Source organism: Saimiri boliviensis, chromosome 4 (genome assembly GCF_048565385.1).
Source record: "Saimiri boliviensis isolate mSaiBol1 chromosome 4, mSaiBol1.pri, whole genome shotgun sequence".
Classification (NCBI taxonomy): Eukaryota; Metazoa; Chordata; class Mammalia; order Primates; family Cebidae; genus Saimiri; species Saimiri boliviensis.
Genome location: NC_133452.1, coordinates 165899083 through 165968787, shown reverse-complemented (window position 1 = coordinate 165968787; position 69705 = coordinate 165899083). Strand labels below are relative to the sequence as shown.

General features: G+C 40.6%; 1 protein-coding gene and 3 non-coding genes across 11 annotated transcripts; all 4 read left to right on the top strand.

Annotated features, from left to right (window-relative positions):
* Window positions 1–11807: 11807 nt before the first annotated feature.
* On the top strand, window positions 11808–11881 carry TRNAT-CGU (transfer RNA threonine (anticodon CGU)). The gene has a single exon. It is a non-coding gene; the product is annotated as a tRNA-Thr (tRNA).
* A 10891-nt stretch (window positions 11882–22772) lies between these two features.
* TRNAL-AAG (transfer RNA leucine (anticodon AAG)) lies at window positions 22773–22854 on the top strand. The gene has a single exon. It is a non-coding gene; the product is annotated as a tRNA-Leu (tRNA).
* Window positions 22855–27287: 4433 nt separating this feature from the next.
* TRNAT-UGU (transfer RNA threonine (anticodon UGU)) lies at window positions 27288–27361 on the top strand. Its single transcript has one exon. It is a non-coding gene; the product is annotated as a tRNA-Thr (tRNA).
* A 12836-nt stretch (window positions 27362–40197) lies between these two features.
* ZSCAN23 (zinc finger and SCAN domain containing 23) lies at window positions 40198–67996 on the top strand. 8 transcript variants are annotated; one of them, XR_012517481.1, is made up of 7 exons: window positions 40198–40347; window positions 47851–48335; window positions 48573–48720; window positions 49103–49729; window positions 59990–62128; window positions 64976–65015; window positions 67233–67996. XR_012517481.1 is itself a non-coding variant. In XM_074398604.1 (5 exons), exons 2-4 carry the CDS (start codon window positions 47928–47930, stop codon window positions 49714–49716), a joined length of 1170 nt encoding a protein of 389 aa, XP_074254705.1. In that variant the 5' UTR covers window positions 40198–40347; window positions 47851–47927; the 3' UTR covers window positions 49717–49729; window positions 67233–67996. The 8 variants fall into 8 exon arrangements, 5 of the variants coding, with proteins under 5 accessions (XP_074254705.1, XP_010330993.1, XP_074254702.1 ...); XR_012517480.1 differs by lacking the exon at window positions 64976–65015; XR_012517479.1 differs by having other exon boundaries at window positions 64976–67996.
* Window positions 67997–69705: the final 1709 nt, after the last annotated feature.

Below are 69705 nucleotides of genomic sequence, written 5' to 3'. Positions count from 1 at the left end.
CACCCTCCTGCTCAGGTCTCTTGACCGGGCTCCCACAGGAAAGGAGGCTTTGATTCTCAAAGAACCTCTCTCTCCACAACAAATATGCATACATTTCTGCTTATAAAATTAATTCATGCTTCCTGTTAAAATCTGAAGGCACATAAAAGTAAAAAACATAACAAAACAAAATAGAACAAAACCCACTCCTAATCAGAGGCACAAAGGACCGGCTAGGAAGCCCTATCTGCCCCGTGCCGTTTTATAAGTAAAATATGTTTTTTATAATGGAAGCAGACTTCAGAAAACCAGATATTAAGGAAATAAATTAGATGAAGAAGTAAAATGAAATCGCTGTTTTTCCTTTTCACAAATTACTTGGAATATAGATACTAGCACTTAAAAATATCTTTTGCACTTGAAATGCAGGAAATTTAAATATCAGTGAGTAATTTCAAATATTATGGGGATCATAATCCTGCTGTGTACCTAAGTAAAAATATGGGCTGGGTGCAGTGGCAGACGCCTGTAATCCCAGCACTTTGGGAGGCCGAGGCGGGTGGATCACCTGAGGTCAGGAATTGCAACCAGCCTAATATGGTGAAACCCCATCTCTACTAAATACGAAAAAAATTAGCCAGGCATGGAGGTGCATGCCTGTTATCCAAGCTACTTGGGAGGCTGAGACAGGAGAATTGCTTGTACCTGGGAAGCGGAGGTTGCAGTGAGCTGAGATCACACCATTGCTCTTCAGCCTGGGCAACGAGAGCGAAACTCTATCTCAAAAAAAAAAAAAAAAAGAAAGAAAGAAAAAAGAAAAAGAAAAACAAATGTAATCCATGACTTTATGTTTATTCAGAAACATGAAAAACTGACTGAACCAAAAACAATTAGGAAAATGATTCTTAAGACCTTAAAATTCCTAAGTGGTGTATATTTAATACATGAAAAAATGGGAAACATTTTCAAAATATTTGGATGTGCTGCTTTCTTAAACTTAACATCTAATAAGAAAAAATGAATTTTAAAAAAAATCTGGCTTTCCTTGGCTGTAAACCATTAAATCTTGTACTAACCACTAGGTGGTTGTGAGGGCAGTGAGGAGATTACAGAACCAGCTACCAGTGGTGTTAAGAAATGTTTCCTTTTTCAGCTTCTTTTAAATCTCTGAAGTGGTTAAGGACCTCGGGCACGTTCACAGTCTTCAGACGGGTTCCAGACCTGGTCAGATCTGGATAACCAAGTTCCAGGAAGTGGGTAGAGGAGGATGAGCTGACACAATGTATAAAATTCTCTCCAGTTACTGACTGGTTCAGCCTAACCCAGGAACCTGCAGTTGCCCCAGTGACCAACATTCCTAAAGTAATGAAGAAAGAGGACTGCAGCCTTCAGCCTGAATGCACTGTGCCTGAGTATCTGGGAAAGGCCCTCATCCTGCCCCTGCTCCGAAAATCCAGGTTCTATACTCCTAACGCCTTCCAGTGGGTGTCCCTGAAGAGAAAATAAACATTGTTCTGGAGAGAGCCAAGAAAACAGAAATGAGAAAGAGAAATTTCTTTGCAGTGGAGGGTGGGCATAGGTGAGTGGCAGGTTTGAGGGTAGGAGTCAAGATCAGAATGTCACAAATGATGATGATGGTGATGACGGCAGCAATAATAATAATGTAAAAGACTTGATAAAGAAAAGATCAAGACATTAAATTTTCCACTTCTCTCCTCAACCAATCCCTATAGCAGAGCTTAGTCCCCAAGAAAAGTTATACTTAGAACCTTCTGAAAGGGGTTGGACTTTCCAGGAGTGTCACAGAAGCTCCAGTCTGTTATAGTAGTTAAAAGTTTACCATCGGGTGATTATCAGCATTACCGTCACAGACACTATTATTGCTGTGGAATTTTTTCTTCCAACCAGAAGTTCCCACAACTTATTATGCAAATCAGGTACACTAGAGCTAACTGAGTCCATAAATCTACTACCCCACAAACAACCTACGAGGCATCTAGAATCATTAAGGCTCCACTGATCACAACACTTTTGGAAAGAGTTCTCAGGCAAGACAGGAAGGTTCTAAGGTCCCAGAGAGCCAGGACTCAGACCCTCTCTAATTGCCCTATTCCCAGATTTGCAAAGCAGCCCGTAGCAGGAGGTAAGAAACCACTATGGTCTCACCCATGGCAGTTAGTCTGTGGATGTAATATCTTTTCTGCGGACTGTGTGGACACAGGTGGCGCTTAGCCTTGGAGAGTGCCTGTGTCAATTCTGGGAGGTGCATTCCCAAAATAGGAGAAGTAGAACACAGCGTATCCTAGGGCACATCCAGTCTTGCTCTGGTGGTCTTATGAACACCTCTTGACTTGGCTTCAGTTCTCTGCAAACAGAATCTGAGACAAGAATTGAGGCACACATAACTTATTCAAAGAATGGTCTCAGAAGAAAGGGAATCTATGAAGCAGAAAGGGCCAGGAAAAAGGAGAATTAAGATGCAATTTTTGCTGGAGTTTAGCTTCAGGAAAAAATCACACTATAATCAGTCCCATCTTGAAGGATAAGACATAGCCTCTTGTAGCCCATGTGAGTCAGTCTTTGGCTTATGGGCCCACCCTTGAGCTCTAGAGGAATTAACTCCCAAATGAGGTAGCTCCCTTTGGCTGAAGAAAACTCTCTGGAGAAGGTGGCCACTGAGAGTAATCCTCTGGAGAAGGGAGAGCTGTGAGCAATTAGCAGCGAAAACTCAGAGCAACTGGAGATGGAGACGGCAGCCCAGTAAAGCCCATCTGGGTAAGGCTGTGGAAATCATCTATTACCCTCTACAAACAACTCACTGAGGGAAATCTCAGGTAGAGGCCCCGAGAAAAGGACACGGACAATCCTTCAGTCAGTCATCATTCTCCCTTTCCTGACGTCTATCTCTAGGAAATTGGTTCTCAAAGCATGGTCTTCTGATCAGCAGCAGAAGCATCACTTGAGAATTCAGAAATGCAGTTTTCAGATCTCTCCCAGATTCACTGACCCAGAAACCCCGGGGTGGGTCCAGCAGTCTGTTTTCAGAAGGCTTCCAGTTAATCCTAATACATGCTAAAGTTTGAGGACCATTGCTCTAAGGAATGGAGAATCTGCAGAAGACATTGTCATTTTGACATAGGACGAGTAAGGAGAACTTCTCTTGCCCTTCATGTGGCCACTGCGGCCTCTGCACAGTCACAGCCGCTCTGCCCCCCACTCAGCCCTTAAGTGTCCCCAGGGCCAACATAGACAATCCTGCCATGCCCTTGGTTCATTAGTTTCCTCCATCTCTGACCCACATCATCTTCATTTAGGTCCAAATTCAAGACCTGTGTTATCTGACAGGCTCCCTCCTTTACTCAACTTTCGTCAGGGTTCTCTGAGCCTTTGTGATAGAATAAGAAAGAAATATTTGGGTTTTGCTCCCAACTCCTGGCACAGAGCTTCTAAAATCCTTGTAACTTCCTGAGTGACAGGGATGATAAGAGGATCTTTTGTTACATTTGGTCTTACTCCCTGGTTCCCAACACAAGAGCTTTTAAGACCCTTGGAATCTCCTGAATAATAGCTGTCTTTGTGAATGTTAATGAGATGACTGGTGGCTGAAAGTCCCTAGATAGCTTCGGAATGAGGTCTGGTTGCCAGAGAAGCCATTTATGGTGATTAGAGGTTTGGAACTTTCAGCACCCCAGCCCACTTCTGAGGAAGACAGAGGAGCTGATAATTGACCCAGTCACCAAAGGACAATCATGCTCGTGTAATGAAATCTCCATAAAACCCCTAAACAACAGAACTCATAGAGCTTCTGAGTTGGTGAACACATGGAGGTACTGGGAGTGTGGTGCCCCCAGAGAAGACATGAAACCTCTATATTCCTCCCCATACCTTGCCGAGTGTATTTCTTCATCTATATCTTTTGTTATAACCTTTCTAATACACTGATAAATGTAAGTAAACGTTTCCCTGAGTCTTGTGAGTTATCAAACCTCAGGAGGAGGTTGAAGGAACCCTCGATTTATAGCAGTTGGTTAGAAATATGAGTGACAACCTGGGACTTATGATTGGCATCAGCAGTGGAGGGCAGTCTTGCGGGATCTGCGCTAATTACAGGTAGGTAGTGTCAGGATTGAGTTATAGTGTCAACACTCAGTTTGTGTCTGCAGAGTTGAAGAACTGCTTGGAGGGGAAAACTCACACATATGGTGTCAGAAGTATTGTGAGAGTATAGAAAAACAGTTGTTTTCTTTTAGCCTTCTCAAGTAGGCCTTGGCTTTGGACTGCCTTTAACAAGAATCCTTCTATCAGGTTATTGAGAAACTTCCCAAGCCTGATATCTGCCCAGGTTTTCATCCTCAATGCTTAATTTGTCCATCCTTAGCCTACCATTAGCAAGAATCCTGGTAGGCCAGTTTAGCAAGAATCTTCCTCCCTTTGATATCTGTGCTTAGTAATTTTCCGTCATCTAAGACCCCTCCACTCTGCCTGTTGGCCGTAAATCCCCATTTGTCTCTGTTCAGAGTATTGAGAGTTGAGATCAGTCTCTCTCCCTAATTGCAATAGTCTTAAATAAAGTCTTTCTCAGCACTTTATCAAATGCCAAAATAATTTTTTTTAAATATGTATTTTCAAATACATTGTGATTTGAAGTTTAAAAAAAAAGTTCTTTTCTTTTCTTTACCCCTCCCCCTCCTGACCGCCACCTGGCATTGCTCTGACTGCAAGTTTTCTCTTGCTCTTTCAAGTTTTAGATTACAAACTTTCTTTTCTTTGAATCTCTGTGAAGTTCCTGGATAGGGATTCCATGCCCCTCTAAAATTTCCCCTATGAAACCATATTGACTGTCTACCTTTTCTTGATTTCTTGTAAAAGAAGAGCAAACTAGTTTAATTCCTTCATGCTCCCTTTGGCCTTTAAAATACAGTGGAGTCAGGAGTGGTGGCTCATGCCTGTAATCCCAACACTTTGGGAGGCCAGTCCAGAGTTCCAGACTATGCAACATAGTGAGACCCATCCCTACAAAAAATAAAATCAGCCAGGCATGGTGGCACACACCTACAGTCCCAGCTACTAAGGAGGCTGAGGTGGGAGGAGTACTTGACCTCAGGAGGGCAAGGCTTCTGTGAACAGAGATTGTATCATGTACTCCAGGCTGAGGACAGAATGAGACCCTGTCTCAAAAAAATAAAGTAAAATAAAACACAGTGGCCTCAACGCACCATAGGAACCATTTTATAACCTCAGAGTGCCACCTAGAGTGTATATAGAGCTTATACCAATTTTTAGATTATAATGTCAGAGGAACTAAGGCAAAGATAATGCAAGGATCTTCCCTTTTTCCAGGTGTTTGTTCTTTTCTCTCTTTCCAGTTTCCTCTGTCTGTGTTTGCCTCCAACCAGACAAGTTAGTAGAAATGGAATTATCACCTAATTACATTACATTTGAAGACACTCTACACCTGGAGAAGAGAGCTTTATCTTTATCTGCAGAGCCTCAGAGCCATTTCTACTTAGAATACTGACTTTCTGGGGCTCCCATTCCAAAAACAATTCTAAGCTCAATGGCTCCTGAAATATAAGTTTGCTGTATAATTTTATCATATTTAGACATAGGAAATAGGAAAACAAATTGGATAGATAAAATCAATAAATAGTACGTAAGCTAATAGCTTCCAAGATAAGGTAAAATTCATAAGAGGTGTTAAGTGTAGAAAAATTATTAAGTAGGTTGTGAGACAAAGGCAGAAGTCATATGTTAAATACACATACATTAGTAACATGGAAGACATGTTACAGATAGCATAAATAAAATATTCAATGAAACAAACAAGAGTGTTATTTGGAAAGGAGCAAAAAGATGAATGACAAAGCTAAATAACATTCAATTTTTCCATTCTCTTCTTAGAGAAAAATTGAGTCCTCAAATTGTAACTTCCCAGCAAAGGAGGAGAGCAATTATTGAGGGCTTCAATAATCTATTTTAAAAGTCTAATATAATGTTCAAAAAACTGGCCAGGAGTTGTGGCTCATGCCTATAATCCCACTGCTTTCGGAGGCCAAGGCAGGCAGATAACTTAAGGTCAGGAGTTTGAGACCGGCCTGGCCAAAATAGCGAAACCCTATCTCCACTAAAAAATACAAAAATTAGCCAGATGTGTTGACGGATGGGCTCCTGTAATCCCAGCTACTTGGGAGGCTGGGGCAGAAAACTGTCCTGAATCCGGGAGGCGGAGGTTGCAGTTAGCCAAGATTGTGCCACTGCACTCCAGCCTGGCTGACATAGTGAGACTCACTTTAAAAAAAAAAAGGTTAAAAAAGTTAATTTCCAACAACCAATGAATTTTAAGGGTTCTAAGGTTACGTGGGTACCTTCTGGCTTTAATCTGTATTCATAATTTGCCACATTATGTAAAAACAAAGCTCTCAATATCTGCTATCAAGGACTTCTTTAGTCACCCACTTTCTGCTTTCTTAAACCAGCATTTTCACAGACCCTATCTAAACCCCAAATATAAACAGATTTTAAACCCTTTATTCCAACTTGTCTCCTCACAACTTAAGTGCATGGACAATTGATGTGGCCTTGCATTATATGCATGGGGTATAAGGCCCAGGGGAAAAAAGACTTTTCCAAATCCTCCATAACTGGGTCCTTTGTTAAGAACCCAAGTTCAAACCCACCCTACATTTTAAGGAGCTCCATTAGTTGGGGGACAGGGGGAACAGAAAGCATGAATGTGGGGATGAAAAGCTTGTCTCAGGATTTGGAGGTGCTGTGGGGATTACGGTTCAACTCTGCTCTTGATAGTCCAAACTAATCAGGTCAATGTCCACAATTCCCTTCATGTAAAAAAGAATAAATCTGGCATAATATATGCCATCATTTATAATTATTTCTCATAAGTTTTTTTTGGCAAATTTAACTATCTCTTTATGCCAAACTTGATTCATATTTTTTTTTATGTGGTCATCAAAACATCAGGTTTATATCTCTCTATTTAGAATAAAAGCTTCTCTAGAGACAAAACAATTAACAAAAGTAAAACTTTACGTTTGGCATAATGGTTTAACTGAATCGCAAAAACTCTCAATTTTGTTTTCACAATAGCAGGTTCTGCTGAGAATGTCATACTGATTCCCATGACTAGTTAGGGAAGGATCACTATTTGAGTCTAAACAGCAGTGACATCATATTCACTTGACGAAAAAAAATGCATGAGGGGACAAAGAGTCATCTACAGGAATTACACAGTTTTCAGTTTAACAGAATACATTGTGGTGCTATTCAAAAAGAAAAGCAGTAACAGGAGGAACTTAATACGTCAGGGTGTGTATGAGATACTAAAGTGGAAAAGTCTTGTAGGCAGTTGGCTATAATCATATGGTATTCTAAAAAGGTCTCTGCAAGATATTTGGAAGTTATAAGTGTATTTTGGAAGAGTGAAAGATGTAAGGGTATGGAATACTCCTTTGAATACCATCTCAGAAAAAAGGGCAACCAAAGACGGAACATGGAAAGCATCAACATTAAAAGATTGGGTCTTCCACTTGCACTAGATTTTCACGTCGGGAACATATTTTACTCAAGCGTCTGGGAAGTTCTTGGCTAGAATCAGAGACTCCATTCCCACAACTTCTCTACAGAGCGGTACGTTTGATATATTCAATACCTCGATTACAATTTTTGCTATGACCACATACACCAGTGAAGATTAAGTATCTCTTAATTAGAGTCATTGCCTTTTTCAACGCTGTGAAAATAAAAAGTAGTCTTTTTGAGCTCTTTGTTCCCTGCATATACCTTGTCACACAGTCTCCTTACAGCTTGCCACTTTCCCACAGGCTTGGAAAGAATCAGGAAGTTTAAAAACAAAGAACAGACAAAAATGTCAGGCAAACTCACAAACAGAAAGGACTCAAGGACTTAAAATCATGTGAGGTAGAATTTTGAATAACACTCATTAAATAAAGAAGGGTACTGCAAAATGTTAAAAATTACAGTTTAAGTGGAGATAAAAATTTTTGCTTTTTGATATTCATGCTCAGAATAAAGCAGCAACTTTCATTGGAGACACAAGTAGAAAGAGAGACACAATTTAGTAATTGACTTCAATCTATTGCTCTCAGTTCAAGAACTATCAGTGGACAAGGAAATAAATAATATTATAAAAGATAAATAAGAATAAAAAATTGACCTGATAGGTATAATAAAATTCTGTATAGAGAATACAGAATTTTTAAACTGCCCAAGAAATTCATGAATTACACAATCGTCCTATAAGAAAATATCAAAATACTTTTTAATTTAGAAAATTAATGCTGTACTAGAAAATAGAGACAGAAATTAGCATCAAAAATAAACAGAAAAGTATAAAATGTCATACTTTAATAATGTCAAGTGTTTCTAAAAATATCTTGCCTCAAAAAATCAAAACTAAAATTACAGACTAGCTGGAATATAATGTCAATAAGACAACATGTATCATCATCATTACATCTTAGGAAAAGACAACATGTATCATCATCATCACCTCTCAGGAAAAGACAACATGGATCATCATCATCACATCTCAGGAAAAGACAACATGGATCATCATCATCACATCTCAGGAAAAGACAATGTGTGTCATCACCATCACCTCTCAGGAAAAGACTACATGGATCATCATCGTCACATCTCAGGAAAAGACAATGTGGATCATCATCATTACCTCTCAGGAAAAGACAACATGGATCATCATCATCACCTCTCAGGAAAAGACAACGTGGATCATCATCATCACATTTGAGGAAAAGACAACGTGGATCATCATCATCACATCTCAGGAAAAGACAACATGTATCATCGTCACCACCTCTCAGGAAAAGACAACATGGATCATCATCATCACATCTCAGGAAAAGACAATGTGTATCATCACCATCACCTCTCAGGAAAAGACAATGTGGATCATCATCATCACCTCTCAGGAAAAAACAACATGGATTATCATCATTACGTCTCAGGAAAAAACAACATGGATCATCATCATTCCATCTCAGGAAAAGACAAAGTGTATCATCATCATTATGCCTCAGGAAAAGACAAAATGTATCATCATCATTACTTCTCAGCAAATGCTACAAAAGCAGGTCAGAAGAAAATTTGTAACTCAAGTGCATTTTTAAGTAAATAAGAAAGATTTTAAACAACTGAAATACTGGTAAGTATTTCACTTCAGAAGCAAATGAAAGACCAACAAAATACACCAAATGAGAGAAGAAAGGAATTAACAGAAAATCTGTTTACACACTAGGAGAGCTGAGAAAGTATTTTTGTAAATAAAACTGAAATACAAATCCGTGGAGTGTCTAATCAATGGAAAATATAAAATTAGAATTCAAAATTAATGATGAGAGAGGAGACATTTACAAAGAGAGAAGATATGCATCATAAGTAAAAAGCAAATACGATTTACAACTTTTGTACCTCTGCATCTGATAATTACTGGTAATCTAAGCATAGTGAATGAGATAGTATTTAGGACAATATAAATTGCCAATATTGATGTGACAATAATGAATAAAATTGACTGAAGGCTTGCATGTCCCAGGCATCATATTAGAATGTTATAAGCAGTAAGTCATTTAATTTTCTGCATCGTTATCTCTCAACAAATAAGAAAGGGAGGATCTGAGACAGTATATGACACACTCAAGTGATACATCCTCACAGACTAATAACCACTGAGACAGATGAAGAGACTGTCCGTAATCTTTTTGCTTCTAAGCCCCATGAAAACTCCTCTTTCTCTTAGCCCAGTGCTGTCAGCTTGTCAAGGATCTGGAAATTCTTGTGGGTTGAATAGTTTCAGGGCATAAGAAGTGGAAAACTGCCGAATCCTTTCATTAAGTTTACCAACACCTGACATAAATAGGACCCAAAATACAAACAAAATCAAATGAGAACAATTCAATTCATACATCTAAAGATCAACATATCAAATAAAATATTAATAAGTAGAATCCAGCTAATGTGTGGAAGAATAATGAATTCAACAGAACCAAACAAAATTCACTCCAGGAATTCTATTTTAAGTATCAAAACTCACTATTTAACAAATAACCACATAGTGGTTTCATGACTTCTGAGGCTAAACAACAGTTGGCTAGAACCTCCACACCCCAAGAGCTGACAGCCCTGATCCAGCGCTCTGGACTGCTTAGCCACTTTGCCTCCATGAAAAGCAATTCTTTTAGAACGTGTGTATATGACCTTCCCTATCCCCTTTTAAACTCACTTATCGGGAATGTCATGTCCTCCAAACTGGCAAAAGGAGAATTAAAACTGTGTGCACAGGCCGTCTCAAAGATTCCCACCTGCCAGACACCAGTCCTGATCACATACCCGGTAAGGAGTCCTCCAGATACTGACGACAGACACAATTCTTTCCTGGTTGTTAGTTTTCCCTCTTCCAGCCAACCAGGACCCAGGAGACCCGAGTTCGGTCCCAGCGCTGTCTTTTACGTTACTTGGGTGTGAAACAGGGAAAATAAAATCCAAGAAAAGTCAGTCACTGAGAAAACGCTCGAAAATCCCCGTGGCTGACCTGGCTCTGGGACTGAGCCGGCGCCGAGTTGACGTCTCATTCTCGCCAGCTGCGTTCAGGAGTGGGCGGCGGAGAGTATTTTTAACAAGCACAAACGTCCGTTCCCAGCTGTACCCACCTAGGATCCGAGTCCCTGCTTTTTTTAAAAAAAAGTCCTTACTATGAAATACGCGGGAAGAGACGTCTGTACAGACAGATGTGCTCTTTGCTGATGAGTTCAGGGACGCTGATGAGTGTCCGCGTCCCACCTGGCAGCAGAGGCTGCGCCCCGCCCTCTCCAACTCCACGGAAGCGTTCTGGGCGGTCCTGGGTCTCCCCTCCCAAGTCCCAGCCTCCCTGGCCCTCACTCCTCAGTCATCCCAGTCCCCACCTGTCCTGGGGGCCCCGGGCCCCGCAGATGCACCCCAATTCCCACGGCCCTGCCCGGCCCAACACTGGGCCCGCTCGTGGACGCGGCGCCGCAGTCGGTTCGAAGCCCGCGGCCGGGGCTCTGCGCAAGTCCCCGGAGGGATGAGAATCGGGACCCCCGGGTGGGGCGTGGGGCAAGGACGGGTTACAGGGGAGAACGCGTTATCTCCTCTAGAACTGACTTTCAGAACTGACTGTGGGAAAAAGAAAAAAAGTGCAGGAGGAGCAGGAGGAAAGAAAGGCTGGGAAGAAACTGCGCCAAATGTTGTTTTCTTGGTCAGTCTTAAAGTGTCGACCAAATTCCTTGAGCCCAAAGCTGCGGAGTCCGGTGCCCAGCCCCTCCCCACCCCCGCACCCTCCTGAGCGGCCCCACTGGACACAGAACTTGACAGCCCTCCTGAGAATGACGTCACAGGACCTGAGGCGGAGCCACCGGGCTGACACCTGCAGCTGAAGACCGCCTTAGCACCCGGTCCCACGGCTCCACGCGCGAGAGGCCTGCTCTTCCTCCGGCAAATCTCACAGCTTCGCTTACCTTAAGCGAGTGACTTTAAGATTCAAAGGTTTTTTAAAATTATGTATAAATATATTCCTCTTAATGGTCCTCACGTATTGTATAGCTTTCTGTAATGCTCTTTCTTGGAGTAATAGAAAAACCCTTTGACACTGTAAACTGCTGGATACCTTTCCCCGAGTATTCGTGTGTCTTTAAAAGCGACTGAAGAAATGAATTCTCTCTCAAGTTGGCATATTTTTTTGACACCAGGTAACACTCAATAAACTCATTTTGTCAAAGTAAAATGAGTAGATTCACTTCTAAACAGCGTTTCCACGTGGCTCTATGGCTTAGTTGGTTAAAGCGCCTGTCTCGTAAACAGGAGATCCTGGGTTCGACTCCCAGTGGGGCCTGACGTTTTCCTGAGAAAATCAGCTGTTTATATAAATTGTTTTCTTGACGAGGAACTGCGTCTTCCCACTAATTGCCAAAAATTCTCACCAAACATAACAGCAGTTGGACACAATTGCATACATTCCAAATTGTTTAACTGCATCCTGCTCAGATTCCTTACTTTTAAAAAGTAAATTCTTAGGAGGACAATGCAAATATTTGCAAAACACTGCCAAAGAATAATGCGAGTGACCCATTTCAATCAGTTTCGAATGTCTTGCTTTAAACTGTGGTAAAATGTTTTCTAAGCACTTACAATGTGTTATAGTTTCAAGCATGTAGATAAATGAAGTAGGCACGTAGATAAACAAAACTTCTCTAGATTACAAAAATCTCCAGCTCTATAATTGACTTCACAAGATAAGGAATTAATGAACAACAAAGCCATTAGTAGCTACAAACAAAAAATTGGGATATTTGCAAAAAGCGTGCTTGCCACCTTTTTTTTTTTTTTTTTTTTTTTTTTTTAAGACAGAGTCTTGCTATGTTACCCAGACTCCAGCACAGTGGCATGATCTTGGCTCACTGCAATCTCTGCCTCCTGGGCTCAAGCTATTCTCATGTCTCAGCCTCCAGAGTTGCTAAGATTGCAGGCATGGGCCATGACGCCTGGCTAATTTTTGTATTTTTAGTAGAGATGGGGTTTTCACCATAGTGGCCAGGCTGGTCTGAAACTCCTGCCTCAAGTGATCTGCCTGCCTCGGCCTCCCAAAGTGCTGGGATTACAGGCATGAGCCACCTTGCCTGGCCTATTTTTTACTTTTTAATGAGAAATATTTACAATGTGGCTACTATGTTACTCTAAGTACCATAAGTAGCAAGATAAAATAATTGGAAAATTGTCCCTTATGTCTGGACCTCACTGCTGTTCATTTTGATTGGGGCCTTGTTGAAGTAGGTTACATTGCCTGTATTCAAATCTTAGCTACTTCACTTGATAGCTAAGGGAGCTGGAGCAAATTGCTCTAGCTCCACTGGCATTACTTTCTTCATATGTGAAATAAAACAGTAATAAGCCAACCTAATACAGTTGATGAGTAAGTACACACAAAATATTTTAGAAGGATATTTGGCACACAAACAAGCAATAAAGTTCACTACATCATTGCTTTTTATCATTTGTCTTATTTATTTAACAATTAGGGCCAAGTGTTTAATTCTTTTACTCTGAAAATGCCTTTGCAAAATTATGACAGTAAGATAAATCTGACACGGCTGTGGCTAACTCCATCTTGCTTCTAGCCTCACTGGCTGACTGTCTTTGCTCATTCCTGGGCATGGCCCAAGTTAACCTGGAGTCCTAATTAGGGAAAAGGAGTCAGGCTGGCAGGACCAAGGGAAATCAAGAACAGAAAGCAGATAAGCCATATATCTGCCTTTCTTCATGGTCCAGGACACATAGCCCTCCTGCACAAATAACTCACAATCTTCCTGTGCTCAACTATCACCACGCACCTGCAAGACAGCTCACTTCAACCTTGGCACAAGGTTATCAGCACTGCACAAAGCCCTCTTCAGTTTACGCCATAAACACTATTCTATACAATCTCCAGCAAGCCTTTGTTTCTTTGCAGTCAACTTCTCTCATGCTCATTTGGCCATTGCTTTCTTGGAACCTATTTTCATACTTTCTCTAATAAATCTGCCTTTCTAGGGTCTTTGCAGAAGTAATCAAGTTATGAGGTCATTCTGGCTTACGGCGGGCTGTAATTCAGTGACTGGTATGTTTATAAGGAGAAAGAGAGAGAAGTTTGGACACAGAGACACAGACATACTGGGAAGATGCCTTTGTGAAGAAGGTGGCAGAAATTGCAGTTACTGGCCACAAGCCAGGGAATGAGACTGCCACTGCAAAACTACAACTGAGAAAACTATTACAATGAAGGAGACCTGACCTAACTGACTCCATCTGGCTTCTAACCTCCAAGCTGTCCTTGCTCATTCCTGGGTACAGGCTGAAGTAACTTTGGGAGGAACTTAGTTTATAGTTTCACTTTGAAACAAAAATGATAACAGCCCTTTCTCAAAACAAGCCCCCTTCCTCCCTAGGGACTAGACTGCTTTTGTAGCACTAACGGATTAGCCACAAGATTAGAAATTATGGTTTACAAGTCATGCAGCTGGAGGCTGCAAGATTCCTGACACTCCCCAAGTTGCTACTGGGGATAACATCACTATTCCATTGTAAAACCTAACAGACCCTACGCTTGATGGATCAGCTGCACCACCCAGACTGATAAACTGGCTCATCTGATCTTGCGGCCCCCACCAAGGAACTGATTCAGTGCAAGAGGACAACTTCAACTCCCTATAATTTCATCTTCATTGACCCAACCAATCAGCATTCCAATTCACTAGACCCTACCCACCAAATTATCCTTAACTCCAATTCCCATGTTTTGGGGGAGACTGATTTAAGAAACAATAAAACTCCAGTCTGCTATACAGCCACCTCTGCATGAATTAAACTTTCTCTATTGCAACTCCCCTCTTGATAAGTTGGCTTTGGCTAGGCAGCATGAAAGGAGAACCTGCTGAGTGGTTACAGTAACACCAAGGATCTCTGGCAAGCACCATGGTCGAGAGAGGGAAGGAAGGATTCTTCCTGTGAGCTTTAAAAGGAGCATGACCCTCTTCACAGCTTGATTTTAGACTTCTGGCTTCCAGAACTGTGAGAAAGTAAATTTCTATCACTTTAAGCCACCTAGTTTGTGGTTATTTGTTAGGACAACCAGAGGAAACTAACACAAAGCATTAAAACAAAATTAGTGATTTATACTAGCAAGTAAATGAAATCTTTTTCCTAAATAACAGATGACATCTGGGACATTCACATTTCAGCTTAAAATTACAAACCTAGAGTACCTTCCACTCACCTAATTGTTTTACAGTAGCACAGAATCTTAGAAACACTCCCAATTTCTTTTTCTTCCCAGTTTGTTTTTTTACAGGCTACGACACCTGAATCAGCCATTGCTAAATTATGACAGTAAGAGAAATGGCATGCTGACTTCATCTTGTTTCCAGCCTCACAGGTTGGTTGCCTTTGCTCATTCCTGGGCATGGGCCAAACTAATTTGGGGAGAAATTTAGTTTAAAATTTAAATGATAATACCCCTTACCAAAGACTAAACTGTTCTTATAAAACTAATGTAAGCCCACCAAATTCGAAGAATGATAAGGGTCTGAATTCTAGATAATTACCGGTCATTGTTCTGGAGGTAACAGGATTTGCAGCTTCCCCAATTACTCTTGCAGATAACATCACTACTGTACAGCCTACAATACAGCGAAGTCTTTTCAGGTTTTTGCATTTCTGACAGCCACACGTCCTCTCCTGTACCCGCCAATCCATCCTGTGGCCTCCACCCAGTAACTGACTCAGCAAGAGAGGACAGCTTCAATTCCCTATGACTTCATCTCAAACCAATCAATCAGCTTGCCCCTACCCTGGTCCCCTGCCCACAAAACTGTCCTTGAAACACCCATAACTTCTGTGCCTTCAGGGAGATGATTTCAGTACTAACTCCATCCCCTTTGTGGTGTGGCTGACCTCATGTCTATTAAACTCTTTCTTTACTGCTATGCTGTGGTCTTTCTGGGTGCAGTGAGCAAAAAGGACCCCTTGGGCAGTTACACAGCCATCCCCACAAAGGTGTAACTCTGTGAAGTTCTCCCATGAATTGCCCTTGGCTATTTGGAGACATCTAGTAGATTACACCACCATTCCATTCCCAGCAGCTGGCTACTGATGAATGGGGGAAGCAGTATAAAATCAAGTCCCTGGACTGAGTGACGATTCTGCTATGCAATTTTTATTCTGGAGCCCCTGTCTCATGGGTCAGGCCAAGGCTAGACTTTATGTGGGACCACATCTTTGTTTTGTTACTTTTCTTTCCCTATCCAGAGGATCATTTTCTCAATAAGTCACATACTCAATAAGGCACATCCCTTGTCTTGGGGTACACTTTAGAGAGTCTGGCTTTGTCACTCAGGCTGGATTGCAGTGGTGTGATCTCAGCTCACTGTGACCTCCACTCCTCTGCCTCAAGTGATTCTCCCACCTCAGCCTCCCAAGTAGCTGGGACTACAGGTGCAGGACACCATGCCCAGCTAACGAGTCTGCCCTAAAAAGACTTTCAAGGTAAATTTTTGGCCAGGCATAGTGGCTCATGCCTGTAATCTCAGCACTTTGGGAGACTAAGGCAGGCGGATCACTTGAACCCAGGAGTTCAAGACCAGTTTGGGCAACATGGCAAAAACTCCTCTCTACCAAAAATAAAAAAATTAACCGGGCATGGTGATGCATGCCTATGGTCCCAGCTACTGGGGAGGCTGAGGCGAGAACTTGAGCCTGGGTGGGTGGAGGTTGCAGTGAGCCAAGATCATGCCACTGCACTCCAGCCTGGGTGACAGAGTGAGACTCTGTCTCAAATAATAATAATTTTAAAAATTCCTTTTACTAATTCTCCATACTCTATCAATTGAACAAAGTTTTCAGATGGAAAAATTCAACCCAAGGGCTTTACACATGAGGATGGCATTCACACTGTGTATCAGATCCTGAAAGCAAAAAATTTGGAAGTCCAACGTGGAGAGCGTGAGGAGTGCCAGACAAATTGGTGGCTGATTGACCTTCACTGTTATGCTGTCATAACTTTGTTTTCTTTCAGGGTCTTTTTTGCTTTGAATCAGAAAAACGAATTTCATCTGAAAGTCATTACTTAGGATTTCTCTTCATTATTGAAATTTACAAGGTGCAAGACCCTGTAAGGTATTCAGTAAAGTATACTCGATGACTGAGCTCAAGTGACGACAATCTAGCAGGTGAGAAAACAGCTTTAAAAAAAATAAGACCGGCCGGGCGCGGTGGCTCAAGCCTGTAATCCCAGCACTTTGGGAGGCCGAGGCGGGTGGATCACAAGGTCAAGAGATCGAGACCATCCTGGTCAACATGGTAAAACCCCGTCTCTACTAAAAATACAAAAAATTAGCTGGGCATGGTGGCACGTGCCTGTAATCCCAGCTACTCAGGAGGCTGAGGCAGGAGAATTGCTTGAATCCAGGAGGCGGAGGTTGCGGTGAGCCAAGATCGTTCCGTTGCACTCCAGCCTGGGTAACAAGAGCGAAACTCCGTCTCAAAAAAAATATATATATATATAAATTTTACACAAATTTTTTTCACAAAGCAAAAGAGGAGGCCACACATCTGAACTCACTTAATAAGGACAGCATTACCCTAATACCAAAACCCGAAAAAGCCATACAAGGAATGAAACTGCAAACCAGCATTCCTCATAAGAAGGAAAAAATCCTTTAAAATTCAGCAAATCAAATTCCACCATTTATAAAAGGATAACACATCATGACCGAGCAGGACATTTCTGGGATTAAATTGAATTTTTAAAACAAAAAGATACCATTTAAAAAGTGCTTCAAAACTATGCAAAACTTAAAGATAAGTTTAAAAATATGTGCAAGACCTGCACATTGAAAAATTACAAAATGTCTCTAACATACATATCTATATACATACACACATATGATAACACAGAGGACACATAGATATATTCTTTCAATGTGTGTGTGTATGTACAGATATATAATCATTGAACGGATTAAAATCACAGAGTTTTTTCTTGTACACAGCAAAAATAACCTGAACATCAGCTGGAGATATCTGTGAAAGCCACACATATCTGGAAATTAAACCACAGGGTTCTAATAACCCACAAGTCAAAGAAAAAATCACAGAGAAATTGGAAAATATTTTAAACAAATTCAACCATTTATGAAATGATAACACATCATGACCAAGTAGGACACTTCTGGGATTAAACTGAATTTTTAAAACAAAAAGATACTATTTACAAGAGCTTCAAAACTATGAAATACTTAAAGGTGAGTTTAAAAATAAGTGCAAGACCCACGCACTGAAAAATTACAAAAGATAACTCAGAGGAATGAAAGAAGACTTAAACAAGTGAGAGAAACACCGTTGCCACTGGGTGGAGGATGACAAAGAGCGTAACAGCCTACCACCAGGAGCAGTGGTCCAGAATGTCAACCCACTGCACAGATTTTTTTGGTTTTTCATTTGTTTGTTGTTGTTGCTGTTTGTTTTTTTAAGATAGGGTCTCACTCTGTCACCCAGGCTGGAATGCAGTGGCTCAATCATGGCTCCCCGCAGCCTCGACCTTCAAACACTGTGGTTGGATATACTGAGATTGGGATTCCTCAGGCGTAGCCACATCAGGCAACCACACTTCCAAAGCCAACAGTGCCCCGCACGCGTTGCAATGCCGTGTTTCCCTTTCACCGGAGGACACTATTTAAGGTCCTGATACTTGCATTAAGCAAGAGCACTACCTTCCGTTGAGTTTGTCCTTCCTGTTGGTCTTTTTATAGTTGTTGGTTGAGTTATTCATTCCAGTGCCCTAATGCCACCCCTCCTACTCTGGGTCCCTGAGGCGATGGGGCCAATCAAGTTCATTGTACACCACAGGAACATGCACATTGCTGCATCATCACTGTACGCCACAGGAACACGCCCATTGCTGCATATCTGGGCAGTGAAGAAGGTGCTTTGGTCAGATTAGAGTCTGAATGGGTATCTGAACACGAGGCAGAGGTGCTTCTCCAAGGCTGCAATGGTGGTACCTGCATCTATGTGAATTGCTGTGTCATAGGCTGAATATATGCTAATAGCGGCGAGGCACCAATGGAATCTATGGCCAGGACTAGTGGTCCAATGTGATCGATTTGCTACATTCACGTGAGGCCTATGCCCTGGTTAACTTAACTGAGCTCCCCACATAGCATGGCTGTGCTGACAGGAGTCACAGGACCCTGCTGCATCCTTGGCTTCCATTTCTTCGAGTGCAAGTCCTTGTAGGTTGGCCCATTCTTGCATCTGAGGTGGGCTTTCACGTTCCGTTCTCTGGTGGACTCAAAGCACAATGATGGCGGTTTGTTGAGTGCATGCTAGTTCAGCTCATGAGTTCCATTCATGTTTCCCTGCAAAGGGTCTTGGCCATGGGTGTCAACATGAATGACAGAAGGCCTCCTTCCCAGTTTGAGAGATGCTGCCACAGTCCTAGTCCCCACACAGGGTGCCCTGAATGGTCCAATTATCCATCCACCAGTCACTGGATCGCATGGTCAGCCTCTTTATAACAGCCCATGAGTCTATAAATAAGCAGCAGGGAGTTGCCATTGGAGTGGGCTGCTGAGCCATCAGTTCCTCACAGAGGACAGCCCACGGGACAAGTGGGTCCTCATCCACTCTCAGTCAAAATGTGGCCACCCTTGGGATGGAGGACCACGCTTCTCACTTGTGTCCTGACTTTACTCCCTCCAGAAAGAACAACTAGGGGTGGGGCCATGGTCTGGCTTTTATTATCATCGAGTGACCCTATGTACTTGCAAGGGTAGAAGGGAAGAAAGGGCTTGGGGTTCAGATGTTTATGGAGTTTTTGGACACGGGTTGACAAGGCAAGAATCCTGAGTCTTCACAAGGGTAGAGGTAAGCCGGTAGCATTGGAGGGCTTCAGGAATGACATCATGATCCATGGCAGGCAGGTGCTCACGCCCTTTGGTCCATTTCTGACAAGGTAGGAGGACCTGCCTTTGAGCAGGGTCTTGTCTCATAAAAGCCTCCAGGGTCATTGAGACAAGACCTCGTTGTCCACATCTTGTTGGGGAGTGAGATCCTATTTCCACCTGTCTATTGCCTTTACACACAAGACAGTTATGACTTCATGGACGGTTGTCTGGGGTGGGGGGTGGGGGTCTTCTCTTGTTCCTATCAACGCAAACCAAGAATGGCATGGGTTTACCTCGATCCCTGTCCTGTCGGTTCTGTCACTGGATGAAGGCAAAAATAAAGCTGTAACACCGGGATTACAGTTTCCTCAAACTGGGCCACTCGGGAGACATTGAGTTTGCAGTCCCCGTAACCCAACAGATGCATCAACTAGGCTGCATGGGATTTCCCAGAGTTAGAGAAGATGTAACAACAGAAGCAGAGATCAGCGATGCAGCCACCAGCCAAGCAATGTGGCGAGGAATGGGTTCTTCCCTAGAACCTCCAGAAGGAAGGCAGCTCTGCCACACTTTAATTATAGCTCCCTAAGACCCATCTTAAACTTCGGACCCCCAGAAATTTAAGATAATGCATTTATGTTATTTTAAGCCACCAAATTCATGTTAATTTTCAAAAGCAGCAAAAGGCAACTCATACAGATTTATGGTATTTGGTACAGATTGTGGTATTGTATGATATACTGCAGTCAGTGCATTAAAATAGCATCTAGCTCAAAGGAAGTTGGTAGGGTTCCTGAAGGACTACAGCCTCATTTTTCAGTCACGTTGTCTGTCAGTCACCCAGGAATCCAGATTTCACACTAGAAAGCTTAATGGTTGGGATTTTTCTTTCTCAAGCGGAAGTACATGGAAATTACAAAATCACTGTGCCTTCTCAGAGGTTCCAGCTCAGGACCTTCAGATTCTGAGACTGACGTGTGACCTACGGCACTAGGAAGGCAACCCTAACTGTCCTAGCAAATCCATTAATTATACTCTTTCAAGTGTTATGTGAACTTTCTGAAAAGTTAGATTTTCAAAATAGAGGGCAAAATAAGAAAGTATGTTATGTCAAGTGTTTACTGTCCTTCCAAGTATGTCATGTGATGGATAAATAAAAATCATCTCTCGAATTTGGCCTTGATTACATAAAGGTATGGCACAATGGATTTTCCCACTGTGTCTTAAACACCACTTTCTGCTGGGAGATGTTAGACTTGGTTAGATTGCACTGCACCTCCCACCACTACATGTGTAAAGATGTCACTGGAAGTTCACATACATGCAAGAGACTGAGCTGGGTCCACAACCTGAACATTCCCAGCCGGAAGCAATGACAGACACAGAGAGCAGGTAAGCTCTAATGAGACCACAGCTGCAGGCTTACCTGGGTCAGAAGCGACACCTCCTTGCCTGCCAAAGGTTTTCTTAAAATCAGTGTCCCTAACCATGTCACCTGAAGGATCACCACAGGTCTAGAGCTCCAGAACACTGTAAAAAGAGTTGCGACAAGGGGGAAGAGATGAGATGAAATGATTGAGAAGGGAGAAGCAATATACAAGGCAAGACAAACTGACAAAGTGCAAATTGTCTGACGTTTGGAATTGTAGGGGTGAGGTGTAAACTTTCCATTCATGTGCCATCTATTAATTTAGGAAAAATAATTCACTCAGCTCTCTTGTAAATATGTTACTTTAAAAAACTTCATTACCAGGCCGGGCGCGGTGGCTCAAGCCTGTAATCCCAGCACTTTGGGAGGCCGAGGCGGGTGGATCACGAGGTCAAGAGATCGAGACCATCCCGGTCAACATGGTGAAACCCCGTCTCTACTAAAAATACTAAAGATTAGCTGGGCATGGTGGCGCGTGCCTGTAATCCCAGCTACTCAGGAGGCTGAGGCAGGAGAATTGCCTGAACCCAGGAGGCGGAGGTTGCGGTGAGCCGAGATCGCGCCATTGCACTCCAGCCTGGGTAACAAGAGCGAAACTGTCTCAAAAAAAAAAAAAAAAAAAAAAAAAAAAAACTTCATTACCTGTAAAATGAGATATCTTACTGTATCATTCAGAGGCTGAGCACTTGATATAAAAAGTTTTTCAGTGTATGTGAATAAGGGATACAAATACTGATAGAAATTTACATGCATTTGCTAAAAATAAAAATTCTGCTATAATTTTTAACTCTTTTATTTCAATAGGTTTTTGGGGGAACAGAAGGTGTTTGATTAAACGAATAGATTATTGAGTGGTGATTTCTGAGACTTTGGTGCAGCCGTTGCACCTGTCACCAGGGCAGTGCACACCGTACCCAAGGTCTAGTCTTTTATCCCTCACCCCCACCCCCGCTTTCCCCGAGTCCCCAAAGTACCTTGTATCAAAACATTCTGCTACACTTTTTAAAGGCAGGTTTTATTGTCTCGTTTTTACATATGAGGACAGTGAGATCCAGCGAACCTAAGTGACTTGCCAATGAGCCTGTAGCTACTGAGCGGAGCTGCTGGCATTTGAATTCGTCCACCTGGGGCTCGTCTAAAAAGGGGCACATCTAAAGGGGCGGGCGGGACTAAATCAGAAGTTGAACGGCATGGGGGCTGCGATGGGGAGAAGAGTGCCAGCCCAGACGGCGTTCTCGGGGTTGGGGCAAGCAGGAGACACATCCTCTTGGGACCTGGAGGGAATGTGATGCCCCGCACCCAATAGAAAGTGGCTGTCGCTCTGAATTAAAGTTCGTGAACACATTCAGGAAAAAAAAAAAAAAAAAAAAAAAAAAAAAGCAAGCAGGTATTTGCATAGTTCTTTCCACGCCTTTCACAGGAAGAAGAAATCACGCACAGACAGACAAATCAGGACGGGAGCTCCGGTGGATGGGATGGGAGCTCCTCTGTTTTCTGATAGCAGACATCAAATTGACATCGTGCTCCAGACCCCCAAACGCAGCTGAGAAACCGGAGCCTCGTCCTCGGAGTCCTCAGGGTCCCCGCGCTCGTCGGCCGGTGAGTGGCGATTTCTACCGAATTCTCAAGAACCGATTCTCTTCGGGTTTGTTGGACGTTCGGAGCTGGCTTCCTGTCCCTTCACTCTCAGGTATCCAAAACAGCACGGAGGCAAACGCAGATCTCTCCGCTGCAGGACAAGGGACCGGGACTAGGAACCTATCTGCAGCTTTGACGGGATCGTTCGTGTAGAAACGCTCTAAGAAAAAAATAATGACGCGCAGAATAATCTTGTGTCTCTTAAATCATTACGATGAGATCCAACGGCACATAAGTGCGGTAGCGTGGCCGAGCGGTCTAAGGCGCTGGATTAAGGCTCCAGTCTCTTCGGGGGCGTGGGTTCGAATCCCACCGCTGCCAGATTTATTGCAAAATGACTAGGGATATGTAAAGGTTATTGAGGTTTGCAAGAAAAACATTTTCCACTACGAGCGCAAGGTAAGGGTTTAATCCTGTTAATAGTAGCTTGAAAACAAAATAGTAGTCGTAAAATAAGACTGCCATCAGTTATATCTAAGGCCTCATGTACAAGTGACTATATGCCTTCTTATGTTTTAAAAATGTTCATACAAAAAGTGCAACTCACATGATTCAAAATTACAAAAATTTAAGACTACATACATAATGACAGTCTATTTGAACCCCCACTTCATCCTGCTGGACACCCAATTCTGGATCCTCAGGCAACAAACCACATTAAAATCTGGAGTTCCATTCAAGGCATAGATTTTGCATATACAAGCCAATGGAACACTATTGTTTTACTCACTATAAATACGCTTTCTAAACCCGTTCTATTACACCTTTCCTTTTTCACTTCATGTATGTTGCAGAAGTTTCCACATCAATAAAGAAAAAGCCTCTTCCCTCTTGCATAGCATTCAGTTTTATGAATAATCTTAATTTATTTCAACAGCCATTTTTAACAATATAAATAATATTGTAATAAATTAACTTGTCTATCCACAATTCATAAGTGTGTGGGATTAGAAAACTTCCTAAAAGTGCAGTCGCTAAATCAAATCATGTGTGTGTGGTGATGATTTTGCTGGCTCTCACCTTATTCTCCTTCCCTAAATCTTACTAATTTATTCTCCTACAGGGCCCAGGAAGAACCCTGTTTCCTCAACATCCTGACCAGCACAGAATATTGTAATAATGACTATCAGTCATTTAGCTCCAGCTAAGCCCCAGATATTGTTATAAATTCTTTATATATATTGAGTCATATAATATTATGACATTGCATATATTACATATTACATATGTAATATGTCAGGTTGCATATATTACATATTACATGTGTGATATGGCATATTACATATTATATATGTAACACATAGGAGTCATATAATAATATACAAGGAAGTTCCTATAATCCACCTTTTACAGACAATTGGAGTTGTGACCAATTGATCACATAATCACAGCGCCTAAATCACAGAGATTGTAGATGGAGGAATAAGGATGTCAATGCCTGTGATTGAATGAAAAATGCTCCAAAAGATATCCACTTTCCAATTCCTGGAATCTCTGTATATTATCTTATTTTACGCAGACACCTAAAAGGGTGTCTTTGGAGAAGAAGTTAAAGATGAGGAAATTATCCTGGATTATCCAAGTGGAGCTCAAATACCATCACAAATGCCATTATTGAGAGGCACAAGTGACAGAAGAGGAGAAGGCAATGTGACAATAGGGAAACAGATAGGAGTGATGCCACCACAAGCCAAAGAATGCAGGCAGCCACCAGAGGCTGGGAAGAGGCAAGGACATATTTCTCCCCTAGAGCCTCTCAGGGAGCACAGCGCTGCCAACACGTTTATTTCAGACCAGTGATAATGATTTTGGACTTTTAGCCTCCAGAACTGTAAGAAAAGAAGTCACTTGTTTAAGCCTACCAAGTTTGTGGTACTGTAATTTGTTACAGAAGCTACAGAAAACTAATTCTACATCTTTTAAGTGCTATTCGGCAACACTACCATAAACAAATTGTTTTTGTTTTGCTGTTGTTTGCCAATCTGATAGGTTAAAGACATTATTTCACTGTATTTCTATGGTTCATTTTAAAAAATTTTCTCGCTTCTTACTTCTACGTTGCTTGTATTATTATATAAGTTGCACCAACTGGCAACAACAGATTTTGTTGTGTCTGCTGTCAATCTCATCTCAGGCCACTGATAGAAATGAAGAAAATTCACTCTTTGAAACGTAAGTTACAAATATTTTCCCCCAGTTTTATTTGATGTTTTGTCACTTTGTTTATGGCATTTTTAAGAGGATGAGGGTACATCCTGGTGGCATTTTAAAAATGTTGTTTAATGTAGTAAACTATGTTAAACTCTCATTGTCTCTGAATTTTGTGCAAAAGAAAATAGTTTTTTGCAGCAAAGTTATATAAATTTTTTGTCAGGCAGGCAGCCACCAGAAGCTGGGAAGAGGCAAGGACATATTTCTCCCCTAGAGCCTCTGGAGGGAGCACAGCACATTTCTAGTAATCACAATTGTGGGTTTTTTTTATTCTTTACTTTTACAGTTTGCATCTGTTGGGAATTTATTTTAGTCTCACAACTTTAAGCTTTTATTTTCCCAGGTGGCTATCCAATTAGCCCAACACATGTTTTGACTAATCCACCTATTTCTACTGATTTCAATTACCAACGATTAAAGTCTCAACCATTTTTCCCTCAACTTTTGGGTGTCACAGTTGGGGGGAAAAGAAAAAAAAACTATTTGAGTGGCCTAACAATGGTTTGTCACTCTCTGATAATACCTGAGCATGACATTTACCCAAGGAGTATATGACAGAAGGTTCAAGTGTGGGAATCCACTGTGTCTGTTGTGCACTATTCGATTTATGAAGCAGCAGAGTCAGCCTCAAACATATTACCAATCCCTGTTAATGTTTTTGTAAATATAAATATTGGCTATTTTTAATTTTCTAAAATACAGAGTTGTAACTAATTTAAGCCTTTATTACTGAATGAGTTGCACTGACTGGTGAGAACAGATTTTGTTGTGTCTGCTGTCAACCTTATGTCAGGCAACAGATAGAAATGAAAGTAACTTCCTTTATTTTTAAAATCTGTCCCAAAGCCAGGCGTGGTGGTTCATGCCTGTAATCCAAGCACTTTGGAGGCCAAGGTGGGTGGATCACCTGAGGTCGGGAGTTCAAGAGCAGCCTGACCAACATGATGAAACCCCGTCTTAAAAAAAAAAAAATTATATATATGTTTATATATATGTGTGTGTGTGTGTGTGTGTGTGTGGAGAGAGAGAGAGAGAGGAGGGAATAAATAAATAAATAAAATCTGTCCCATAAATTTAATCCTTTTTAAAATTGTGTCTATGGAAGATTCGAAATAATCTACACACTATTATTAGAATAATTACATTTAATAAGGTCTGTTTATACAGGGAAAATACAAAAATGAACTTTTAAACACCAGTTGAAAACAAGGGCCAGGTGCGGTGACTCACGCCTGTAATCCTAGCATTGTGGGAGACCCAAGGCTGGCGGACTCCTTGAGGTCAGGAGTTTGAGACTGGCCTGGCCAACATGGTGAAATTCCGTCTCTACCAAAAACACACAAAAAAAAATTAGCTAGGCGTGGTGGCGTGTGCCTGTAATCTCAGCCACTCGGGAGGCTGAGGCACGAGAATCATTTGAACCCAGGAGGTGGAGGTTGCAGCGAACCAAGATCGCGCCACTGCACTCCAGCCTGGCGACAGAACGAGAATTCGTCTCAAAAAAAAAAAAAAAAAAAAAGGAAAAATAAAACAATTAAGTATTATTTATCATTACATGAAAATCAAATTCATTGGAATATATTTAATAAGAGAACAAATGGAGTGTTATGTCATGCGTATGGATTAAAAGTTTCAATGTTGTCAAGATATCACTTCTCCCTAAAATTTGTCTAGTCATCCAAAGGAATCCCAATCTAAACCCAAGATAATTTTCCTTATTGCTTTTGTGGCAAAGAAATGAAGGTGATTTCTGATTTTCATCCTCAGCTCCGTAATTATAAATCTTGCTAGCAACTTCAGAATTAATTGCTCAAATAATCCATTTTGGAAACAAGACTGAGATTCCAGAGTACGTTCGGAAGTTTCCTTTAATTAGCCCTAAATGTAATCCCTAACCTTTCCAAACCCAGAGACACATTCAAACCGATTCCCCTGTCTTGACAGGTGCAGTCCAGAGAAGTAAAATGTTATAAAATAGAAGCTGCCTGGTTCTGAGAAAGGGCTGAGACTAAGTCTAAAGAAAGAAAAGCCCAGAAGGCAATCTCTAGAGCGATGCTCATACTGGGACGGGGTTGACGCTCCGGTCCTCTGCCCTCCAAATCGCTGCCTCCTGAGTGCAAATGACTGTCAGAACACCACGTGCCCCAACTCGGTCATCTACAAGTCTCCTGTGGAGTTCCTTTGTTAGACACCCACCGCCCCCACCCCCAGGACATGCGAACGACGAATCATTAAAATGATAAGGAGTAGTACCTGAAAATGTTGCTTTTAGGAGACTTTATCACATTTGGAAAAAGCGAGTAGCCTTGACTTGTGGTTATCCTTGGACTAACTGAAGGATTAATGGTACTAATATTTAAACTGCCCGAAACTTTCTCCGCTTGTGTTAGTTCCGCAGTGCATCTTACTAAGTAAGCCAAACGTATTTTTGGAGTTTTTGTCTTTTCTCACAATAAACTGTACTAGAATGTAGAGATGCTATGCCAAGAACATTTTATTTAAAAGTAGGAATAGGTGCAGTAGCCAGTTTTCCTACACCTATGGGCTCTATGGCTTAGTTGGTTAAAGCGCCTGTCTTGTAAACAGGAGATCCTGGGTTCGAATCCCAGTAGGGCCTTGGGGCTTTTCTTTTCACTAGAAAGCCAATTCTTCATTAACCCCTACTGCACCTAGATTCTCCGCTGTATTCTATATACTGCAAATTCTAATGCAATAAACTGTAGGTTATGTAAAGGCAAGATTCCCAGCCTCAAAGAATAAAATGAGGACCATCTGGTAAAGTTTTGAATTGAATTCTGGCACAGATCCTTTTTTTCCAACAAATATTTATTAAGATTCTCTGTGTTATGCACAGACTCAAAACCTATATAGATGTAGATTATGTCATCTCTAGAATGCAAAAATGTTCATCTCTATAGCTGATTTCAGAAGAGTACATATAAATTAATATACCACCATAAATTAATAAATCCACCATAAAATAGAGGGGAAATGAGCATATTTGCAGGGTCCTCCTTGCCTTTAGGAGATAACAGGAGGAAAATAACTTTTAAAACCTTGTTAACCTTCTTACAAAATGAACTAGGAACACTTTATAGTGATGGTCGGTTAGAAGCTGTATTTGCCGGAGGCTGGTGCATCTTTGGGGCTGAAACAAAAGTGCTGAAGAAATGAAGCATATTAAGGAAAAATTTCAAACATCCAAAGCTAATAAGGCCAACCTTAGTTCATTAGTTTCATTTGCGTGTGTTTGCATCTTTCATTATTTTGACCATTAAGCCAATACAGATTTGACTGCCTTCTATGTGCAAGGTACTGCTCCAAGTGCCAGGGGTAGTCTGGGTTCATAGACCTAGGAGTCTCTAACTGTAACAGCCTTGGAGATCTGCCACAGCATTCTGTATGAAGTCAACCTCATGCCAGGGAGTTCCAAACCAAAGACTGAAGATGGCAGAGATACCAGGGCCTGCCAATTTCTCCCATACCTGGGACCTCTCTAGTGAGGAAGCTTTGTTCTAGAGCTTCCCATTGGCTGGCAATGGAAATGTGAAGTAAGGTGGTAGAGCTTAAGCACCAGAAACCAAGGGGCTGCAATTATCCTAATGGCCAGCAAGGATGGAGGGGCAGACAGGGGGCCTGACCAGCACAGCACTGTAGATATCACTATGGGAGCACATAGCCGGGCTATGAGTCTGCTGCTTAATGCATATAATCAGAAGAAAAGAATGAACAATCAAGAGGCTGAGGGTGATCACTTCAAATAAGCAAAAGAAAGATAAAGAAAGAGAGAGAGAGAGAGAAGGGGAAAGAGAAAGAGAGAGAAAAGAGAGAGAGAAAGAAAGAAAAAGAAAAGGGAAGAAGCAAGCAAGCAAGCAAGCAAGCTACAATGGACTTTCATTTTAACTTCTTAGTCTGACATCTGGCTATAGTCACAAGAGTTTTGTTCCTGTTCTTTGGGATTTTTATCATTACTATGAATTAATTTTGTCAAATGTAAAAACTGTAAAAAAGTGATGAGGTAGCTTAGACCCAAAGTGAAGGGTGCTAAAACACCACGGCATCTACCAGAAAGCATATGTTAGGAGAAAAGTGGCCAGTTGACATTCATCAGTTTTTATCACTAACTATCCTAAAACTGGCACAGTGGAAATGTGAATAGAGTGGCTGAGGTGGCAGAGAGTGAGACTACACAAGGGTGGAACAGAATAAACTCCCATTTACTAAAGCAGAAATAACAGGTGCTGCCTGTAAATGTCCAAAATGCCAGCAACAGTTACCAATGCTAAGACTTTCAATAGCTCAATTCCTCAAGGAGACCAGTCAGCCACTTGGCAGGTTGATAACAGACCCATTCTACCATAGGCAGGCCAATGTTTGTTCTCACAGGAATAGACACCTATCCCTGGTATGGTTTTAACATTCCTGTTTATATAGCCTCAGTCAAGACCACTTTCTAGGGATATTTGGGTTCACGTGCATGGAATCTCAAAAAAGCTAGTGTGTGACCATACAAACTGGCTAGGAGACCCACTTCCAGCAAGTCCATAATGATGAGACTCACTGGTCCTATTCCAGACCATGTCATGTAGGAGCACCTGGTCTGACAGAGTTGAACTGGCTTGCTGACGGCACAGCTTCAGCACCAGCTCAGAGGTAATACGGCATTCTCCAGGACGCAATGTGTGTACCACTGAATTAGAGCTCCTAAACGGTGCTGTGTCTCCAAAAGGAAGAAAATGTGAGTCCAGGAATCAAAACATGGGAGCACGATGGCCCCATTAATCATCACTTCCAGTGAAGCACTAGGAAACTTGTGTTTCCCATCCCACAATTCTGAGCTTGGCAAAGTTAGGCTCCTGGTCTCAAAGGCAGAGTTCCACATGGCATTTCCCAAAATCAGAGTCCTCTCATAAAGGTTTTCATTACAAGCATTAAAAACCTAAGAATCTACCTTGAAAATGGACTCACTTCAGCAAATATTACTGGGTGATACAGAATGAATTCTACACATATTTTTTTTTCATCTGTGTTTGCATTCCTGCGATTTATCCTCAAGCATATATTTCTGACCATAAATAATTTTAATTCATTTCAAATGTTTTGGTTATCCGTGATCACTTGGGCAGTATGAGAAAATGTAGCTTCTGAATATTAGCCACCTCTATGTTGCATATACTTCCTGGGATATAGTATCTAAGATCTCTGTAAGCTGCCATTTTGTTAGGTATAGAAGTTTGGTATCTAGGGAGTAGGCCTTATTTAGCAATTCAAATTTTATGGAGATGAATGATCAAATGTCTTTGAAATTTTAACATGGTAAATTGTACTCAAAACAAGGGTTTGTTCTTAGTATCACAATAATTTCCATATCAAACAATACCAAGCCCCATTTTTTTAGATTGTCATAGCAAGCACTACTTGATATTTAAGATGTAGACAAGTTGATTCATCTTCTAAAACTACTACATCATTAAAAACTACCACTTCCAGGCCGGGCGCGGTGGCTCAAGCCTGTAATCCCAGCACTTTGGGAGACCGAGGCGGGTGGATCAGGAGGTCGAGAGATCGAGACAATCCTGGTCAACATGGTGAAACCCCGTCTCTACTAAAAATACAAAAAAAAAAAACTAGCTGGGCGTGGTGGCGCGTGCCTGTAATCCCAGCTACTCAGGAGGCTGAGGCAGGAGAATTGCCTGAACCCAGGAGGCGGAGGTTGCAGTGAGCCGAGATGCGCCATTGCACTCCAGCCTGGGTAACAAGAGCGAAACTCCGTCTCAAAAAACTACCACTTCCAAAAAAATAACACAATCATGGTTGAACAACATCACGCAAAACATCAGGAAATTTCATCTTTACTGATATAGCAAGAAGCCCATTAGCGCACTGGGGTATGTTGTGGGGTTGGGGGCTAGGGGAGGGACAGCGGTGGCAGGGAGGTTGGGGAGGGGTAACAATGGGAGAAATGCCTGATGTAGGTGACGGGGGGATGGAGACAACAAACCACCATGGCATGTGTGTACCTATGCAACAATCCTGCAAGATCTGCACATGTACCCCAGAACTTAAAGTACAATTTATAAAAGGCATTTTGGAATCCTTGTGTTCAGGGATCAGAAGAGAAGAGAAACTACAGCTGCTTTTACATAGTGAGGTGAGGGTTGAACATATATGAAGCTCAGATGGTTCACTTAGTTGCCTCTTGATATACCCTTGTTCAACTGTAGTCATAGACGGACAACCAGAGAAAGAGAACAGAACAAACAACCAAAAGAAAAAATACTTTTATTTATAAATAAATAGGCCTGAGGATTAGTGCAGAAAAATGAATTATTCAATAACAAGTGTGAGAAAATTGAGTGTTCAGGCAGAAAAATGCAAATAAAACTGAATCACTGTCTGTTATCATACCTCTCCAAAAATCTATCCTAAATGTAAAATATTAGTATATAAAAACACAATTTTAAATCATTTGAAAGAAAGTATAATATTTTAATCTTCCAGGGTTAGAAAAATTTTTCTTAATATCCAAATAATACAATCCATATAAAAATAAAAATAAATTTAAATAAATTAATCATAAAATCTTTTGTGCCTCAGAAGACATCACAAGCAAAACAGAGAGATGGGCCTCAAACCGGGATGTCAGAGATGGATACAAGTTTTATAGAAACTGAATCCTATATAATCTGGGGGACCCTCTTGAAAAATAGAATACAAAATTATGAATGTATAAGTACTACAGATACTCCTGCAGCCTTCAAAGCAACCCAGGCAAGTGAAGAATCCTAAATATCAAGGATATATAAGGACCTTTTTTTAAGTCAATAATAGACCAACAGCCTAAGAGGAAAGTGTACAATGATATGAAACCAGTAATTAACAAATGAGGAAATACAAATTAGAAGATTCTCACTAGTAATAGAAAATGCAAATTTTAAAAATCGTATATAAAATTATACCAATAAGACTGGAATAAGTTTTAAAGCCCAGTGCTATCAAAAGTTGAAGAGGCTACCACACTCCAGCCTGAGCGACAGAGCCAGACTCTGTCTCAAAAAAAAAAAACGTCGACGAGACTGTTGACCAGCAAGAACTCACACACACTACTAGAAGAAGTATAAGTTGATAGTAATTTAGCAATATCTAGTGCACATTTCCAACTAGCACATCGTGGCACATAGTTGAGCTATGAATGCGTGACAGGTGTGTTGCTGAGATACTGATCTCCTTAGAGTGGCCACGCAAGACCAAGGGAAGTGAATAGCTATAGTTCTGGCTGCTTCCAGCCACAAGCAGCTTTATACATCAATCCCAGTTTGTTATACAATTATCACTTACATACCATGAGATGAGAAGGAGTGAGAATAACTAAATGTGTCCATTAGAATTTAGTTGCAAACATCAGCATCCATTCTAGGGATGATATAGTGTAGGAATTTATTGAAGAATATCAGTTGATTTAGAGTCTCCTGAAAGGCCAGAGAAACACTAGAATTATGCAGTCAGGAAAAATGCCCAAATTTCACTGCCAGACTGATCATACAAGCAATCCCATGACAGTGAAAAATTATCACCATTTTCAATATGAGCACGAAACACAGGGCACTACAGCATCAATCTTGGTCAATTTTGCTTCTAAAAGTTCTTAACATACCCACACTGCTACACTCATTTACAGAATTCTGCACAGCATCCCCTTCCTCACAGTGCTCTCTTCTAAACTGACCTTTTTCATGAATATGTCTTATTAGCAAAATCTATGTTACATGCCTGCTCACCATCTTCAGGGGAAGTTAAAAAATGAGTTTTTCTAGCACCTACTTTAAAGAGGAAGGAGTTATAGTGGGGAAACGTCACAGCTATAGAAAGGGTGCCCCAAATATTTTGGGTAGCCACAAATATGTCAAATATTTACAACATCCAATATAGTAAAGAGAAATATATCCTATTAGCAATTTCACTACTGGATAAATGTCATTTAAGAAAAGCTAAATGCACTAGTGAGGTTCTCACACATGCACAATTGTCCAGGCCTCAAGGAATAGACGTGGACATTGTCTCCAGCGATGTGCAGCTGGATGCATACTCAGAAGTGACATAGCCCTGCCAGGAGTCCTGGGGCTGGCGGTTGCTCTGGATGCTCAGTGTCCAGAGAAGAGGATGGGGAGGAGGCTTTGTGCAGAACAGGAACCATGCCCCATAACTTCTTTTATTCTGCATTAGCCTTTGTGTCATAAAATAAAACACAGGTAACACAAAAGAAAAAAGATCTTAAAATGGTGAACTTTAATCAAAGGTGAACACCCTTTAACCATCAGTTAGAGAGAAAAGTTTGTCAGCTGACCTAGAAGCCCATCAATTGCCCCAGCTCAATAATAAATTCTTCCCTTTTTAAAATCAACCACATTCTGACTTTTATGGTCATCACTTCTTTGTTCTATTTTATATTTTCATTATCCAAAATTTAGTTTTACTTTTAAAAATACGTTTTTGCTCTCATTTGTTCTATAGATTCTCCTTTTAAATTGTGTGGTAGAGTTTCCTGTTATTTGCATTTTGTGGATTGTACCCAAAGGTATGGTTTAACATGCATCTTTATTACCTGTATTTTCTAGATATTTGTAGTTTGGTATAGAGATTTGCAGCTATTCAGTTTTTTTCCCATGAGTTTTGATGGTACTATATCATGTTTTTCACCAAGAGGTTTGCAGGTATTCAGTTTTTTTCCCAGGACGCGGAGGTTGCAGTGAGCCAAGATCATGCCACTGCACTCCAGCTTGGCAATAGAGCAAGACTCTGTCTCAAAAAAAAGAAAGAAAAGAAAAGAAAAGAAAAGAAAAGAAAGAAAGGAAGGAAGGAAGGAAGGAAGGAAGGAAGGAAGGAAGGAAGGAAGGAAGGAAGGAAGAAAGAAAGAAAGAAAGAAAGAAAGAAAGAAAGAAAGAAAGAAAGAAAGAAAGAAAGAAAGAGAAAGAAAGAAAGAGAGAGAGAAGAAGGAAGGAAGGAAGGAAAGAAAGAAAGAGAAAAAGAAAGGAAGGAAGGAAGGAAGGAAGGAACCGTGTTGTGATTAACACCTTAATAATTTATCTAAGATGTTGCTTCAGAGGGAGATGATACGAGTGAAGCGGAGGAAAGAGTACCAGGTTCTGTTATCCACTAAGCCGCTGTGTGGTCTTGGGCAAGTTGCCTATACTTTCTTGGGCCTTAGATTCCTCATCTGTAAATTATGGAATTAGATGTATAATCTCTCTAAGACCCCCTCCACCTTCTACAATTAAGTGACTTTTCTGAAAGCCATCGTGTTTCTATATTTCATTCCTCAGCCTGACATTCAATAGTCTCCTTCACAAATTGGTCCCAGCATTTCAGATATTTTTTCTCTGTTATCCTACATGAGCTGTGTACTCGTTATATTGACCTCACTTTCCCCAGCCACCCTGTGTACACTGAAGCTTCCGTTCCTTTTTCTTCCATTTCTCCCCCTTTACACCCAGAATGCCCTTCGTTGTTTCCCCAACCAGATTTTATTTTTTTTATGTCTTCTTAGGTTTTTTATTGTTTAGTTTTTAAACATTTTTACTTTGGATTCAGAAGGTACATGTGCAGTTTTATTACATGAATATATTGCAAAATGGTGTTTGTCTTCTAGTGTACTCATTATCCAAATAGTGACCATTGTACCAAAGGAGTAATCTGTCAGCCCTCACTCCTGTCCCAAGCCCCGCCCCCAGTTTGTAGTCCCCAGTATCTATCGTTTCCATCTTTATGTCCATATGTCCTGACTGTTTAGCTCCTGCTTACAAATGAGAACATGTGGTATTTGATTTTGTTTCTGATTTATTTTGCTCAGGATAATGGCCTCCAGCTTCATCCATGTTGCTGCACAGGGTATTTCATGTTTGTTGCTTGCTTGGATGTCGTCTTTTGAGAAATGTTGGTTCCTGTCCTTTGCCCACTTTTTAATGGGGTCTTTTTTTGGTTTTGTTTGTTTGTTTTTTTTCTTGTTGAGTTGTTTGAGTTCCCTGCAGATTCTGGATATTAGTCCTTTGTCAGAGGCATAATGCAAATTTTTCTCCGATTCTGTAGATTGCCTGTTTACCTCATCATCTGTCCACCTTGGTCTCCCAAAGTGCTGGGATTACAGGTGTGAGCCACCATGCTGGCCTTATACGAACCAGATTTTACATATGTCTTACCATAAACCCATTTAGAATAAACAAGCTTTCTGAATGCTGAAGCTCCTAGAGGTTGTGTAGCAGTATCACTAAATGTGTCACTAAAATGGGCTTGGGTGAAATGTTAGTGACCCTGTTGGACACTTATCCTATGTGTTTTCAGTTAACTTGATGACAATTGGGTTTGCCTTCTGAAAATAATATATTGCTTCCCGAGAAAGAGAAAAGCAATCCCTTTCTAGAGATAATGGAAAATGCTAGTACTCAAGGAGGCATTGGTCTCCTTAAGCAAGGAGGGAGCCTGCGATGCTGACCCAGACATACACCAGGCTGCAATGAGAGTCAGAGGAAGATCCTTTCTAAATTGTGTTCTATAAATAGCTTACGCCACTGTACACTACACATCCAGGTAGGATACACCCAAGAGGAAGTGAACCTTTTTCAGGCATCTTTATTTTAGCGAGTGCAGAATAAGATGGGCTGAACCTCGAGAGGAATTCTGAGATACCGAAACAAAGTGGAGTGTGATGCAAATAAAAAGATAACTAGAAACTTGACCGGATTAGAAGACAGGTAGCAAGGCTCAAAGCAGGGAAGGCCATAAATGACGAGATGACAGTATACCCTAGGATAGATGAACTAGATGAACTTCTTTAGCATGGTTTCATGTGGATATTAATTTATTTTAGGGACTGAGTGACTCTGAGGACATTAGCTATCATTTTTATTGAGTCTAATCCTACTATCAGTTAATAATGGAGCTATCATTTTCATATAATTAGTCAAATACCTACAAGTGAACAGACCTTGAACTTCCTCTATGTTTCTGAGAGAGGGCTTAAACCTCCAAATGTGACACCCTTGAAGGGTAAATCAAGTCATGGACACTTAAGACGCTGGGATGATGACATAGTATTTGAACATTATAATTTGCCAAATGTCTGTTGAACCACCTGATGCAATGCAACTTGTGCCTCCTCCCTTACTCCTTTTTTGCACTTTTTCTTCCTTATATTCACCTCTTTTTTATCTGTTGTCCCTTTTTTTCTGACCACCTACATTTTATCTACCATATAAGCATCATTTCTTTATAAGTCCTCAACCTGTCCCCGCTAAAGGTATCTCCCAGATATTTGTTCTTGTAGGGAGGAAGGAGAGACAGTGGGTTTAATTAGAGGTGATGGGGTCACATTTTTTAAAAAGGGCAAGAAAACCCTAGTAGGGAGTCAAAGCATAAACACTCTATATCAGATTTTATGAGTGGCTATTACTAACAGCTTATGTAAATAAGCTCCAAAGGTAGACAGTTTGAGGTTGTTATTTTGCTCTATAGAATCATCAGGGATCTAGGTCCCTTTCACCTTGTGACTGTCCCCCATATACAGCTTCTCTTGGCCGCTGAAGCACTGGCCATCAGTTCTGCATTCTAGTCAGCGGAAAGGGCAAAAATACAGACTCTTCTGGCTAAGTCAGCATTTTTCAAGGAGCCTTCTGAGAATGCACAAATTCTTACATCTAGTTAGCCAGAATTTAGTCGCACAACCACACTTTGCTACAAAGGTAACTGGGAAATGTAATATTCATTTCAGGTGCCAGTGTACAAGATAAAAATTGTAATGGTTATTTGATTAAAAAGGAGAGAATACTTACGTGGTAGGCAGTCTCTGCCCTAGTCCCAAATAAAGGTATAACATTCAAGTTGTGAAGTGCAGAAACCAACCCTTAATAAATATGTGATGAAGATCTGTAAATAAATGAATGAATGAGAGAAGGAGTACAAGGAACAGAATCAGAACTAAGAGATTCAATGGTGTTTTAATGAATAGTAGGAAGGTGGGGGTGGGGAGTGGGGATAAAGCAAGAGGGAAAAGAGGAAGTGAGGAACAAGAACAGATAAATCTCTGAGTTAGAAGTCCCTAACACATCACGCTTTTTTAAATAACAGTATTAAAAAGCTTTATTTAAAAATGCAGTTTAACTCTATTTTGAAGTGATATCAAGACATATTTTTATTTTATATATTTATTTTTTGAGACAAAGTCTCACTGTTACCCTGGCTGGAGTGCAATGGGGCGATGTGGGCTCACTGCAACCTCTGCCTCCCAGTTTCAAGTGATTCTAGTGCCTCAGCCCCTCAAGTAGCTGGAACTACAGACGTGAACCACCATGCCTGGCTAATTTTTTGAAGTTTTAATAGAGATGGGGTTTCACCACGTTGGCCAGCCTGGTCTCAAACTCCTAACCTCAAGTGATCCGCCCACTGCTACTAGAAAAAAACTTATCCCTACTTCCCTAATTTAAGAATTATTTTTATTTCTTCAAATCATCTATTTAGTATGATAGATATTTTTGTCAGTGTACTTAGAATTTTATGACTTGGTACATTTTTATTAATCACTCATTTAAAAAATTACTCCATGTTTCCGCATAATTATACTTATTACCTTATGGTCTATATAATAGTTTTAGGTCACTTTAGGCTTCATATATACATGTGTGTGTCTGTTTGTATGTATATACATACACACAGTCATGTGTTACTTAACAACAGGGATACATTCTGAGAAATGCATCATTAAGCAATTTCATCATTGTCTGAACATCACAGAATGTACTTACACAAACCTAGATATAATCTACTACACACCTAGGCTATATAGTATGGCCTGTTTTCCTAGGCTACAAACCTGTATAGCCTATTACTGTAGTGAATACTGTAGGCAGTTTAACAATGGTAATTATCTGTATATCTAAACATATCTAAAAATAGCAAAGGTACAGTAAAAATATGGTATGAAAGATTTTAAAATAGTATACCTGGATAGGGCAACTCTTATAATCTTACTGTCTTATATGCAGCCCGTTGTTGTCCAAAACATTGTTAATCACAGCACAACAGGGCCACTTCTATCTCCATTTGGGATACATTTCACAAAAGGTGAAATAGCTGAGTAAAAAGATTGTCATATATGTTTAAGCATTGCTAATAACCACATTTTTGTCTAACGGACACTGTTCATCAGGCTGTGTGAAAACAGGCATTCTCACACTTTACTGTTGAGAGTACAAAATAACACCCTACAAAGGTCTCTCTCTTATTGTTCATTGCAGCATTATTTGTTAAAGCTAAACATTGGAAGCAACCCAAATACCCACCCCGCTAAGAGACTGGTTAAAAAAATTATGATACATCTACACAATGAATTATTATGCAGGTGTGAAAAAAGAGGACTACTTCAGGAAATAGATTTAGGACATTTCTAGGCTCTTCTGTTAGGCGATAAAGAAAGGCATGAAAGAATGTATATAATCTAACTTACGGGGTAAAAAAGGCAAATACTTTTGTAAGAAAAAAGGAAGGGAGGAGGGAAAGAAGGAGAGGATAAATAAATAATGAAAATGGGATATGAGTATATGGGGTAAAGGGACTAGGGATGGAAGCAGAACTCCTCTATACCTTTTTATATAATGTGGATTTTGAATTAAGTAAATGTTTTGAATTTTCAAAAAAGAATTAAAAAGGGATGAAAGCAAAGCCTGAAATGGAATATAAACAGAAACCAGTGATCTTAACTGTATATCATTTGTAATATAACCATATAGAGAAAAGAAATAATTCAAGTAAGGTATTTATCCAGTTCTTTGACTATACTCCCTTAACAGGATATAATTAAAAAACAAAACAAGCAAAGAAATTTGAACTCTATGCAGTAGATATATTATTGCTAGTTATCGATATATTGGTATTATAATCTTGAAACTTTTTTTTTTTTTTTTTTTTTTTGTGATGGAGTTTTGCTCTTGTTGCCCAGGCTGGAGTGCAATAGCTCCATCTCAGCTCACTGCAACCTCCACCTCCTGGGTTCAAGCGATTCTCCTGCCTCAGCCTCCCAAGTAGCTCGGATTACAGGCATGTGCCACCATGCCCAGCTAATTTTGTGGGGTTTTTTTTAGTAGAGATGGGGTTTTTCCATGTTGGTCAGGTTGGTCTTGAACTCCTGATCTCAGGTGATCTGCCCGCCTCAGCCTCCCAAAGTGCGGGGATTACAGGCTTGAGCCACAGCGCCCAGCTGAAACTATTTTGTTTATAAGATAGAGTAAAATGAGTGAATTTCTTTATGCTATCGGGAGCCAGAGTTTTCACAGTGGGGGAAAAGAAAAAAAAATGTGCAACGGTGAAAAATGAAAAGGAATTCTGTGAAGTTGTTTTTGAACAGAAAGCATCTTATAAAATCTTCCATATATATATATGGATATGTGTGTGTATATATGTGTGTATGTATGTATGTGTGTGTATGTATATATACGTATATATGCATATATATACATATACATATGTATGTATATGTACATATACATACATACGTATATATATGTATATATACATACGTGTGTGTGTATATATATATATATATATATAATTTTCTAGCTCTTGTCCACTGACGGGGCCTAGAGTCAATAATATATCCTAGTAGCAATGAGGTTATTCATTGCCCAAAATCCAGTTCTTGGTTTCTGTATCCCATTTTTCATTAGTAAGTACTGTGGCTTCATAGAGCAATGGCGATTCCAGGTTTAGGGTAGGAATAGTATAAAATGAGACTGAAATATCTTATGTGAGAAAGTGAAGTGCAAAAAAACTGTTGGGAACTTATCAAAGGACATAGAAACCTGTTTGAGGCAAAGAAAGAAAGAGAAGGAAGGATGGAAGGAAGGGAGCGAGGGAGGGAAAGAGAAAGAGCAGGAGAGGAGAGGAGGAGAGAAGGAGAGAAGAAGGGAGGGAGGGAGGGAAAGAGGAAGGAAGAAAGGAAGGAGGGAAGGAAGGAAGGAAGGAAGGAAGGAAGGAAGGAAAACTGTTTCAAAGGGCTCCAACAGACCAAATTTTAAATAATTTAAGCATCAACATAACGACAGTAATTGTTTATAACAGTGAATTTTAAAAGAATCCAATAGTTCATCGTGATAAAATGAGACAGCAGGGAAAAGGTATTTTTTGCAGGAAATGGCAACTAATAAACGTAGAAATGTGCCTCCGTCTCCTCACCTGTTAAATGGAGAGAACTGTACCTAACTCGCAGGGTTGTCAGGCAGAGTATGGATTAACACGTGTTACAACACTACGTTAGCCGCTCTGACACCGCCGCCCGGAACACGGTCACCTAGCACCGCACCACGCCTGCAGGCGGGGACGCGCGACCGCGGGCCGAGGACACCTCCGGCCTTCCGAGCCCGCGTTCCGCGGACAGCGCGCCGCGGTGACGCACTTCCGGCCTTCGTCGCGTCTCCTCCCGGCGGCTGCCGTCAGCGCTGCCGCGGCGCCGTGACCTGCGCTAGTGGCGTCTCCTCTCGCAGATGCCTCGCGGGGCCTCGGAGTCGGGCTGCAGCTGAGGGGCTTCGGAACGGCAGGCCTGTGCGCCGCGACCCGGACCGGGTATGGGGATTTGGCGGCCGGAGATGGGCCGGGCAGGGGAGGGCCGAGGGGGTTTCTCCGAGCCCGGACGGGCCCGTTCACCGAGTCAGCGTCGTTGCTCCTCCCTTTCCTCCACCCCGTTTCTGATCCTGCGTTCTTCAGCCTTTCAGCCCTGGTACCGGTGGCACTCTGAACTCTCCCTGTCTGCATCTTAGGATCCCACAGATTCGGATATGAAGAAATGTGTGCTGTGCACTTATTTTAAAGAGTGAACAGAGATGGTTTTAAAAGATGCCGCAGCCTTTCTTAGTCTTGCTGCTATCGATTTTTTCTAAAAGAATACATAGCATTTACTATGTGCCAGCCCAGCACTGTTCTAAGCACTTCCCAAATATTACCTGTTTCTCGTAACTCTGTAAGATAGGTACTGCTATTATGTAGACTATGCCCCCACCTCCCTGTCCTGCCTCTTTTTTTAAATTAACTTACAAGAATAAAATGAAGTTAAGTAACTTGCCCAAGGTCATAAAGCTAGTAAGGGCTGTAGGAAGGATTCAAATCCAGGCACTGTGGCTCCAGAGTCATTTTCTTAAAACCTTTGTTATGCTCACTCCACTCTTTTTCCGTATTAGCTTTAAAGCCATAACCTGGGAGATTAACTTGGCTCATTTGAATTCCATCTTTCTTTTGGACTTCAGTAGTCCTGGGTTTCTACTTAGGATTTACTTGGAGAGGAGAATATATCTGAAGACACATATCTTTCGGTGTGTCTGCAAACCTGATAAAACGGCCATTTTATTGATTTGTGTGCTTGTTTTTGCCCACTCATCTTGTTCTTTGGGCAATAGAAAAGATTCCAGTCCTGGCCCTAAGGGAAGGTAGCAACTATTAATTAAGCCACCATTGTGCCAAAATTGTATATTATCGCATTAAAAGATTAATTTGCTGGTTTATATGCGAGGCCAGGCTTTGTGCAAAAAAACACTTTCTGTGCATTATCTTATTTAATATTCTCAACAAGTTGGCAAGGTAGTTGTTGCCCTCATTTCATATATGAGCTTGAGGCTTAGAAAAATCAAGTAACTTGCCCAAGATCACTGTGTTAGAATTTACAACTGGCGGGCCCTGGTGGCTCATGCCTGTAATCCCAGCACTTTGGTAGGCTGAGGTGGGCGGATCACCTGAGGTCAGAAGTTCGAGACCAGCCTGACCTATATGGTGAAACTCCATCTCTACTAAAAATACAAAAAGTAGCCAGCAGTGGTGGTGGCACCTGTAATTCCAACTACTCAGGAGGCTGAGGCAGGAGGATTGCTTGAACCTGGGAGGCAGAGGTTACAGTGAGCCAAGATCCTGCCACTGCACTCCAGCCTGGGCAGCAGAGCAAGACTCCATCTCAAAAGAAAAAATTCATAACCATATCTGCCCATGTTCTTTGCTACCTAATACTACCTTCTGCTTATCTAAGGTAAATAAAATATATGGGCTTATATCAACTCTATGTATGTGTGCACATATGTATACATGTGTATGTATGATTGCAAATTTATAGAAAATGAAAAGGACACATTCCAGTCTTTAAGACTGTTTATTTTGGGGTAGTAGAACTTGGTGAAGGAATTATATATTCCGCTCTACTTTTTGGATTAAAAAAATGGTTCTGAAGAGAAGTAACGGTACAAGATGAATTGTGACTGACGGTGAAAGGTATGACTCACACAGTACAGGACAAAGGAGAGTGAGCTGAAATGGGATAAAGAAGACTTCAGAGAGGATGTGCAATTTGAATCAAGCTGCAGAGATTGGATAGGGTTTGAATGAGGGCATAAGGCAAGAGCAAGGTCATGGCACAGGGATAAGAAAAGCCTGATTAGAATAGTGAGAAAGAAAGCCTGACTGGAACTGAGAGTTCTGCTTGTGGAATAGAGGAAAGCAACAGTAGAGCCAGACAACAGAAGCTCAAGGTCTGACTGGTTTTAAGCTGTGCCTCAGAGTTTGGGAATTCATCCACTTAGTGAGAAGCCAGAGATGGTGTCAACAGAGGTAAGGGTTGTGGGGTGTGTGGTGATAAAGGCACATTTTTATTGTGTGCTGCTTAGTCTTCACCTACATGTATATCCTTGGTAAAGAGCATCCTTCCATGAGGATGATGGTAGATTTGGAGATGTTGAGCTTGCTGAAGCTCTAGGGGGAACCAACTTTAAAATGCAGATCATTGTGCTAATTACATACTTGGCATATACACTGAGATTGTGATCCCGAACGGGAAATTAGGAACTCGATGTGACTAGGAGGGCAGGATTATAAAAAACTGGGGAAGCCTTTTGGAGACACTGGATTCAAAGAAGAAATCAGATATGCTGGTACAAGGATCTGGGTACTAAGGCCACAAGATAAAAGCATAATCAGATGAAGGAAAGCAAAAACAAACCCAGGGTATACAGAGAAAATAGGGAAATTTATATTTGGGAAACTGAGTATTTGAAACACCACATCCCAGAAATGAATTTTTCTGGGCAGAACTCTAAGCTTCAGCTGCATTGTTTTTGAACAGAAAAGCTTCAACTTGGAAACCAAGAGGCACAAGTGATAAATAAGAAAAGACATTTCTCAGAATCTAGGAAGTTGAAAAAAAGAAAGCATGAGTGACTGTTTCATCCTTTGAATCTATGGTACGTTTACTGACTAATGTGAGAGTACATATTCTGAATTTAGCTATTCGATATTTGTACCACAAAACTTTCTTACCCTATAACAAATTCAGCAGACCAGGTTTCATCAAGCCGTGATCATCTGTTCCCTGGATGATTGTCACAGCATTCCTCTCTGCTTCCACTTACCCCAGGGTCACTGACACAGCAGCTAGAGTTATGCTTTTATATAAAATGTCAGTAAAATTTTGTTACCCCTTGGCTCAAAATCCTCAGTGGTTTCCGTATCTCAGAGTACAAGCCAGAGCCCTTACCACTGCCTTTCAGGATCTGTTCCCAAGCTCCCTGCTTGATCTCCCGGCACTTTTCCTTTTGTTTTCTTTGTATCATTGCCATTGCTCAACTAGCAATTACTGAAAAATCGAGGCATGTTCCCACCTGCAAAACTTTGGCCTTGCAGTTCCCTTTGCAGGAACAGTCTTTCTCTAGACAGCCATGTGACTTGCACCTCACTTCCCACAGAACTGTTCAACCATTACCTTATCAAGGCCTTCCCTGACTCTATAAAATAGCAAGCTTTCTTTCCCCTTACTCTTTCCTTTCCCTTTATTTTCTTTATAGCATTTATCTCTACTTCACAAATAGTTAATTATTATCTGCCTCCTGGACCCCCTTTTCTTCATCCTGGCCTCTTCTTTCCCCAACAGAGAGTTAGCGTTACAGCAGTGGAGACTGTAAATTCTGAAGTCAGATTTGTTGGGTTTGAATTGCAGCTTCATTACTTCCTACCTGTAACTGACTTGGACTTTAGACTAGTAACCTAAACTTTTTGTATCTCAGTTTTCTCATCTGTGCTATGGTGGTAATAATAGCACCTTCTTCATGGTTGTTTTGAGGATTAAATGGGTTAGTATATACAAAGCATCCGTAACACCTGGCAGGTTAAAAGGACTATAAATGTCTGCTATTATTAATATTGTTATTAGGATGTCAATTCCATGAGACTACGGACTTTGTTATAATTACAGCTGCATCCCTAGTGCCTAGAACAGTACTTGGAATATGGTAGGCCCTCAATAAATATTTGCTAATTGAACGAGTGGTATATGAAAAGTTATGACAGAAAAAGATAATATGGTAGTCACAGTGGTGGTGAGTCCACACCAAGAAAAGCACGGGAAGGCCTGGCTTGGTGGCTTATGCCTGTAATACCAGCACTTTGGGAGGCCAAGGCAGACAGATCACAAGGTCAGGCGTTTGAGACCAGCCTGGCCAACATGGAGAAACCCCATCTCCATTAAAAAAACAAAAAACAAAAAAGCCGGGTGCGGTGGCTCAAGCCTGTAATCTCAGCACTTTGGGAGGCTGAGGCGGGTGGATCACGAGGTCAAGAGATTGAGACCACCCTGGTCAACATGGTGAAACCCCATCTCTACTAAAAATACAAAAAATTAGCTGGGCATGGTGGTGCGTGCCTGTAATCCCAGCTACTCAGGAGGCTGAGGCAGGAGAATTGCCTGAACCCAGGAGGCGGAGGTTGCAGTGAGCTGAGATCGCGCCATTGCACTCCAGCCTGGGTAACAAGAGCGAAACTCCGTCTCAGAACAAAACAAAACAAAACAGCTGGGCTTTGTGGCGAGTCCCTGTAATCCCAGCTACTCGGGAGGCTGAGGCAAGAGAATCATTTAAACCTAGGAGGCAGGTTGCAGTGAGCCGAGACTGCACCATTGCACTCCAGCCTGGGCGACAGGGCGAGACTCCATCTCAGAAAGAAAGAGAGGAAGGGAGGGAAAGAAAAGGAAAAAAGGAAGGGAGGGGAAAAGGAGGGAAGGGGGAAGGGGGAAGGGGAATAAAAGTGCGGGAAAACATGAATTTGAGGATTCTGTCTTTAGAGAAAAATTCTCTGTACAGTTTCTGGGGTAGTGATTATAAAAGGCAACCAAACCAAAGATCTCAGAACTTTATGGAGAGGATTACGTGTGCAGGTTATCCAGGATGCTGTCCCATGCCAGTAGCTTTTTGCCCTTTGATAAATATAACTAATAATCACAATATGAATCTAACTTTTCTTCTAGTTGTAATATGATCAGTGTTCACTTGTAATTTAAATACCTGACATGGTTTGGCTGTGTCCCCAGCTAAATCTCATCCTGAATTATAGTTCCCAAGTTCCCATAATCCCCATGTGTTGTGGGAGGGACCTGGTGGGAGGTAATTTAATTTCGGGGCAGGTACCTTCACACTGTTCTCTTGATAGTGAGTGAGTTCTCATGACAGCTGATGGTTTTATAAAGGGCTTTTCCCTCTTTCCTCGGCGCTTCTCCCTGCTGCTGCCATTTGAAAAAGGACATGTTTGCGTCCCCTTCCACCATGATTGTTAGTTTCCTGAGGCCTCCCCAGCCCTGCTGAACAGTGAGTCAATTAAACCTTTTTCCTTTATAAATTTACCCAATCTTGGGTATATCTTTTTTTAGCAGCATGAGAGCAGGCTAAAAAAATACCATATCCTTAGTTATTTAATTTCACAATCCATGTCAATACCTAAGAACAGTGTAGGGTTGCTGGGCACAGTGGCTCATGCCTGTAATCCCAGCACTTTAGGAGACCAAGGTGGGTGGATCATCTGAGGTCAGGAGTTCAAGACCAGCCTGGCCAACGTGGTGAAACATCATCTCTACTAAAAATACAAAAATTAGCCTGGCGTGGTCGCGGTCACCTGTAATCCCAGCTACTCAGAAGGCTGAGGCAGGAAAATTGCTTGAACCCAGGAGGCAGAGGTTGCAGTGAGCCAAGATCGTGCCATTGCACTCCAGCTTGGGTGACAGAGTGAGACTCTGTCTCAAAACAAACAAACAACAACAACAAAGAACCCAAACAAACAGAATAGTGTAGGGTTATTTTTGCAATGGATTAAAATAATCTTCTTATAATTAAAAATATTTTATTCTACAGGTTATTTTTCATTTGTGGGTCATAAAATCTGTTCCCAAGCTTTTTTATCTTTCAATGAAATAGGTTTAAAAAATAATTCTATGTCACTATATAGAGCAAGCATACATATTGTTTTGTGAAATTATTATTTCAGTTATTTGTATATCTCATAAATGCACAAACATACACTCACATGAATGTGCATGTATGTTCTGGGTTATAATACAAAATATTTCTTAATAAGGGTCCTGGTCAAAAAAGTTTAAAAGTCTCTGCTTCAAATGGTGCTTAGAAATCATTGGGCCACATAATTGTTTTTCTTTCAGAAAATTGCCTTCATTAAGTACTATCCTAGTTAAGATTGCTCATAAGTTTGTTTGTTTTTATTTTGTTTTTTCTTTTGAGACAGAGTCTCGCTCTGTCACCCAGGCTGGAGTATAGTGATATGATCTTGGCTCACCACAATCTCCGCCTCCTGGGTTCAAGTGATTCTCCAGCCTCAGCCTCCTCAGTAGCTGGGATTACAGGCACGTGCCACCACGCTCAGCTAATTTTTGTATTTTTTAGTAGAGACAGGGTGTCGTCATGTTGGCCTGGCTGGTCTCAAACTCCCGACCTCAGGAGTCATAGACATTTGTCTTTTTATTAGCAGTAATTTTATTTTATATAAAATTGCCCACTCTCTACCTTCAAGTAGCTTCAAAGAGAAAAAAATTCCAAGAAATTAAAGGGCAAGAAAAAGCTCAAATTCTACTCCTGTTTTAAAGTACTAGAATCAGTATTTCATTCATTTTAATATATCTGAGCCTAGACCACTATAGTCAACTACTTTGATTCTTTTGCCTTAGCGCTTAAACCACTAAGATATTTATTTAATCTTACAATAACACAAGAAAAATAACAACAGTATTACCACTTTAGAGTTTACTAAGCACCCAGCTTCTTTGTGCTCATTATCCTCATTTTATCTTTGTATGAACCTAGAAAGATATGCAGTGTTGGTTTTAGGATTCCTATTTTATAGAACGAAGAGACCAAGGCTCAAAACAGGAAGCCCAAGACTTTGGAGGGAATACCAGCAGGATGATTTCTCAGCCCAGTACCTTCCACGTGTTAAACCTAGGTCTCTCTCCTCCATCCCTCCCATGATTGGAGGGACTCTGCCTCTCCTCTCTAAGGGCATTGCTTAACCTTCTTTTTATCTTCTTTACTTTCCCTCCATCCTCATTTCCTTTTTCTCCTTAATTCTTGGTGTCATCTGTGACCACTTGGACCCAAAGTGCTTATTTACCCTCATACAGCTAAAATTTGCCCTGAATTTAGAATTTTGCCATTCAAGTTGAAACCCAGTATACTCAAGCTGATTTGAGCTGTTTCATTCAGGATGACTGAAACAGTATCTTCATTTAGTAAACCATAGGAGTTTTTGTTTCTTCCATTTCTGTTTTTCTTCTATTATCTGGATTTGTATGTCCAAAGTATCTACTAGTTTTTTTGTTTTGTTTTGTTTTGTTTTGTTTTTTGAGACAGAGTTTCGCTCTTATTACCCAGGCTGGAGTGCAATGGTGCGATCTCGGCTCACCGCAACCTCCGCCTCCTGGGTTCAGGCAATTCTCCTGCCTCAGCCTCCTAAGTAGCTGGGATTACAGGCACGCGCCACCAGGCCCAGCTGATTTTTTGTATTTTTAGTAGAGACGGGGTTTCACCATGTTGACCAGGATGGTCTCGATCTCTCGACCTCATGATCCACCCGCCTCGGCCTCCCAAAGTGCTGGGATTACAGGCTTGAGCCACCGCGCCCGGCCAAAGTATCTACTATTAGTATTTTGATGTTCCTTCTTTATGAGTCAAAGTGGCTGATTTTAGTATAAATACTCCAGTCCCTCCTTGTCCTGAGGTTTTCTGCATTTTTATATTTTTTTCTTTGCAAATTATTGTCTAGATCTCGGGGTTTCCAGAAGAAAAGACCAAGGGAGAATTACCAAGAATAGATTCTTTTTCTGAATAGTTAAACCTTTGATGTCCATAACCTTGACCCTTCAGACTGCAGAGATGCAGGAAGGACTTCTGGCAGTGAAGGTAAAGGAGGAAGAGGAGGAACACTCCTTTGGGCCAGAATCAGGCCTGTCAAGAAATAACCCTCATACTAGAGAGATCTTTCGTCGACGCTTCAGGCAGTTCTGCTATCAGGAGACCCCTGGGCCCCGGGAGGCTCTTCGAAGACTCCAGGAGCTCTGCCATCAGTGGCTGAGACCAGAGATGCACACGAAGGAGCAGATCCTGGAGCTGCTGGTGCTGGAGCAGTTCCTGACTATCCTGCCTGAGGAGCTCCAGGCCTGGGTGAGAGAGCACCGCCCTCTGAGTGGAGAGGAGGCAGTGACTGTGCTGGAGGATTTGGAGAGAGAGCTGGATGAACCAGGAGAGCAGGTGAGAAGACAGGAGAACAGGTGTTTTTATCTGTAAGAACAAGTATGGGATTTCAGTGTAACAGGAAGAGGATTTTTTTCATGCCAGACTTGATCTTCTGTAGGCTTTTAAACTCTGTGCCTCTGCTTTTTCTTTGCCAACTTCTTGGTCCTTCGTTTCTATCCAGTGGCCCTGAGAAGGCTTCCTTGCAGTGTTCTCTCTGATATTTGGTTCCCAACTGTTCTTGATTTCCACCAGGTCCTGACCCATGCTTATGACGAGGAAGAGTTTGTAAAGGAGAAGGCAACTCCAAGATCAGCTCAGGAGTCGTCAAATGGCCAATTCCAAGCCTTAGAAGAGCAACGTCAGTATAATTTGCGAGAGGTGTGCCCAGTTCAGGAGATGGGTGAGGATTAGAATTTCCTCAGAGAGCCTACCTCATTCTCTGAATATTTATCAATTCAACACGTTTATTTAGTGTCTGCTGTACGCCAGGCACTATGCCAGGTACCAGGGGTACAGTGATAAACAAGGCAGATGTGGTCCCTGTTCCCATGAAGTTTACAGTCTAGTGGGAGAGGCAGACAATTAAGTAAGCAGTTATAATACAGTGCATCTTTTCCCTGAGCTCTGGGTATAATAGTTTTAGACTGAAAAAAATAAACAGAAAAAGTGGCTACTTGTCCCCTTCCACCCATTCTCCTGGCCACTTTTTTTCTTTTGTCTTTTGAAAGATAACATGTTATCTTTCATACTTCATGTTATCTTTCATGTTATCATTATTTTAGATGGCAAGGCTGGGACTTGGAATGTGGAGTTAGCCCCAAAGAAGGAGATTTCTCAGGAAGTGAAATCTCTTGTACAAGTTCCTGGAAAACTGAATGGTAATATTACTCAGATGCCTGAGTATGGAGATATCTGTGACCATGAGGGCAGACTGGAAAAGCAAAGGGTGAGCTCTTCAGTGGAGAGACCCTATATCTGTAGTGAATGTGGAAAAAGCTTCACCCAGAATTCCATTCTTATTGAGCACCAGAGAACACACACAGGTGAGAAGCCTTATGAATGTGCCGAGTGTGGGAGGGCCTTCAGCCAGCGGTCAGGCCTATTCCAGCACCAGAGACTGCACACTGGGGAGAAGCGCTACCAGTGCAGTGTTTGTGGCAAAGCCTTTAGTCAGAACGCCGGCCTTTTCCATCACCTCAGAATTCACACTGGGGAGAAACCTTACCAGTGTAATCAGTGCAGTAAGAGTTTTAGTCGACGTTCAGTCCTCATTAAGCATCAGAGAATTCATACTGGAGAGAGACCTTATGAATGTGAAGAATGTGGCAAGAACTTCATTTACCACTGCAACCTAATCCAGCATCGGAAAGTCCACCCTGTGGCTGAATCAAGCTAGCTCCTTGGAACAGGTAGGAAAAAATTTCCTTACATCTGACCACTAGCCAAGAGGGCAAGGGTACTGTTTCTTTCTTTGTCCCTGCTGTGTCCTCTAGCATAGAAAGTCAAGGGAAGCCGGGCGCGGTGGCTCAAGCCTGTAATCCCAGCACTTTGGGAGGCCGAGGCGGGTGGATCACGAGGTCAAGAGATCGAGACCATCCTGGTCAACATGGTGAAACCCCGTCTCTACTAAAAATACAAAAAACTAGCTGGGCGTGGTGGCGCGTGCCTGTAATCCCAGCTACTCAGGAGGCTGAGGCAGGAGAATTGCCTGAACCCAGGAGGCGGAGGTTGTGGTGAGCCGAGATCGCGCCATTGCACTCCAGCCTGGGTAACAAGAGCGAAAACTCCGTCTCAAAAAAAAAGAAAGTAAGTCAAGGGAAAGCCATTAAAAACTCCCTTACTTTTATGCAGAGAGAAGCATATCTTAAATACATCTGCTGAGTTGTCTGGTCAGTGACATCCTCAGCTTTGTGATACTGAGTACTGTGTCTTTTGTGTTGACTTCATTATATATGCTGTAGACCTAGTTTCATACACATCTGTGCAAGAAGTTTTCTAAGTGTATTTCAGGAAAACTTCTTCATCCTAGTTTATTAAAACTTTTTTTTAAAAGTTTTAAAATAATTATATGTAGCCTGAGTATAAAATAATCTCAAAGGCAGTTCACTTAGTATTTAAAAATTAAAATAAAATTCCTAATATAGGTTACCTGACTACTTTCCATTCACATAAGATATGATAATTTGCTTTTTAACCTACAGAAAGGGCAGATGAATCTTCCTGTATAAATGTAGATTTATAGTAAGTTAGATTGCTGTAGATTTTTTAGTAAGTTAGCCTTTAGTCAGGAACTAAGAAATTGAAGCAACCATATGTTATTAGCAGCTCAGTGGCTCTTCATAACAAATATTGCTGATGATTTTAAATTTACACAGTGCTAAGAAACTTAGCTAAAAATCTGTTATCTCACCTGAGACTTTTGATTGGAAAATATAGGCCTCTTTGTGTTTTTTTCCATTAACATATAATGAGCATTTTTTGTTTTTGCCTTTTTCCACTTCATTAAATATTTTGTATGAAAAATTTGAAACATCAGGGAAGAGTATGATCACTCTTTCATGTTGTTTGTTTTTATAGCCTCCACATTTCTGAGCATTTACTATTGATTACCACCAAGGTCATATATAAAAAAATTTCTTTCTCTTAACATTGACTTAGTAACTCTTTACAAAGCTTTATACAAGGTCCAGGAGACAAAGAAATGAAAAATCTATGGTGAAAACAATCGAGTTTGGAATACACCCAAATACCCAGTATACAACATGTAACTTAAGAATAACAGAATCACAGCCGGGCGCGGTGGCTCAAGCCTGTAATCCCAGCACTTTGGGAGGCCGAGGCAGGTGGATCACGAGGTCGAGAGATCGAGACCATCCTGGTCAACATGGTGAAACCCCATCTCTACTAAAAATACAAAAAATTAGCTGGGCATGGTGGCACGTGCCTGTAATCCCAGCTACTCAGGAGGCTGAGGCAGGAGAATTGCCTGAACCCAGGAGGCGGAGGTTGCGGTGAGCTGAGATCGCGCCATTGCACTCCAGCCAGGGTAACAAGAGCGAAACTCCGCCTAAAAAAAAAAAAAAAAAAAAAAAAAGAATAACAGAATCACTCTAAGGGACCCTAGAGATCACTTCTGCATGCCTTTATTTGACAGATAAAAAGAAGTTCTGGGAAGTGACTAAGATCATAGAGCCACTTAAAAGCAGAGCTGGAACTAGAACCCTGTCATCTAGTTCCTTGAGTAACACTCTTTCTACTAAGCCACTGGGAGCATTGTATCACCAAATTAAAATTACAAGTATATGAAATTTATTGGATTTATAAGTCATTGAAGTTGCTCAACAAACCTCCCCCATTTGTATGTTTCAATAAATGTACAACTCTTCTATTTAATTTCCAGTGGAGTCCAGGAAATACTGACGTCACTTATTCTTCATTGGAAGCATTTTATTTATTTTTGTAATTACTATTTTTAACTTTTAAAATTTAATTTACTTAGGAGGAGTTTTTAAAAAAAAGATAATTCATTCTTCACCTGATTCAAAAATCAAAATAATACAAAAAGGTCTACTTCTTCCCTTTATAGGTAGCCATTTTATTTTATTAGTTTCTTACGTATCTTTTAGTGTTTCTTCCCATAAATGTAAGGAAATAGGAATGTATAATCTTATTTCCTCCATTACTCAAAAAGCATATTATTTATACTCTTCTAATACCTTGCTGTTTTCTTGAAAGAATATAATTTTTAGAGATGTCCACATCGTAACACAGAACTTCATTTTTTTAATAAGTTAATAGGATTTTATTTGTTCATTCTCCATAGTTTATTTGACAAACTCCAACAGATGAAAAAAATCACTATTTAAGAATGTTACATATTGTTTCATTCAAGTTTAGTCCAAGTTAAGTTTCTTCTGTTCAAAAGCTAACAGCTTTTATATGAGCTAGGAAATAAGGTGTAGGCAACCAGAATTGCACGTAAGTCCTCCACAAAGAAATGGAGAAGTGATGGGTGGTATTTTTCAGCTTAGTGTATTTGGTTCTATCACATATTCTTACACTTGACATTTCAAACTGTTTGTGTCAATACTTAAGGCTAATTGTGGGTAATATAAAAAATCTTTTTTTTTGAGATGGAATCTTGCTCTGACACCAGGCTGGAGTGCAGTGATGCAATCTCAGCTCACTGCAACCTCCACCTCCCGGTTCAAGTGATTCTTCTGCCTCAGCCTCCCAACTACAGGTGCATGCCACCACGCCCAGCTAATTTCTGGTTTTTTTTTTAGGATGGTCTTGATCTCTTGACCTCATGATCTGCCCACCTCAGCATCCCAAAGTGCCAGGATTATAGGCATGAGCCACCACGCCCAGCCTATAAAAAATCTTATATTTCCTCAAGAGTATTTTTTTTATTGTCTTGAGGTTAAATTATTTCCAAGAGAAATAGCTACAGATTTTTGAGTGAAGAAAAATATAGTAGACTTAAGTTTCAAGTAAGATCAACTTCTTAAGTAAATACATATTCCATAAAATCACATAATACATATTCTATAGTATTCCAAGTTTATAAATATCTTAAATGTCTCTCCATAAGTTGAAGCAGCATGTTTGGCTAATTCCATTACATCAGGTCTTAAAAGATTTAAAATATGAACAGATGAGGTTTTTGAAGGATGTATGTCTTTTTTTTTTTTTTTTAATAAAGATGGGATTTCACCATGTTGGTCAGGCTGGTCTTGAACTCCCAACCTCAGGTGATCTGCCCGCTTTGGCCTCCAAAGTGCTTGGATTACAGGCAAGAGCCACCATGCGCAACCTGAAGGATATATTTCTAATGGAATGAATTTTCATACCTGCACCTGAATGTTGGATGATTTGTTTTGTGCTTGTTTTCTCACAGCCTCTCAAAATATCTTGTTTTTCTCAACAACAGGAAAATCTTAAGAAGCAAAAGATGTTATATATGCTGTAGAGACCGAAATACCACTTAGAATGCAATGATGCTTAATATGATTAAAATGACTTGACAGTTAGCAAACTAACTTCCCTTGTTTTCTGATAGTAATTGTGTAGATTCTCTTATGGTAATCTTTTATCTAGTGTGCACATTCCTCATTAATTGAGAAATAATGTTTGACTTAACTGATAGACAGTGGCATGTAGACACTGGCTGCTTCTGCGATTATTCCACTTCTTGGACAGAAGTTCTTAGTTTGTCTCCCTTTCATGTTTCTAAATTTCTCTCACTTCTCTCTCCCCTTTTTACTACCCTGGCTCCTTTATTCAGCCCATTAAGACTCTAACATAGACCTCTTTTCAGGTGTTTCCTGGACCAGTATCTGTCGCTTTCTGTTCCCTTGAAAAGTCTAGTCTGAAAGAGCAGAGTAGTCACCGTTCTATGGCTGAGCAAGATGTAGGAAGTATTGATTCAAATCCATTTAAATAAACTTACTGGTTCTTGAGGACAGTCTGACACACCTTTGAGTACTGTTCAGGACAGTGGATGCTGCATCAAGAAATAACTGAGAATTTTGCAACTGCATTACCCTGAGCTGTAAATAGAGCTCTGAAAACTCTTGCTATAATTTTGATTTATTGGTCAAGATTCCAGTAATATCAAGTATCTGTTCATATTTTGCATTTGCAAATGACTCCTATTTTCTCTATGTGATGATACTTGTTCCTCTAAAAAATATATTAAAGTTTATAGTGGAAGGTTGTTTTACATTTTCTAAAAAGATAAAAAATTACCTCTGAGGAGATTTTTAAAAGGAAAATGTATCTAAGATTAAAGCTATTATAAAATGTGAAATCTTCTCTGTGGAATAATTTTGAGATATAAAATATATACCAATATACTTGTTTCATTGGTTAAATATTGAACTAGTAATTGAGAAAAAATAAGATTTTTTTTTTTTTTGAGAGGGAGAAGGGGACTAGAAGAATATATTTTGGTCAGAGGGGACAGGGTAAGGCAAGACCTATCAAAGATATGCTCAAGAATCGAGAGTTTTTGACTTTGGCTGGATCAACAGAGAGTGGGAGATGGTGAGTAGGAGCCACATTGAGAAGGCCCTGTACTTTCAGAATGAGTTTAGTGTTTGTTTAGTAAGAAAATATTAACTTTAAAAAGAGATTTTAAGAGCTTAGCACATATCATACATAAATGAGAAAAGTGAAGTTCAAAGTGCTTAAGCACTTGTAGTAATCTGTCTTTTATCACCTTAAAAAATTTTGAAGGCCGGGCGCGGTGGCTCAAGCCTGTAATCCCAGCACTTTGGGAGGCCGAGGCGGGTGGATCACGAGGTCGAGAGAACGAGACCATCCTGGTCAACATGGTGAAACCCCGTCTCTACTAAAAATACAAAAAACTAGCTGGGCGTGGTGGCGCATGCCTGTAATCCCAGCTGCTTAGGAGGCTGAGGCAGGAGAATTGCCTGAGCCCAGGAGGTGGAGGTTGCAGTGAGCCGAGATCGCGCCATTGCACTCCAGCCTGGGTAACAAGAGCGAAACTCCGTCTCGAAAAAAAAAAAAAAAAAAAAAAAATTTTTTGAAAAGGAAACCAATTATGAACAGAAATCACTGTGAATTTATATGGTTTCATAGACACTTACACTTGGAACCCTGAGACTCATTGTAGGCATCTGCGAACAACAGCAGCAACAAAGTGGGATGGAAAGAAAAAAGAACAAAATATGAGGACATAAAAAGGAATCAGAAGGTAAAGTTAGATGCCAAAACTCTAGATTGGGCAAAAAATGGCGACCAAAGGAAAAATAAAAAGATAGACGCAGGGACAGATTATTGCCAAGAAACGTGCTTCATCTTCATTATTAGAAATCTCTCTTATTTATCTGGTCTGAGTTTTTAGATGCTGTTGTTTAAGCAGTGAAAATAATCTCACTGCCCTTTACTCCTCACACATTTTATTATTTCCCATAAAATGGATAGGGAGAAAAGCATAGTCTATAAACCTCTGTGATTTTTAGGTCTCTTTGAACCTATCCCTAGTTTTCTATGCCAATTGCCAATGGGCAGTGTTGAAGACACTATTTCTTGATGATACCTGCACTAGAGTCACCTGGGTTGTTTGTCTGAACTGCAGTTTTCTGAGCCCCACCCCAAACCTACTGAAGCAGTTTCTGAGACAGAGCCTGAGAATCTGCACTTAACTACTGAATCAGTTTCTGAAACAGAACCTGAGAATCTTTTTCACTGAAAATGAAAAGGAGTGCTGTTAATAATTACACCAAGACAAAAGGCATAAACCAGGATATGTGGTCCCTATACTAAAAATTTTTACAGTAGGCAATATTTTTTCAACCAAGGAGATAGAAGAGACAAGAGAATCAGAAAGATTACAGTGTTCTGTCGTCAAAACTAATGCAGAACATACATGAAAAAGGCTGCTGGAGACTTAGGTGTAGCCACCTAGCCCAAGATAACCCCCAGTAATAGAACTATTGGATTAGGCAAGAAAGGATGGGATAATATGTCTGCAGAAACAAAACACAGGGTCCCTAACCCAAACCCCCTGTTAAGACAAACCCATTCTTAACATAGCTAGTTACCGAAGATGAACCTATTGAGTGAATGGTTTACCAGACAAGATGGATGATGTCCTGGAAGCACAGGAGTGTTTCAGTGGTATAGGGACCAATAGAGTATAGCGTTCAACCTTAGGCTGTAGAAGAAAGTGAGAAGATAGAGGACTGAATCAGAATCTTACGGTGTTAGGGCAAACAGTGAACCATTTTAAGCAAGCAGTTGGGTGAACGGGAAGGGGGCAGATATTATACCAAGTAGTTTCATAATTTATCACATCCTTTGTTGGCTGTGGAGAGGAGCCCTTTTGCCACTGAATGGTACCAAAGACAGCTGACCTTGCCTTAAGTGTGTCAGAACTTCAGGCAGCTATTCAAGAACTGCCTCAAGATATTCCTCAATTGTGATTGTGCTCAGCACAACTGCAGGTGTGGGGATGGCAGTGGCCTCCCCTTACCACCCCTGACTTCTGCTACCTCATTGTAGAAGGGTATGTAATGAGGGATAGTTACTTGGGGGGAGCTGATTTATTTAAACAGGTTTAAAACAATGGAGAGCAAGCCAACATCTTCCCCTCTTGTCTCCACTGTCCTCAGGTGAGTGCTTATTATTGCATTTGACCCTTGACAGGGCAGAGTTAAGGTAACTGGACAATTGGTTTGGTACATATAATACCTGACCCAGGGTTGGTTGGTTGGGTTTTTTTACTTGGAAAGCCCTTTATCTTCTGAAAGTCATGACCAGGTGTGTGGGAGGAGCTCTGAGTGTGCCTGTGCCTAGACTCCTTCGGCCCCATCAGCCATCCCAGGAGCTTGGTTGGGCTCTAAGGTGCTCGCTGGGGCAGAATTAAGGAATCTCCCTGAGGACGGAGGGAAAGACCCTGATGCCTGAGACCTCGGAGAACCAGGGTCCCAGGGAACCGAGAGTGCGTCAGGATTCAGTGAGAGTAGTTAAGTGTCTCCAGCCGAGGAGAGAGAGAAGTCAACCCAGACTTGAGTGGCTGCTGAATACCCCGGTTGGCCTGAGGCGGCTTCTGAGCTCACAAAGGCCAGCCAGGTCATGTGCACAAATAAACCACTGAGACTGATGGATCCTCCAAGATTCCTAGAGAGGCAGCAGAGGAGCCGGCCCAAGTGCGTTAGAATATGGACGTTTCTCCAGTGTCCTGTGCGTTGCCGAACAACTATTTCCTTTCCCCTAGATAAGTGTTCAGTTTTTAGTTTCCCCAGACTCTGTGTAGGCGCTGTCTTGGTCTCCTATACCCATACAAGACCTCTATACTTTCTCAGCGATCCAAGGATCATGGTACTTGGAGGTGGTGCTGTTGCCCCATTTTCCCGGGCTTGCTCGAGTTCCCCTCTTTTATGTAGATCTCTCAGGATCTGGATTTTGTGTTCTGTGTTGGCTCCACCAGACATTTCAGAGACGCAGAGGGCTGAACAAAGCACGGTACAGAGCTGGGTCTGTATGGATCACCTCCTTAGATGGGGGCACAGACTTACCCCATCTGAGTGGGGGAAGCCTCACTGGAATCCATAGACTAACGGGTCTTTATGGCCAAAAGTTGGTTTCCTTGTATGTTTCCGGAATCCTACTACTGTTTTATCTGAATTATTTTACAGAGTTTTCACAAAAATCCCCTATACAAATTGTCATGATACTGTATATCTGTAAAGGCTTAGTACTTAAATGCTTTGCATGATCCTCCCAATTCTGCATAACAAAGGGAAGTGGTACGTGAATTTCTCTGGGTAGGAAAACATTGAGAAGTTAGCACATTCAAGCAAACATTCATTGAGTGCTGCACACTGGGCCAGGCTTTATGTCGCAAAAATGGGACTATGCCAGATAAAAGGCATTTTTTTACTGTAAAGTGTAATGAGAAAGACATGTTGCCTTGAGAAAAACAAACTTTGTACATAGGGACTTTGGAGGTGGGATGTTAAAGATAGTTTCCTTGAGTAGGCAATAGCAGAGCTGTCTCTGTGGACTGTCTGAAGTTGAATAGCAAAGAGGAAATGGACCTTGAGGGATAGAATATATGAAGAAAGGAGCAGAAAACCATTTCAGGAAACTCCAAATAAATGAAGGTGGGTGCATTCCAGCCTGGGCAACAAGAGTGGCAGAGGTGAGGCAAAGTGAGTAGAGAGTAACTGAAATATGCTGAGGAATTTAAAGTTTATATGGCAGTGTGCTTTTCCATAAATGTCACAGTACATAAATAAAATCTGTATGCACTCTGGTAAGCAGAAGAGACTAGGCTAAGGACATCAGCCTTCCTGGCCACCCCGGTAACTGAAGAGATCAGTATGCTGGTACTCCTATAAGCCATTTGGAGCACCCAGTAAACTGTGGCAATGCACAGTGGTTGGGCAATTAAATGCTCTGTCTGGATTTAAGCAGAGGAGTAATGTAGTCTTACTAGCTTTATAGAAATACTCTAAAAGTGGTGTGGTGAATGAACTGGAAGGGTGCAAAACTGAAAGCAAGAGAGACAAGAGACTTTTAGTTGTTAGAGAAAGAACCAAAACTACAAGTTGGTGAAAGTAAGTCACTGGCAACAGAAATGAAGAGGGCAACAGATGGAACTGTATTAAAGATCACAAATTTAACTAGACATGATAACTAACTAGATTGATGAAAGTGAGAAAGAAAAGGTACTGAGAGCACTTCCTGTCACATACTAAGTACTACGTAAGTATTATTTCAAATAAATGATTAGGTAAATGTGGCACTATTTTATAAGAGATGGCTAATATTGGATGAAAAATTGGTCACAAGGGGAAAATGATGAATTTTGGTGGTGAGGTGAAGATGCTTATTAGATGTACAAGTGAAAGGGTCTAATGCACCACTGGACTATAAGGGTCTGGAGCTCCAAAGAAAGATTGAGATGAGAGAATCAGACTTGGGAGTTTCCAGGTGAAAGCTAATGTCATAGAATGGTTGAGATTGCCCATAATGAATGTGGGATGAGAATAAGGCTGGATTTCAATTTAGGATACTAGATATTTTTGACAGGCAGAGTAAGAGCCATGAAGTAGACTAAAGAATAGTCATTGGAAACATATTCAAGGTACTTATATAATACAGTCAATACAATCACATACCACATAGCAATGTTACAGTCAATAGCAGACCACATGTACAATAGTTCCATAAGATAATAATACCGTATTTTTACTGTACATTTTCTGTGTTTAGATATTCAAATACCTGGCTTTGTGTTACAGCTGCCTACAATATTCAATACAGTAACATGCTGTACAGATTTTTAGCCTAGGAGCAATAGGTTATACCCTAGAGCATAGGTATATATTAGGCTCTACCAGTCTAGGTTTGTGGAAGTACACTCTATGATATTCTCACAATGACTGAATCACCAAAAGATACATTTCTCAGAACATAATCATGTGATTAAGCAATGCATGACTGTTCTTCCTGAGTGCCAAGCATTAAGCTAAACACTACAAAAAACAACTTATGGAAAAGCAACCAGAAAAGTGTAGTGTTTCTTAGAAGATCAGGAGTAGTTAGCAGTGTTAGGTGCTGCAGGGGCATCTGATTAGCTGGATGTGGTGGTGCATGCCTGTAATCCCGGCTACTTGGGAGGCTGACTTCGGAGAATTGCTTGGACCTGGGAAGTAGAGGTTTCAGTGAGCCAAGATTGTGCCATTGCATTCCAACCTGGGTAACGAGAGCAAAACTGTCTCAATACAAACAAACTTTTGAAATCATGTAGCACAGTTCTTGGCACAGAGAAGTTATACAGGCATATGTTATTTTACTTGCACTTTGCTTTATTGTACTTCACAGATACTGTGTTTTCTACAAATTGAAAGTTGGTAGCAACCCTGCATCAAGCAAGTTTGTCAACACCAATTTTCCAACAGCACATGCTCACTTCATGTTTCTGTGTCACATTTTGGAAATCGAGTATTTCAAAATTTAAAATTATTATATCTATTATGGTGACCTGTGATCAGTGATCTTTGATATAATTTGCAATTGTTTGGGGGCACCATTAACCACACCCATATAAGATGCCTAATTTAACTGGTAAATGTGGGCTGTGTTCTGACTCTTTCACCAACCAACCCATTCCCCGATTTCTCTCTTCTCAGGCCTCCCTATACCCTGAGACACAACAATGTTGGAGTGAAACCAGTTAATAACCCTACAGTGGCCTCTCAGTGTTCAAGTGAAAGGAAGTCTCACATCTCCCTCTTTAAGTTGAAAGCTAGAAATAATTAAGCTTAGTGAGGAAGACATGTTGAAAGCTGAGACAGGCTGAAAGATAGGCCTCTTTCACCAAACAGTCAGTTGTGAATGCAAAGGAAAAGTTCTTGAAGGAAGTTAAAGCTACCCATTGAACACACGAGTGAAAAGAAGGTAAAACAGCTTTATGGCTGATATGGAGAAAGTCTGAGTGATCTGGAAAGAAGATCAAACCAGCCACAACATGCCTTTACCCCAAAACCTAATCCAGAGCAGGACCCTAACTCTCTTCAGTTCTATGAAGGCGGAGAGAGATGAGGAAGCTGCAGAAGAAGAGTCTGAAGCTAGGAGAGGTTGGTTCATGAAGTTTAAGGAAAGAAGCTGTCTCCAAAACATAACTACAAACTAAAGGAGCAAATGTTGATGTAGACACTGCAGCAAGTTATTCAGGAAACCTAGCTAAGATAATGGATGAAGGTGGCTATACTAAACAGATTTTTAATGTAGATGAATTGATATTGGAAGAAGATACCATCTTGGACTTCCAAAACTAGAGAGAAGTCAGTACCTGGCTTCAAAGGACAGACTGACTTTCTTGATAGGAGCTAATGGAGCTGGTGACTTGAAGTTGAAGTCAATGCTCATCTACTAATCTGAAAATCCTAGCAACCTTAAGAATCATGCTGGCTGGGCATGGTGGCTCATGCCTGAAATCCCAGCACTTTGGGAAGCCAAGTCAGGACGATTGCTGAGCCCAGGAGTTTGAGACCAGCCTGGGCAACATGGAAAAACCTGTCTCTACAAAAAAATACAAAAATTAGCTGGATGTGGTGGTACACACCTGTGGTCCCAGCTACTAGGGAGGCTAAGGTGGGTGGACTGCTTGAACCTGGGAGGCAGAGGTTGTAGTGAGCCAATATTTCACTACTGCACTCCAGTTTGGGTGACAGAGAAAGACCCTGTGTCAGACAAACAAACAAACAAAAAAATCATGCTAAATCCACTTTTCCTGTGCTCTAAAAATGGAAAAACAAAGCCTGGATGATAGCACATTTATTTACAGCACAGTTTACTCAGTATTTTAAGCCCACTGTTGAGACCTACTGCTCGGGGGGCGCTAGGGAGCGGGGTGGTGGCGTGGAAATTCCTTTCAAAATATTACTGCTCATTGACAATGTACCAGTCACTGAAGAGCTCCTCAAGAGGTTAATATTATTTTCATGCCTACTAACACAGCTAACCATTCCACAGCCCACAGATCAAGGAGTAATTTCAACTTTCAGGTCTTATTATTTAAGAAATACATTTTGTAAGGGTACAGCTGCTAAAGATAGTGATTCCTCTGAGGGATCTGGGGAAAGTAAATTGAAAACCTCCTGGAGAGGATTCATATTCTAGATACAATCAAGAACATCTGTGATTCATGGGAAGAGAACAAAATATCAACATGAACAGGAGTTGGAAGTTGATTACCATCCTTATGGATGACTTTAAGAGGTTCAAGACTTCAGTGGAGGAAATAACTGCAGACATAGTGGAAACAGCAAGAGAACTACAATTAGAAGTGTAGCCTGAAGATGTGACAGAATTGCTTCATGCTTACGATAAAATTTGAATGGATGAGAAGTTGATTCTTATGGATAAGCAAAGAAAGTGGTTTCTTGATATGAAATCTACTCCTGATGATGCTCTGAAATTGTTGAAATAACAGCAACGAATTTAGGATGGCACATAAACTTAATTGATAAAGCAGTGGCAGAGTTTGAGAGGATTTACTCCAATTTCTAGAGTTCTTTGGGTAAAATGCTATTAAACAGCATTGCATACCACAGAGAAATAGTTCATGAATGGAAGAAACAATTGATGCAGCAAACTTCAGTGTTGTCAAATTTTAAGAAATTGCCACAGCCAACCCAGCCTTCAGCAGTTATCACCCTGATCAGCCATCAGTCAGCAGCCATCAAGGCAAGACTCTGCAGCCTCAAAAAGATTATGATTCACTGAAGACTCCTGCCTTGTTTTGCAATAAAAATCTCTTAATTAAGGTATGTGCATTTTTTAGACATGCTACTCCACACTTAATAGACTGTCATATAGCATAAACATAACATTTATATGCACTGGAAAGCCAAAAAAATTGTGACTCACTTTAGTGCAATATTAGTTTTGCAGTGTTCTATAACCAAATCTGCAGTATCCCCGATGTATGTCTGTAAATGTTAATTGACCCATCTTTGACATGCAGTATAAGCAGGCCAAGCTATGTGCATCGCTTTTTGCACCTATTTTCTTAATCATCTGAATATTTCACTGCATTTTATAGTTCTAAAAGCGAATAGTGTCTTATCTCTTAGTTAATTTTATGTCATTTTTTGCTTATTTCACAGAATTTTTTTTTTTTACTTTCCAATTATTGAATTGATCACAGCCATTCACTCTGAGTAAATTTGTTCCAGTTTGGAGTTGATCTTCTTTAACAATAATGCGTTACGCCTTAGCACCAGCCTGAAGTATACCTACTACTACAGTGAGTCTTCTGAGCTGTTTAACCCAGAAATGTATTCACACCAATTGCAGAAGAACCAGAGAAATGTCAAATAGTTAAAGAATCTAGACCACATAGAAAGGGAGCTTCTGGTCAGGAGTTCTTCAGACAGGGTACTATGGGTATTTACTTGGGCCTCAAGCATCCAGCTTCAGGCTAGCAGCAATACACAGTAAGTAACACATCTTGGAACTACTGATACTGGAGTAGTTCCTGACCATCCTGCCCAAGAAATCCAGGTCTGAGTATAGGAGCATCACAGGGTATAGGGAAGAGGCTGTCTGTACTGAAGAATTTGGAGAGAAAGCTGAATGATCTGGGAGGAAAGGTAAAATAAAGAAATGTCTATCAGATAGCAGGTATTATCTCCAGAGAGAGATAAGAGAGTTGAGATCACTTTTCTTGTGTAGTTACAGGAAATGGCTAACCTTACTGGCCAGAATTATTTATTTTTGCTCTACTTTGGTTTTTTAACTTGGTTTTTTAACTTGTGTATTTTCCCCTTTGTCCCTTTATCCCTGCCCTTGCAGGGATAACCACTTTCAGCTCTCCCATTGTGTGTTCCACAGTAATACTGGGATTTTAAGCTCTAATTATCAGCAAATGTCGCCCTCATTTAACTATATCTAATTGTCCCCAGTTCCCCACCCTCCTACAGGAGACAAGTGCCCCCAACGACAAATAGCGTATCTGGCAGCCGCATAGGACTCACCTGGCGTCTGGCTCCAGCCAGTAAAGGGTCAGCTCAGCTCTGAATCTTGGGAGTTGTACACTGTTAAGGAGAACAATGAGGAGGAGATAGCAAAGAAGAAGTTAGGAAATGTTGCTGTCTTTTTGCATTTTTCCAAATGAACCTCGTCACTAAAATCTCTGCCTACCTTTTATTTGATCTCTAATGCCTATTCCACTTTTAACTTGTTCCTCTAAGCATACCACTTTAACCTTTTCTTTCTTCACTTCTTTGCCTTAAAATTGTTTTTTAAAAAAAAATCCTGGCCGGGCGCAGTGGCTCAAACCTGTAATCCCAGCACTCTGGGAGGCTGAGGCGGGTGGATCACGAGGTCAAGAGATCGAGACCATCCTGGTCAACATGGTGAAACCCCGTCTCTATTAAAAATACAAAAAATTAGCTGGGCATGGTGGCGCGTGCCTGTAATCCCAGCTACTCAGGAGGCTGAGGCAGGAGAATTGCCTGAACCCAGGAGGCGGAGGTTGCGGTGAGCCAAGATTGTGCCATTGCACTCCAGCCTGGGTAACAAGAGTGAAACTCCGTCTCAAATTAAAAAAAAAAAAAAATCCTGCTGCTTTCTTATTTTGCATGGTTGAGTTTCTCCCTTCTAATACTGCCAACTTCCTTGATGCAGACCTCTTATCCCAAAGACAGGAGAATGTTTTTCTATATTGAAGTCAATAGAAAACTATTAAAAGGCTACATGCAATATATAGTTTTAAATGTACATTTTTAAATGAGTGGAGGAAACAAAACTTTAGTAGGTGCATGCTTACTAGGAAAGCATGCATACATGCTAAAATGTGATTATACTATACATATTGTTTACCACTTGTTTTTTAGTTTAATATTACATTATGGATATCTTTCCAAGTTACATATAATACATATATGTAGCTGACATACATTTCACTGCAATAGTATTGACTTATTTTGTAACTGGCCTTAGAAGGTTTTTACTTTGCTTCTTTTTTCTTTGTTTTTTAAATACTGCCAACTAAAAGCCATAAACTTTTTTCTTTTTCTTTTTCTTTTTTTCTTTACTTTGTATTATGAAACAAGTTTAATAAGCATATATAAAAGTAGAATTGTACTCCTTTTGATAAATCCCTACGAACCTGTCACCCACCTTCAGCATTATCAGATTATGGCCGATCTTGTCTCACTTACAACTCTACTCATATCCCATGCTTTATATATATATCCCATAATATGATATATTTGATTATATATATCATATTATATATACGAATATGATATCTGAGATAGGCTTCAAAGTTATTATAGGTTATTTCACCTATAACTCTACTTATATCCCATGCTTTTATTATATATATTATATATTATATATGTCATATTACATATAAGAATATGATATCTGAGATAGGCTTCAAAATAATTTTTATATATAATTTTGAAGCCTATCTCAGATATCATATTCTTTCAAATGTAAATATTTCAATATTTGCTGTAAAAGATATAAAATTTAAAAATGTAAACAATACTATTTCATACCTAAACAATTAACAGTAATTCCTTAACATCAATTTTCCAGTTTTCTCAAAGATGTCATAAACTTTTTTTGTTCATCTTGTTTTTTAACTTATTTGAATCAAGATCCAAGGAAGAAAACAAACTGTGATGGGTTGATATGCTTGTAAGTTTCTTTTAATATGTGAGTACCCTCTCCTGCTTTCTCTTCCCTTACAACTCACTTGTTAAGAAAATCAAGTTGTTTGTCCTATATAGTTGCACACAGTATGCGTTTTGCTGTCTGCATCACGTGCTGTCATCTAAGATGTTCTGTTGTCCTGTTTTTTGTAAATTGTAGTAATGTACAGGCTTGATCAAAATCAAGTTTTAAGGTTTTTTTTTTTTGGCCAGATAAATTTAATTATTTTGGCAAGATGATGTGTTATATTTGAAGCCTATATTTTCTGTTTGTGTCTTTTTCGGTGGTATTAGCAGCTGTTGATCCTCAATACCTAGAGTCAGTAATCCACTGGGGTCCCAAAATGGTGACATTCTAATTGTATCCTTCTTTCTTCATTTAATAAAGCTGGAATAGTTATATAAAGAGACATTTCCCCTGATTTTCTGTTTAGTAATCCAATGGTTTGTATAGGAAAGGTAAGCTAATTGCTTAAGTAACTCCCCACTACCTTGCTTTTTAGATTAGTTTTCAAAACAATGAATTAGTTTGTAATTATCCTTTAAAACAGTGGCCAATTGTTAGTATCTTTAGGAACTTGTGGATTAAAGTGCATTTGATGTTTTTCAATCCATAATACTATCCTTACTGAAGCTCATTTGTCTCCTCTTCAAGCAGTCAAAACCTTTTCAGTTTGGCATCTGAATCTTTATGACATGAACCTAGTCATCTTTGATAGTTTTCTCGCTGACCTGTATGATAAGATGTATCAAGTCCATCTTATAGTTTTCCTTACATAGTCCTAGAATTAATACTTTTTCCAAGGACCCGATTCTGTTTAATGGGAAATAGTATTTCAAAAGCAAAAATAGGGCATTAGGAGTGCTTATGGCTTAGTCATTGGTACTAGGCCTTTTCAGTACTGAGTTAGGAAAAAATTTAGGAGAAAGTGTATATCAAGAGTTCACATCGGCCGGGTGTGGTGGCTCACGCCCGTAATCCAAGCAGTTTGGAGGCCAAGGCGGGTGGATAACCTGAGGTCGGGAGTTCAAGACCAGCCTGACCAACATGATGAAACCCTGTCTCTTAAAAAAAAAAAAGAGTTCACATTGATAGTTCTAATTCACATTTAGTACTTTGGGGTCTGAATCGCTTACCCTCATCTGTATCTCCTTTTGGAGGATTCTCAAAGACACCAGGAATGATAGAATATCAAATAATTACTAATTTGCTTTTTCTCACAATATACACACAATAGCCTTGACATAAAAAAGTCAGTATTACCCACAAATATGATTACTGTAAATAGCTTAATCGTGGTGGTGGTGGTGGTGGTGGTGGTCGTGGTGGTGGTGTGTTTGTGTGTGTATACATGTTTTCTATTGTTTTTGTCCTTAAGATATATCTAACTTGGGCCATATATAAAAAAAAGTACTGCTTTGACGACATTGAAATAATTACTCTTTTATATGGTTACGCCACCAGTGGATATACATGTAAGTTCAGTTTGTTGAATTGTTTTCAATGTTCAGAGAGGGTTTTTTTTGTTTTTTTTTTTGAGACGGGAGTTTCGCTCTTGTTACCCAGGCTGGAGTGCAATGGCGCCATCTCGGCTCACCGCAGCCTCCGCCTCCTGGGTTCAGGCAATTCTCCTGCCTCAGCCTCCTGAGTAGCTGGGATTACAGGCACGCGCCACCATGCCCAGCTAATTTTTTGTATTTTTAGTAGAGACGGGGTTTCACCATGTTGACCAGGATGGTCTCGATCTCTCGACCTCATGATCCACCCGCCTCGGCCTCCCAAAGTGCTGGGATTACAGGCTTGAGCCACCGCGCCCGGCCCAGAGAGGGGTTTTTAAAAATTATTTAAAATGTAAATTCTTAGATGTTAAGTCTGTAAGGTATTTTTGAGGTTCTATTCTTGTTTTCTTCTTCCTATTGCGTCCCTTTCCCATCAGTAACTTTTTTGTGCACCTTTTATGGGTTATTTTTCATTATTTGTTGTTTTAATACAAGCATATGTATATATACACACAAATACACACACAACCCTTTTTATATGATAGCACATCATAATTTCAGTCATAAACTCAATACATATCTATTTTATGGGTAACATTTATTCTTTTGTCATTCTGGCATGTAGTTCTAAAAAGTGTTTATTTCATGAGCAAGTAATTGAGTAAAGTATATGTAAATGAGTGAATTATGCTGACATTTTCAGTGTCATCTTTCAGAAGATTTGATCAAAATGGAGAATGAGAATGCTCTTCCCAATCAGAAGAAATGAAGAAATAACACACCAACAGGAAAACACTGTCAGATTTGATGGCAGTATTCCTGAGAACTTTGTGCAGATGTCCAAATGTATGAGGAAAGACTAGGAAAATAACCAGAAAATACCACAGTGGTAAATGTAGAATGACTTTTGCTACTATGCTGGGCTAAGTTTAAAAAAAATTTTTTTGTGGAGACACGGGTCTCACTGTGTTGCCTAGGTGTGTCTCAAACTCCTGCCTCATAGGATCCATGGATTTTGGCCTCCCAAAGTACTGGGATACAGGCATGAGCTACCATACCCAGCTGGTTTCCATTGCCTTTCATATATTGTCTCACTTCCTTTTCCTAAAATATTCCTTATTTTGGTGAAATTACTACTTTAAAAAAATTTGCTTTATCACAGTGTAGACTGCTGCTATGGTCTGAATATCTGTGTCTCCCCAAAATTCATATATGGAAAACTAATCAGTCATCACTGTGATACCCTCACAGTGGGGGTTTTGGGAGATGCCCTAATAAATTAAATTAGCGCCCTTAAAAAAAAAAAAAAAAGGCCACCTAGAACTGCCATACCCTTCCACTATGTGAGGACAAAGCAAGAAGGCACCATCATTGAGCTTCACCAGATACCAGGTCTGCTGGTGCCTTAATCTTGGACTTCTCCTCCTCCAGAACTGTGAGAAATAAATGTTTGTTGTTTATACATCACCCAGTTTATGGTGTTTTTGTTATAGTAGATTGAACAGATTAAGACACACTTTTTTCTTTCTTCCTTTTTCTAAAGAGACAGGGTCTTACTCTGTTGCCCAGGCTGGAGTGCAGTGGTGCAACCATAGCTAACAGCCTTGAACTCCTGGGCTCAAGGCTCAAGGGATCCTCCCAACTCAGCCTCCTGAGTAGCTAAAACTACAGGCATGTGTCAACGTGTCCAACTAATCTTTAAATTTTTTGTAGAGACAAGATCTCACTATATTGCCCAGGCTGGTCTTGAACTCCTGGCCTCATACAATCCTCCTTTGGCCACCCAAAGTACTTAGACACAGGCATGAGCCACCATGCCCAGCCACATGTATACTTTGCTTCATTCCTTCTTTCCTTCCCCCTTTCTTTCTTCCTTTCTTTTCTTTCTAACTTCCTCTTTCTTCCCTTTTCAACTGAACCATCTAAAACAAGTTGTATGAAATCCTATTTATAATAACCACAAAAAAAAAAACCTAGGAATATATCTAACCAAGCTTGAAAGACTGCTACAAAAAGATCTACAAAACACTGCTAAAAGAAATAACAGATGACACAAACAAATGGAAAAACACTTCTTGCTCATGGATTGAAAGAATCAATATCACTAAAATGACTAAACTAGCCAAAGCAATCTATAGACTCAACACTCTTCCTGTTAAATTACCAATGTCATTTTTCACACAATTAGAAAAAAACTATTCTAAAATTCATATGGAAGAAAAAAATAACCAAAATGGCCAAAGGAATCCTAAGCAAAAAGAACAAATATGGGGGCATCACATTTCTTGACTTCAAACTATACTGTAAGACTAAACTAACCAACACAGCATGGTGCTGACATAAAAACAAACACAGAGACCAATAGATCAAAATAGAGAACCCAGAAATAAGGTCACATACCTACAGTCATCTGATCTTTGACAAAGAACATAATTAAGCAACAGGTGCTTATCTATAAATGGTGCTGAGATAGTTGGCTAGCCATATGCAGAAGGATGAAACTGGGTCCCTACATTTCATCACATATAAAAATTAATTCAAGATGCATTAGAGGATAGCTCAATAGGAACAGCTCTGGATTGCAGTTCCCAGCAAAAATGCAGAGGGTGAGTGATCGCCACATTTCCAAACAAACTTTTACTAACCACAGACCAGGAGATTCCTGGGTGGAGAAGTGCCACGAGTCTCCAGTGCGGCTGTTTCAGCCGGCGCAGCAGGTCTCCACACAAAAACTCACACAAATCCAGGCGCCATTTCAACTGGAGACGGGAATGCCTGGGAGACAGAGTCGCCCCTTCAACTGAAAAAAGGGGGGCCCCATCGGTGTGCTGTATCCAGGAAACCCATCTCACATGCAAGGATACACATAGGCTCAAAATAAAGGGATGGAGAAAGATTTACCAAGCAAATGGACAGCAAAAAATAAGCAGAAGTTGCAATTCTCGTCTCTGATAAAATAGACTTTAAACCAACAAAGATCAAAAGAGACAAAGAAGGACATTACATAATGGTAAAAGGATCAATGCAACAAGAAGAGCTAATGATCCTAAATATATAAGCACCCAGATAAATAAGGCAAGTTCTTAATGACTTACAAAGAGACTTAGACTCCGACACAATAATAGTGGGAGACTTTAACACCCCATTGTCCATATTAGACAGATCAACGACACAGA

Bases quoted from the DNA above. Each gene is read 5' to 3' on its own strand.
- ZSCAN23 (XM_074398604.1), top strand. From the start codon at position 47,928: ATGTCCATAACCTTGACCCTTCAGACTGCAGAGATGCAGGAAGGACTT. The intron at 48,336-48,572 runs GTGAGAAGACAG...GATTTCCACCAG, and splicing joins TGGATGAACCAGGAGAGCAG to GTCCTGACCCATGCTTATGA. The intron at 48,721-49,102 runs GTGAGGATTAGA...TCATTATTTTAG, and splicing joins GTGCCCAGTTCAGGAGATGG to ATGGCAAGGCTGGGACTTGG.